Raw genomic sequence first — 69,442 nt, forward strand, 5'->3', positions numbered from 1 at the left:
ATATGACTTTGTAGCACTTCCCATCAAGAGGTGTAGTTTATTCCCCTATTCCTTGAGTCCGGGCTGGCTTTATGACTTGTTTTGGCCAAAAGAGTTCAACACAAGTGACATTATGCCAGTTCCAAGCCTGTATCTCAAAAAATCCTTGCAATTCTTCTACTGTCTCACTTGGGCCCCTGCAATTATCATGTGAACAAGTCTAGGTTGGCCTGCTGCAGTATAAGTGAGACACAAGACCCAGTTGCCCCATTGCCTCAGATAAGAGCTTGTCACCCTCACAAACACAGCCATCTAGTTAGCCTGCAGCTGACCACAAACGTATGGGCAAGCTGAGCTAAGACCAGAATCACCCAGTTGATCCGAGCCTACACTGCTGAGCCACAAAATTGTGACCTAATGGTAGCTGAGGTCATAAAACTGTGGGAAGTTTTGTTGTTCAACAAAGGATAACCTAAACTGTCTTAGAGATTTACACCAAGCTAGCTAGATGGATTGACTGACTTTTGATAACAATCTGAATGAAATCCAGTGGCAATGATGGAAAGCCAAATAATGGCCAGGAGCCTCTTCCTATACTTTCTAAACCAAAGCTTAATAGTTGATATAACCCACCCACAGACAGGGCTCTCAGTCACACACTCCCACTCAGAAAAGAAACTTATCAGAAGTAGATCTATTTAATAGTGGAGGAAACTCACGTCAGCTCCCAATAATGATCAGTGTATCATTTATTCTTACATAAACACAATTTTGAAGAATTTCCAGACATATGAGAAAAACCAGGAGCAGGGAAGAAAAAGTAAGCACACAAAAAAAATTAATTCCAGAGATTATTCCCAAAGATAATTAATTTTAAAGAATATTCTGAGAAAAGACGATTTAAAAAAATATGACTAGATACAGAGACAGAAATCCTGGTACATACTATTTGGTTCTGTATTGTATAATCATAAGTTAAATAGTTAAATATTGTTTATTGGAGTTTTTTTTATTGAAATGGGCTTGTTTAGAAGAGTTTCCAATACAGAAAAGTTGCCAAGATAGTACAGGGAGTTCCTGTACAACACTCACCCAGTTTCCCCTATTATTAACATCTTACAATATATGGCATGTTTGTCACAACTAAGGAATGAATACTGGTACATTACTATTAACTAAACTATACACTTCACTTGGATTTCACTAGTTTTACCAGTTTTTCCCTTACATCTTATATATTTTTCTGCTCCAGGCTTCCATTCAGGATACCACATTATTTAGTCATCATTCTTACTCTCCTCTGGTGACAGTTTTTCAGACCTTATTTTTGGTGACCTTAACATTTTAAGGAGTACTGGTCAAGTGTTTTATGGAATGTCCCCCAAATTTGGGTCTGTCTGATGTTTTTGTCATGGTTAGACTAGGGTTATGGATTTTGGAAGGAAGACTACAGAGGTGAAATGTGATTTTCATCACATCATATCAAGGGCATGGCCTTTCAATATGACTTATCACTAATGATGTTAACCTTGATAACCTGGCCTAGAGTGACTTGCTCGGTATGCTTACTGCTACGGGGATATTATTATTTCTAAGTCCTCTCTGTAGCTAGAACTAGGAAATATATGCATATATACTAACCCATGTATGCACACATATCTAAAATTATTTCTGTATCTATCCAGCTGTATTTATATTAAGTTAAACATAATTTCATGCTGATATTTCCAAATCTAATTCAGTACCACATGGTTCATTCTAGCCTTCCTTCCTCATCTGCAAACTTCCTCCCCAACAGTGAGAAAACAGGCTCCTATCAGCCACCATAAGTTTACTTATTTATTAGTTTCCAATATACATGTACAGCAGTTTCAAAATTGATAACCACTACCCTGGTGAGAACCAACTTTACTAGCTAAAATACAGTATTTATGTGCACTTTTATCTTTAGTCTTACAGTTTCCAGTCAAAACATTGTTTTCCAAAGTTATTTAGGTCAGCACTTTTTTTCCCCGTCCCTTTAGTGAGGTTATATTATGAATCTGTAGTACATTTGTTAGGTTCTTTTGTCCCCATCTGCATTCCCTTCTGAGATCCCTTAAACTCTTCATATTTTTATTTGTATATATTAAGCTCTTTATGCTGTAAAGTTCTATGGATTTTGACAAATGCATAGCATCAGATATCCACCATTATAGTTTAGTTTCATCACTCTAAAACTCCCCTTCTACTTCCCCTAGTCAAAAACTCCCCCTTTCTCAAATCTCTGGCAACCATGGATCAGCCTTCAATTTCTGTAGACCTTTCTAGAATGCCTTATGAATGGAATCATTTAGTATGTTGTCTTTCCAATCTAGCATCTTTAACTTAGCAAAATGCATTTAAGATGCAATGTGTTGTAGCATTAAATAATAGATCGTTCCTACTTATCACAGAATAAAAATCCATCGTATGGATGTACCACAATGTGTTTATCCATTCAACTATTGAAGGACATCTTGGTTGCTTCCAGTTTTTGATGATTATAAATAAAGCTGGCAACTATGCATAAAGCACACATATGGACTTACATTTTCAAATCAGTTTGGTAAATACCTAGAGGTGCTCTTTCTGGGTCATGTGATTAAATCTATGTTTAACTTTATAACACACCACTAAACTGTTATCCAGAGTGGCTTCCAAATTGTCTTCCAAAGTGGCATTTTGCATTCCCACCAGCAAGTATAAGGTCACCAGCACTGGGTACTGTCAGGTTTTTTTAATCTTCACCATTCTAATAGGTATGTAGTAGTACCTCACTGTTATAATTTTCATTTTCCTGCCTGAGCAAGAGCGAGACCCCGTCTCTACTATAAACAGAAAGAAATTAATTGGCCAACTAATATATATAGAAAAAATTAGCCTGGCATGGTAGCGCATGCCTGTAGTCCCAGCTACTGGGGAGGCTGAGGCAGTAGGATTGCTTGAGCCCAGGAGTTTGAGGTTGCTATGAGCTAGGCTGACACCACGGCACTTGCTCTAGCCTGGGCAACAAAGTGAGACTCTGTCTCAAAATTAATTAATTAATTAATTAAAAATTTTTAAAAAGAATTAATTTTCATTTTCCTAATAAATAATGTTGAGCATCTTTTTATATGGTTATTTGCCATCTATACATCTTTTTTGAAGTGTCTCTTCAGATCTTTTGTCCTTTTTTTAAATGGTGGTTTTCTTATTGTTGAGCTTTAAAATTCTTTTTATATTTTGCATATACATCCTTTAACAGATATGTAATTTGCAATTGTATTCTCCCAGGTTTAACCTGCCTTTTCATTCTCTTAACAGTATCTTTTGTGGAGCAGAAGTCTTTATTTTGATAAAGTCCAATTAATCAATTTTTCCTTTAATGAATTGTAAGACTATCTCCAAAAAGAAAGTGAGTTCTTATAACTACATGTAACAGAGAAGTCATATAATTTTGAGAATATGATGAAAAGTATCTTACCCCTTTTGTCAATAAGAAGAAAAGTAATTCTAAATTCTGGGAGTGGGGGAGTTATATAGAAAGTCATTGTCCAATTATAAATCAAATTAAAATATTATATAATTTTGAAACTTTATGGAGTAGAAGAAAAGATAACCCTTTGAACTTGATCCTAGAAACCTGTTAGGGTATGACTTTGGACTCAGAGACAAAGAAATGTAATCATAGTGTACTACTTGTATAATCATAATGCACTGTATAATGCATTGTATAATTATAATGAGTTAAATAGTCAAATATTTATTGGTTTTTAATTTTTAGAATAAATTAAAAGCACAGAGGAGTTAAATATGATACAGAATAATTGTAATACTAATTGCAATCATTTGTATAGTAGTGTATATATTCAGCCCTGTTTTAAATGCTTTACATATTTTAAATCATTCAATCCTCAAACTAATCCTATGAAATAAGTACCATTATTTTCTCTATTTTATAGTGGAGAAAAGTGAGACACAGAGAGATTAAATAACTTGCCAAGGTCACACAGCTAGGATGCCGTAGTGCTTGGATTTGAACCCAGGCAGCTTGGCTCCAATGCCTACATGCTTAACCACAATGTTATACTGCCTTCCTTAGATAGAATTTAAATATTATAAAACTTTCATAATTTTAAAGTAAATAGATATTTGACAGTAGTTAAGACACCAGGGAGGTAAGTACAGGGTATGAGTGATAATAGCCTCACTTTATTAAAAGGGAAATAAGAAATACAGTACTGCTAAAAGTTAATGGAAGATGAAGCAGAGGCTTGGGCATACTAGAATTGCAAAGATAACCAATAGAGGAAATACCAATAAGAATATATAACTACATAAAATTTGAAGAGGGAGGGTAGAGTAGCACAAGAGTAAATCCTCATCTTAATTGGCATGTCATCAATAGTTATTAATTGATGAATCAAGAAATAATGGTATAAGCATATTATTTAAACTTATAGAAATACCCACCACAATATAAAAAGAAGTAATTAAAATTGGTTTGCAGCATTTCAGATAGACCAGTATAGTACAGCAGTTAAAATAAAACCTCTGGATCAAAACTTGCTGGGATCAAACCCCCTTCCTCTACTTAGTTCTACTAAAGAAGTTATTCAACCTCTTTTCCTTAGTTTTCTTATCTGAAAATGGCTATAAATCTGAAAATGGCTAATTTATCTAGATGTTATGAAGATTAATAGGTTTAATACATATATAATATTAGAACTGTGACTGGCCCATAGTAAGTTAACCTTAAATAAATGTTAGCTATCAGCTATGAATTAGAGGGAAGAGAAAACACCCATACACACACATACACACACAGAGTTTACATTTCATTCCTGTCTGACTTAGCCAAGGATCCAAAATCTCATCAGCAGTGAAACCACCACTCAAAGCAGGAAAACATCTAAGCACAACTTCTACTGGACTCCAGAATCATATACTACTGGTAAGAGGACAAGGTAGGGTTTTGCCATATTGAAAAGCTCAACTGATATGGTGCCAATTCTCTTTTATGCTCAGGGCTTATATCACCATTTGGGGAAGAACAAACGCTAACAAGTTTATTAAAGTATGCACTTCAGTGAGAATAAAGTACAAATATCTGGGTTCCTGCTGGTTCTTAAACCAAACTTAGTGCCAATAAGGCCACAACTTTACCTAAGGGGAAAAAACCAGAATATTCAGAAATTCCTGAACAGCCTCAAATCCTCCAGCTTTCTAGTGTTTAGAAAGACTTGTTTCCTCACAGATTGCCTCTGAGAAGTAGAACTGAGGTTCTCATCACTGTGGAAGACAAAAGTACTAAAAATTATGGTCCCTGCCTTAGATTTCATTAGCTCATTAGGAAAAAAAGACATATAAATATATGATGAACTTTACAATACATACAAGATTGGGGGGTAAAATAAAGGTGCAGAATTTTGCAAAATGAAATAGAACAATTGATTTTTGAAAAAGAAAGAGATCACTCTGTGGAATAAGATAAAGCTGCTTGGAGAAAACTAGACTTAAGCTGGGTAGAAAGCAAGTGAGAAAGCATTCTAAGTAAAAGCAATAAAAATGAGCATAGGAAAGCAGCAATGCAAAAGGAGGGCCTAGGTAACCTAACTATTTCAGTTTGACTGAAGAAAGAGATTGAGGTGAAACTACACTATGAAAGGCCATGGAAAAGCTGGAGCCTTTGGAGGCATGTGCTAAGTAGGGACATGAAGGGGTAAGGTATTTCAAAAAGTTTAATCTCTTTCCTATACTTATTCTCTAGATCTGTGGTCCCTCAAACCCCGGCCTGCAGAGCTCTGCCGCACCCATCCCTGCCACCCCCACCTCACTCCATGGAAAAATTGTCTTCCCTGAAACTGGTCCCTGGTGCCAAAAAGGTTGGGGACTGCTGCTCTAGATGATGTAACCAATCTCATAGTTTTAAATATTATCTCTATGCTGATGACTCCCAGACCTCCTTCCTAAACAACAGTCTAGTACACTCACATGAACGTAAGCAGTCTCCCTCCACTTGGATATCAAGCAAGTATCACAAACTTAGTACATCCACAGCAGACTGTCTGAAAACACCGTGACAAAGTGGCTCCTCTCAGCGCTATTGCCATCTTAATGGCAATTCCATTCTCTCAGCTGCTCAGGCCAAAGATGTTCAAATAATCCTTGACTCTTCTTTTCCCTTCCAATCTATCAGAAATTCTATTGGCTTTCCTTCAAAAATATCCCAAACCAGACTCTCTCTCACTACCACTGAGATCTAAGCCAGCATTATCTCTCACCTGGATTTGTGCCAAAGTGCCTGCCTCCTCTATCATCTGAAAATTGTCACCAGAGTGATTCTGTTAGCATGTTAAGTCAGATTATGTCATTTATATGTTCGAATTCCTCCAAAGGCTAGTCATCTCATTCAGAGTAAAAACCACATTCCTAATTGTGACCCATGAGGCTCTATTCAATCTGTATCTTCCCACTTCACACCTCTCCCCCTAATATACACCCTTGCCTCCTATTACTCATCTTCCAGCTCACTCTTCTCCTCCCCAGTATTCAAATATGCCAGGCACATTTGCACCTGAAGTCTTTGCACCTACTGTTCCCTTTGCCTGAAACCTTCTTCCCCTAGATATTCACTGCCTTCCCCACTCACTTACTACAAGTTTTTACACAAATGCCACCTTTACAAAAGGGCCTTCCTGGTCACCTTATCCAAAATTCCAGTCTCTCACCCTTGATACTACCTTCCTCCTTCATTCACCTAACACACTACGTATTTTGCTATTTTATCAATCCCCTACTTCACTAAAATATAAGCCACCAGAAGTGACAAGTTTTTGTTTGTTTGTTGATTACTATATCCTTAGTACTTAAGAGTGTTTGGCACAGAATAAGCACTCAATAAATATTTGTTTAATGAATTGTTTTGTCCTGACAATGCTGTACAAAATACATTAAAAGGAGAAGAGATTATAGTTAAAATACTGTATTCTCAAAAATATTGTTGAGTACTAACTATGATGCAAGGCTTCTAAGGGATATAAAGAAAAAGGCAATGATGAGAGAGAGGCACAATTAAATGTAATATAAAATAAATATTTGCAACTTTCACATGAGAGTTACAGAGAAAGTGTGGTAAGGACTCAAGAGAAAATTCTTCTGGTGGGGAAATATTGCAGTAATCTAGGCATCAGAAGATCAGGCCCTACATTGGACAGAGTGCAGATAAAATGAAAAAGAAGTGTGAGATGTGATGATTATAGTAAGGAAAGAAATAGGTGGTTGGGGGGCTTTGTGACTACTAGAATAGGAAGAGAAATACCACAAAGTGTCAAGCTTAGATAATGACAAGATTGGTGATGCCATTTAAAAAGGGGGGGTTGCTTAAAGTGGATGGAAAAATAATGAGTCCAACATTAAACATGTTTTGTTAAAGGTAACAGCAGACCATAGAAGAGAAAATTTCAGGTCACAGTTCTAGATTCAGAACTGTGACTCAAGGTTTTAAGAAATACAGACTTAGAAGGGTGTCTTTTTTTCTCCCACAGAGAGATAACTGAAACTGAAAAAGGTGAGATTTCTAAGCAAAAGACTAAAAGAGAAAGCCATGAGAAATAGGTGAACTTACAGGTCAGGGGAAGAAAAGGTGCAAATAAACATGACATAGAAAAAGAAGTTAGAGAGTAAGAAATAAAACCGGACCCTTCAAAATATATATAGCTATAAAAATTTATCCAGGTTTTTAAAAATAACCAAACTACCAACCCATTTTCATATTTAATAATCTTGCAAATATGTTCATTTAGGTACTCAAAATCTCCGATGAAATCAAAGCAACATTTCAGCTCAATCTTCATTTAAAATTATCAGACTGGTGTAATTATTTTCCTGCTAACCTCTGAAACAAAAAACCAGCTTGTGTACTTTCGCACATTTAATTGGATTGGAGTTTGGATGTAAGATAAAGAATGTGACGCAACAGGACTCTGTCACCCAGGAAACCACCTACTAGCATAGCAAATTTTGCAGTTTTCTTTACAAACGTAATTCAACACTGTTCAGCATCTGGCCCAGTTACAGATATATAAGGAGTATTCAATATATATTCATTTATAATGGTAGTAAATAAGACAAGTAAGAAAATACAGAAATAGATAAATTTAAAATAACTAGCTCAGGGGACAGAAGGGAAATGGGGAGCTACTGTTTAATAGAGTTTCAGCTTGAAATGAAAAGTTCTGGAGAGGGGCAGTAGTCATGGTTGTTGATAAAATGTGACTATACTCAATGCCAATGAACTGTATACTTAAAATGGTAAATCTTATGTATATTTTATCACAATAAAAGAGTTCAGTTTGAGCCCTGGAGTAAATTGTAGAAATGAGCTGAATTGCTGTTCTTCGGTGTCCTTTTATAATAACAAAACTTTAAAAAAAAAAAAAAAAAGAGTTCAGGCTAGGCTCAGTGGTGGGTCCATAGCTCACACCTGCAATCAAAGCACTCTGGGAGGCTGAGGTGGGAGGATCACTTGAGGTCAGGGGTTCAAGACAAGCCTAATCTAGAGTGAGACCCCATCTCTGCTAAAAATAGAAAAAAAAATTAGCTGGGCATGGTGGTGCCTGCCTGTAGTCCTAGCTACCTGGGAGGCTGAGGCAGGGAGATCGCTTGAGCTCAGGAGCTTGAGGTTGCTGTGAGCTATGATGAAGCCACTGCACTCTAGCCTGGGCAACAAAGTGAAACCCTATCTCCAAAAAAAGAAAAAAAAAAAGAGTTCAGTTCACGTTTTATGTTATAAGTAAAATATTAATTCTCCAGAAGCAATGGACATAGCAATATTCTTTTCAATCTAGGTCTCCAAATATATGACTACAATTCAATAATAAGGAGGAAAAGCTTTGATCTAAGATGAAATTGACAAAGAGAAATAAAGAATAAGATGAAAAGTTTTTTATTTAAAGTTATTTTTATCAATTATTCTTTCTTAGTTTATATTTTGCTTATTTGGCTTCATATTAAAGCTATAACAAATTTAGCAACAATATATTATAAGCTAACCATCTATTTTTTTGAAAGCTAAATTAAAATGTTTCAAATATGCATAATTTAAATTTTACTCACTACTACTAGTCCCATAAAATATCAGCCATATACATAAGACTTAAAGGTCTTCAACATGCCACAGTTCAAGTTGTAACAAAATAAATTGGAAATGCTTATTTTATCGGGTAGATGGTCAGCTCTCCATGGATTTGATTTTTATCTCTGCCAGGCCTCTTTCTTCTCTGGTCACCATAGAACATATCAGCAGACCTCTCCTACACTGGTGGTCCAAAACCTTGTTAACTCTGTCCAAGACAACCCAGTGCTTTATAACCGTCCAAATTCTATTTACCTTTCAAGTAGAGATCTCATCTTCATTATGAAATCTTCTTCTACTAGTCCAAAATATACTGATCTCTTCATTGCTAAATTTTCATATCCCTTGTATTAAATAGTCTAAAGTAGTGTTTCTCAAATTATGTGCGGTGAGATACCATTTTATTTATTATCTTTTTTCTTTTGATTTTTCTTTTTTTCTTCTTTTTTCCAACAGGGCAGACTGTCTCAAGTGGGATACCATTTAAAAAATTTTCTAATCCATCATGGACTGACACTTTTACAAAATGAAATTAAAATGATTACCAGAAATTTTTATAAAAACATGTAAAATATAAGCAAAATTTTAACAGATATAAAATTACTGTGTCAAATTCCTATACAAGTTTCTACTGCTTATTCTCAATTTCTGTATTTATATTCCAAAAAAAAGGGTGTAACAGATAGCTCATGGACCGACACTTTGATTAGCACAAGATAATTCAGGACTTCAGTCAATAAACATTTACTATGCACTCAGCGTGAACTCTTCACTATGCTAGACACTATAGGGTAATCAAAAAGGTGTATTGCTCAAGCTTTTCCTTTAAGTAGTCTGTACTTTGTAAGAAAGAACACTAAGAAGTGTGAAACAATAATAAATATGGATAAATAAGCTTTGTTGCTGATCAGAGGAAAAAAATCATGCAAATCTGAAATAGTCAGGACAGACAACTTGGAAAAAAACTGAAATCTGAATTCAACATTTATGTTTAAATAGGACTCCAATATAGAAAAGATGGTAACTCTGGAAAGTAGAGACCACATGTACAAAGGCTCAAGATGAAAACGGCCTGTTGGTAACACAATAAACTGAGCAGCTCTCAGTGGAAGGGCAAGCACTGATAGGCAGAGTGTTGAAAGCCAGAGTTTACACAGGGAAATACGAGCAAAGAAAAATCATTGAAAGTTTCTAAAGAATTACTATGACAGAATCAGTGTTCTAGAAAGGTAAGCCAATTGGAGTAAGAATTCTTCAGTTGCAGGGATTATATGTCCTATCTTTTTACATTTCCTCCAGAACCTAGAGAAGAGAAGTCTTCAGCCCATGGTGGATATAAAATGTATCTTGTTCAAGCAGCACATAGTAAAAAAAAATTAAAAAAATAAGATTACCTCTATTACAGGTACTAATTAAAGGTATTCCATATTCGCTTCAACTGACTCCTGAAACTTAAAATAAAAAAACAATATATAGATATTTAAGTCAGTATAACAGTAAAGAGAACTCAGCTAGGAAAAAGATGATCACTGGCCATCAAGAAATTTCAAAACAATTCTGAAAGAAAAAAGGAGACAGGAGTGTATTGACAACTGAAGCAGAACATAACACACTTGGAGGAAGCTGCAACTGGCATGAAGGCTGATCTGCCCAGTGAAACCTTACAGAAATTCTAGGCTCAGAGGCACTTGAGGAACTATCTCTAAGGGACATTAGAAAAGAAATTAATTAAAGATTTGAATATAGAAAAACTGCACCAACCAAATCCACCTTCTTCTTCTATCTCCACCCACCACAAATATAAGGCAACTAGTGTTTACCACCAGCCAAAAATAATGCTAAACGAAGAAGTCTCCTTTGTGGCAAAACTATTTCCCAGACCCTCTTACATCTAGGTAAGACTACACGTCTTGTTTTAGCCAATGGAACGTAAATAAAAGTAATATGTCATTTCCTTACCATAGCAATTAAGAAGTACCTTCTCCATTCTCTCTTCCTCTTCCATTAGCAGGAGACAGAGAATCACAAGGCATTTTAAGGATGGTAGAACCATAAGACAGAAGGAATTTGAGTCACTGAATTATCGCATGAAAGAAAGCTGCCTGGTGAGAAGAACCCCTTTATTGGACTGTTAAAGGAATAAAAAAATAACCTGTTATCTTGTTAAATCATCGAAATTTTCAGGTTTACTTGTTATACCAACTAGCATCCTTATTAATTAGAGAGCCCTTCTCTGAAAAGGAAGGAAAGGAAAATTATATTTGGCAAAGCAAGTCACAAGACCAAATCCAAATCAGTGATCAAGGGAAAAAGTGTACTCTTTCCACGTAGGTGGGTGAGGGGAGGAAAAACTGAATTATTTGCTGAAAAGTTAATCTACTATAATCCCCTGTTGTAGACAAAAGATCGTAATTACTATGTAACAAAAGCTGATTAATTTAAGAACCAAGAGGAAAACTAAATATTATATATAACTATCAAATATTGGTAGGAAGATGGGAGAGGGAAGGGGAGAAATATAATTGAAATCTTAATTTTTTTATAAAAGGGGGTAAACAGATAATGTTTAATCTATCAAAAAGAATAAATAAAAGCATATAATTTAAAGTTACCTAAAGAACCAAACACCAAGCCAGGCACAGTGGCTCACACCTGTAATACTAGCACTCTGGGAGGCTGAGGCGGGAGATTCGATTCAGGTCAGGAGCTCGAGACAAGCTTGAGCAAAAGCAACATCCTGTCTCTACCAAAAAGAGAAAAAATTATCCAGGCATGGTGGTGCGTGTCTGTAGTCCCAGCTACTCAGGAGCCTAAGGCAGGAGGATCACTTCAGCCTAGAAGTTTGACGTCGCAGTTAGCTATAATGTCATCACTGCCTAGCCAGGGTGACAGAGATTATGTCTCAAAAAAGAAAGAAAAAAGAACCAAATAATAAATGGTTCAAAATGTTTGTTTCTGGGAAAAGTCTCACAGTGGAAGGCATGCTGCTCATCAAAAGTGTTTTTGTACTACATTTTTTTGTTACTGATCCAGGAAAGTAGACCCCAAAACTGGGGTCTGTTTGAAGGTCGAATGGGTTCTTGGCTTCTCACAGGAAAGAATTCAAGAGCAAGCCAACGGAGTATGTCTATTAAAGTAAGAAAATAGAAAAAAAAGGAGGCTACTCCATAGACAGGGCAGCAGCTACCTCTCATAGCAACAGAGAGTAGTACTTTGTGAGTTTCTGGTGTCTTATTTTTATACCTTCTATTTAATTATATTAAGCAGAGTGAGGATTCGTCATAAGATTTCTGGGAAAGGGGTGAGAGTTCCTCTAGAACAGAAGGTCCCTTCCCCTTTCTAAACCACATAGGGCAACTTTCTGGAGTTGCCATGGCATTTGTAAACTGTCATGGCCCTAGTTTCTTTTAGCATGTTAATATATTCTATCTAACATATACTGAACAGTGAGGGTAACCTGAGGTGCTTTTTCGTGGCCATCTGGGATCTAGCTGGTTTGGGCTGGTTTCTCCCCCTGTCTGTCTCCTGTTTTATCGGAGACTTTGGATCTAGTCTCAAGGCTCCTTATCAAGCAGAACCTGTTGTTTCCCTATCTTGTTACCATATTCATGTATTACTCTGATTTTTGTAAAATGTAATAAATTTCCACTAGAAACTTCTTGCTTAAGGGCTATATTTTAGAAATGTGAAAATTTTCCTACATAAACTGAATCCTATGGGAGAAACTCTGTAACCTTCAAGTGAATGGAAAATTTGTTATATTTTCCTTGTGATGTGAAAGTATGATTCCTCTCTTAAAATTCAATATAAAGAAGTGGTTCACATTCCCAGATAATCCAGTTAAGACCTGATAAATGTAAAAATTTTAAGTTTACTTAATACATTGTGAGTTATTAAAATCCCCAATTTGAAAGAATTTATTTATAAAATTTGATACTTAAGAGATCTGCTGCTATTTACAACATAAGGAATTGACGTGAATACATTCCACTGAAGAATGTCTATGTACTCTACAACAAAAGGAAAGCAGAAGACAAACACTAATATATAGTCACATAGGATGATAATTAGCCTAGACTAGGGATAAAAAACATAAATTTTTCAGGTCACCAATTATTTCCAAGCATAGCAGATATCACAAATCAAATATAATACTCTTTCCAGTAAACAAGGGACAACCTCAAAATCCTTCTCAACAAAGTACTCCTCAGCCTCCAAAACTGATGAAATTCTGCAATGAGAATATTGCAGTAATTTACCATGAAGGATACATCTCTTCATAACAAAGCCTTATGGTTATTCAGCCAGTATGACCTGAAAATTTTGATGGATATCCTAAGACTAAGGGAAGCCAAAAGACTATCTGAAGACTTTTCAACAACTACCTAAAAGGTTAGTTGTCAGCTTAGGACATTTTTGTTCAATATAGAATTCTAGGCATCTCTGCTTAAAAAGTCATTAAGCCCTGGTATCTACTGTACCAGATAGATTTCAGAGTGTTTGCTGGCCCACACTCTGTTTTAAAGAAAGCTCCTTCTTCTCTTCACTAATCCCCACATCCATCTGTCTAAAGCATCCAGCACATTACCCCATCCCTCTAAATTCAGTTAATTGGATTAGGACAAGAACATTTGGCCTTAAAGCAGCCAATCAACAGTAATGTCATCAACTAATGATTTGTGGCCTACCTTTCAAAAATAACCCATTCAGATTTTCTCAGGAATTTCAACTGGAGACAGAGAAAAAAACTGCAAATGAAAGTAGATATGCAATAGATACAGAAAAAGCTTTTGACAAAATTCAACACCCTTTCATGATATGAACACTTAAGAAAACAGGCATAGAAGGGACATACCTAAAAATGATACAAGCCATATATGACAGACCCATAGCCAACATCATACTGAATGGGGAAAAACTGAAAGCATTCCCACTTGGAACTGGAACCAGACAAGGCTGCCCACTATCTCCACTTCTATTCAACATAGTGCTGGAAGTCCTGGCTACAGCAATCAGACAGGAAAGTGGAATTAAAGGTATCCAAATAGGGGTAGAAGAGATCAAACTTTCACTGTTTGCTGATGATATGATATTATATTTAGAAAACCCCAAAGATTCAACCAAGAAACTCCTGGAACTGATCAATGAATTTAGTAAAGTCTCAGGATACAAAATCAATACACAGAAATCAGAGGCATTCGTATACGCCAACAACAACCAAATTGAGAACCAAATTAAAGACTCAATACCCTTCACAATAGCAACAAAGAAATTAAAGTACCTAGGAGTATACTTAACCAAGGAGGTAAAAGACCTCTACAGGGAGAACTATGAAACACTGAAGAAGGAAATAACAGAGGATGTAAACAGATGGAAATCCATTCCATGCTCGTGGATCGGCAGACTCAACATCATTAAAATGTCTATACTACCCAAACTGATCTACAGATTCAATGCAATACCTATTAAAATCCCATCAGCATTCTTCACAGATATAGAAAAAATAATTTTACACTTTGTATGGAACCAAAGAAGACCCAAAATATCAAGAGCAATTTTAGGCAACAAAAACAAAATGGGAGGTATTAATATGCCAGATATCAAACTATACTACAAAGCTGTAGTAATTAAAACAATCTGGTATTGGCACAAAAATAGGAATATTGACAAGTGGAACAGATGTGAGAATCCTGATATAAAACCATCCTCATATAGCCATCTAATCTTTGACAAAGCAGAGAAAAACATACGCTGGGGAAAAGAATCCCTTTTCAATAAATGGTGCTGGGAAAACTGGATAGCCACTTGTAGAAGGCTAAAGCAGGACCCACACCTTTCACCTCTCACAAAAATCAACTCATGCTGGATAACAGACTTAAACCTAAGGTATGAAACTATTAGAATTCTAGAGGAAAATGTTGGAAACAGTCTCCTAGACATCGGCCTAGGCAAAGAGTTTATGAAGAAGTCCCCAAAGACAATCAAAGCAGCAACAAAAATAAATAAATGGGACATGATGAAACTAAAAAGCTTTTGCACAGCCAAAGAAACAGTCATGAAAGTAAACAGACAACCTACAGAATGGGAGAAAATTTTTGCATCCTACGTATCCGATAAAGGGCTAATAACTAGAATACACTTAGAACTCACGAAAATCAGCAAGAAAAAATGAAATAACCCTATTAAAAAGTGGGCAAAGGACTTGAACAGAATCTTTTCTAAAGAAGACAGAAGAATGGCCAACAAATATATGAAAAAATGCTCATCATCTCTAATCATCAGGGAAATGCAAATCAAAACTACAATGAGATACCACTTAACTCCAGTGAGAATGGTCTTTATCAAAAAGTCTCCAAATAACAAACGCTGGCGTGGATGCAAAGAGAGAGGAACACTCCTACACTGCTGGTGGGACTGCAAGCTAGTTCAACCTCTGTGGAAAGCAATATGGAGATACCTTAAAGCGATACAAGTGAATCTACCATTTGATCCAGCAATCCCATTGCTGGGCATCTACCCAAATGATCCAATAACACTCTACAAAAAAGACACCTGCACTCGAATGTTTATAGCAGCACAATTCATAATTGCAAGGCTGTGGAAACAGCCCAAGTGCCCATCAATCCAAGAATTAATTAATAAAATGTGGTATATGTATACCATGGAGTACTATTCAGCTCTAAGAAACAATGGTGACATAGCACATCTTATATTTTCCTGGTTAGAGCTGGAACCCATACTACTAAGTGAAGTATCCCAAGAATGGAAAAACAAGTACCACATATATTCACCAGCAAACTGGTATTAACTGAGTAGCACCTAAGTGGACACACAGGTACTATAGTAATAGGGTATTAGGCAGGGGGGTGAGGGGCGGGTATATACATACATCATGAGTGAGATGTGTACCATCTGGGGGATGGTCATGCTGGAAACTCAGACTTGTGGCGGGGAGAGGGCATTCATTGAAACCTTAAAATCTGTACCCCCATAATATGCCGAAATAAAAAAAAAAAAGAAAGAGATCTAGGTCATGTAGACTAGTAGTGAGGACCAGCAGTATGGGGCCCTATGCAAAATGAATAAGCAAAAGAAGCCTGTTGAGAAAGAAGAAAAGAGAGACTATGATACTTTTAGAGATGAAGAGAGTTAAAACCTTAGCTCCTGCTTTTAGTTTTCCAGTCTGGTCCCTGTGAAGCTCAGGTATGCTTTGATGCATACCTGTGGATATCCTCAAAACTCCCTATACTATCTGTTTAAAAAAAAAAAAAAGCAGCAGCAGCAGGAGGAGGAGGAGGAGGCAGATGAGCAGAAGGAGAGCGAGAAGGAAGGAAAAAAGGAAGGGAGGGAGGAAGGAAAATCTCCTTATTGCAAGCAAGTTGAACCCAATCAAAATAATTACTTGAAGATTGTGCCTCTTGAGTAATAATCCCATGAGCGCCATTGTAGGATACTGCCTATAAGGTATACTGTACAACTCCAACCAAGATAATTAAAATCAGCCAATTACTGACTTTAACTAGAAGTTAACGAACTTTATTGGTTGAATTAACTACATTAAAGACAGCAATATTCAGCTTTTAATATATTTTTAAGCAACAAGTACCTCTAAAAATACCCATCCTCTTGAATAAAAGGCAAGAAATCAGTAATGTAATAAAAATGAGCATTTGAGTTAAACCTTTGTTCCTTATTTTTTTACTTTTTTAATTTAATTTTTTTAGCAAGAAGAACTCTTGGAGAACAACCTTATTTATTTTTTCTTTAGACCCTGAAAGAGATGGGTGAAAAAAATAGCTCTGGAAGTGGACTTAAATTGCAGGAATTAGCTAGCAGGCTTAGCTATGGGAACAAAAAGTGACTTCAGCCCATAGGTTTTAGAGCTTTAATAAAGAATCTGTAATATGGTGTCCTAAAGACTAACTCTGGTTATGCTCACAAAATATGTTTAATGTGAATAAATCTGCAATCAAGAGATTTCACCTCTTAAAATATTAGCATTTTAGTTCTCTTGGAATACTAGGAAATCTGGAAACATAGAGCCCATATTCCCATTGGGAAAAGCACCCTCTGATAAACCAGTCTTCCCCCCTCCGTATCATATTGCACAGGACCTAACTCTTCTTTCATTGTTCTTGATTCCTTTGGGATATGAGTTATCAATCTCTGCTTTATTGATAGAGCTCTTCCGATTTACAAATCTGCACATCCAACTTGTGAGTGGCTTGGCTAGGATGTTCTGACATCAGCAACATACTGCACCTAGACCAAAAAACCAATGACCTGGTCCTTCACCCTGTATCCAGCTCACCAGTGCAGACTTCTCTCTCCCCAAAGACAAGTTCCCTTCAATCCCTCATTTCTTTTTCCTATAATATGATCCCCCTAGGAACCACTCCAATCTATCAAACAAGAATAAAGAAAAGGGAATCAGGTCCCCTGGATATATTCTCCTGTGCCTCTAGGTAAATTTACGGATGCATGGTAACAGATAATTAGAAGGGAGTTATGTCACCTCTACTTGCCAATAGTGTCTGAAACTCAGACCTTACTCAGAAAAAAGTTTTTCAAGAAATTTTTGAATTTAGGCAATTTTCATGTTAACTGGCAGCCTTAAATTCATGATGTAGCTAAAATAAAATCTGTGTCATGGTTATTTTTTCTGTTATAAAATTACAAGTGATTCAGTATAATAAAAAATATATTTAACTCAAAGCAAGTTACCAAACTTAAGCAATAATGGAGAGAAAGCTATAGTAAAGATATATCTAATATCCTAATTACCTAGCTAGAAAAAACACTAAATTTAGTATATTATCATAGTAAATCATGTTAGAATTTTAGAATACTAAATGCTTACTTTCTCTCTCAGAAAAAACACATTAAGAAGAATTAATATATCGCTATAAAAAAACCAATCATAATAAATATAATAAAAAAACATAACTAACCATTGACTATCAGCAGTCAGGCATATCAACCTAACAGAATACATACCCACCTTGATGTTATATTCCTATCCACTACTCGTTGCCTGGGTTTCAAATCCAAATAAGCCTGGTGGTTGCTATAGAGACAATATGCCACTTCTGGAACCTGGAGCTTAGTACTACTAGGTACTTATGAGCTTCAAAACGTCAGTACTTCCTCCCACACTATGAATCATACCTCAGATTGTATAACTTCACAAAATATGATTTTGTTCTGTCCTTTAAACAATTTTCTTACTTTAGCAGTATATGTTAAAAGAATATAACTCACATAACATGCTAAATATACATACTCAATAAACATTTGATTAAAGATGTCGGCTTGATAATATAGACAAATTTTTTGCCACCATTGTAATTTACTGTTTTATTATTGTAATTGGGCAAGACCATATCTTACTAATTCATGTCTTAGCTATGGTTAAATAACAGTATTCCTTCCATCCTTCATTTAATAAGTAAAAAAATTAAAAATAACATTCAGAAGCAGAATTTTATAGCAGATTGATATATTTTTATTTTCTTCAGGAACCATTCCTAATAATTAAAGACTAATTATTAACAGTGTACAAGGAAAATATACTTTGTTGCTAGTAAATTGAGAAGGAAAAAATACCAATCTTAAATCAATCAGAGCATATTTCCAGATCATCAAAAAGAGAACTGGAAATCCTATTAGATTGCTGGTGGGAATGGAAAATGATGTAGCCACTTTGGGGATTTTTTCCCCCATTTCTTTCTTTCTTTCTTTTTATTTATTTATTTTTTTTGAGACAGAGTCTTGTTTTGTTGGCAGGCTAGAGTGAGTGCCATGGCGTTAGCCTAGCTCACAGCAACCTCAAACTCCCGGGGGGCTCAAGCAATCCTACTGCCTCAGCCTCCCAAGTAGCTGGGACTACAGGCATGAGCCACCATGTCCAGCTAATTTTTCTATATATATTAGTTGGCCAATTAATTTCTTTCTATTTATATTAGAGACAGGGTCTCACTCTTGCTCAGGTTGGTTTCAAACTCCTGAACTCAAAGGATCCGCCCGCCTCGGCCTCCCAGAGAGCTAGGATTACAGGCGTGAGCCACCATGCCCGGTCCCGTTTATTTCTTATTTGTATATATTCATGAGGTAAAAGTGCAATTCTGCTACATTGATATACTGCACTGTGGTGAAGTCAGGACCCTCAGTGCATACATCACTGAATCAACATGTATTGTACCCACCAAGCAACCTCCCATCATCCATCCTCCCACACACCCCCAATTTCCCGAAGTCTCCATTGTGCATAATTCCACACTCTACTTCCATCTGTACGTGTTATTTAGCTCCCATTTAAAAGTGAGAACATGCAGTATTTGTCTTTCAGTGTCTGAGTTGTTTCATTTTAACACGATGGCCTCCAGTATCATCCACGTTGCTGCAAAAGATATTTCATTCTTTTTTACAGCTGAAGACTATTCCATTGTGTATATATACCACATTTTCTTTATCCAGTACTCTGTTGATGGGCACTTATGTTGATTCCATCTCTGTGCTACTTTGAATAGTGCTGCAGTTATATTTTTGATATATTGATTTCTTTTCCTTTGAGTAAATACCTAGAAGTGGGATTGCTGGGTAGGTCTATTTTTAGTTCTTTGAGAAATCTCCATACTGTTTCCCATAGAGATTGCACTAATTTACATTCCAACAGTGTATGAGTTCCTTTTCTCTGCATCCTCACCATCTGTTATTTTTGCCTTAATAGTAGCTATTCTGATTAGTGTAAGATATTATCTCATTGTGGTTTTAATTTGTATTTCTCTGCTGTATTAGTGATTTAAACATTTTTTCATATGTTTTTGGGCCATTTGTCTTCTTTTGAAAAATGTCTATTCAGGTCCTTAGCCCTCTTTTTAATGGGTTTTGTTTCTGTTGAGTTCCTTGTAAATTCTAGATATTAGGCCTCTGTCAGATGTATAGTTTACATACTTTCTCCTATTTTGCAAGTTGTCTGTTTACTGTGTTGATTATTTCTTTTGCTGGATGCAGCCACTTTGGAAAATAATTTCAGTGTCTCAAACAGTTAAATATACATAGAACTACCCTACAACCTATCACTTTCATTCCTAGGTATCTACCCAGGAGAAATTAAAACATATGCCCACACAATGATTTGCACATGAATATTCATAGCAGAATTATTCATAATAACCCCAAACTATAAACAACCTAAATGTCTGCAACTGGTGAATGGGTAATGTTTTCTCCAACAGAACCCACAAATGAAGTGGCCCCAAAAGTGGTAGCAGGAGAGTTTCCACAAGGGAGTGCCCCAAATCATCTGAGATAGGAACGGCTAGGATTCCAAAGAAAGAAGCACTGAACTCCAGGTCAAAGCATGTATTAGTGGAACTTACTTATAGAGGGCTACAGCCATCATCACAACAGACAGGAAGAGAAAAGGGATTCTCTGACACATGTCCGCAGTGAGGGGGTCAGGGTATGGAGTTTATATGAGGGCATAAGCAATTTGGTTCAGGGCTAGGACCAGTTTCTTTCAGTGTTTTGGGCAACAACCTAGATACCTTCATCAGTGCCTAGGAATGTTTAAGGCCCCAGTTTAGGTTCAAGCCTGTTAGGGAAAACCTGTAGCTGGCTACGTCACAGAGCAGTCAAGGTAGTCTGTGATTTTTCGTCAGGACACAGAAAATAACAGGGGAACTGGGGCACCCTACAGATAGACCAAAACAATAAGAAAACATATCCATATAATAAAATACTACTCAACAACAAAAAGGAGAGAATAACTGACACATACCATGTCATGGACGAACATAAAAAACATTACGCTCCCTGTAATCCTAGCACTCTGGGAGGCCGAGGCGGGCGGATTGCTCAAGGTCAGGAGTTCGAAATCAGCCTGAATAAGAGCGAGACCCCGTCTCTACTATAAATACAAAGAAATTAATTGGCCAACTAATATATATAGAAAAAAATTAGCCAGGCATGGTGGCACATGCCTGTAGTTCCAGCTACTTGGGAGGGTGAGGCAATACAATAGGATCACTTGAGCCCAGGAGTTTGAGGTTGCTGTGAGCTAGGCTGACGCCACGGCACTCACTCTAGCCTGGGCAACAAAGTGAGGCTCTGTCTCAAAAAAACAAACAAACAAACAAAAAAACATTACGCTCAGTGAAAGAAGATAGACACAAGAGACCATATATAGTATGATTCCATTTATGTGAAATGTCCAGAAAGAGTAAATTTATAGAGAAAGAAAGTAACACTAGTAGTTGCTGGGGAGTGGGAGTGGGAATTAGCTGCAAATGAGCATAAGAAATCTCATTTGAGGTATGAAAATGTTCTAAAACTGATTTACAGTGATGGCTGCACCATTGATAAAACTACTAAAAGTCATTGAATTATATATTTGAAATGGGTTAGTTTTATGACAAGTAAAAATAAAAGAGTGGGTTTTTAAGAGCCAGAAGACATGAAAGCTGCAGGGATGCTTGCCAACCTTCTACTTGTATAGATGAAGAAAATACATACTAAAGAGGTTAAGCAACTTGTTTAAAGATCACCCAACTAGATCATGGCAAAACAGAAAAAGAAAAAAAGATTAAAATCCAGGCTTTTATCCTTTCACCCAGTCCAGTTTTATTTCTACTAAAACTGCTCAAGGAATTTTAGAAAACTATTAATATAATAACAATGAAATAGAAAAAATTATTCAAGAGGTGTTCTAGAAGCTTCAAAATTTGAAAGTCAAAAAGAATGACCAATTAAAACTTATAAAAATTAATAAATGCATAATAATATTCAGAAAATGTAAAAGCTAGAGTAGTTCATTTGTCACCCTTTGAGGCCCTATAACTTGCTTTAAAAATCAGTAATGAAAAAAAAGAACTAAACATTTTTTTTTCCTAATAGGAACTGTACTTTAGGGTAATTAAAGTCCCTAGTTTATGAAAAAAAGCATCTGCAATACAGAAAAATGCAAATTAATAAATGTAAGTGGAATGAAAAAATTAGAAATTATTTTACAATCTCTAATAAAAATTATGATTCAGGCAAGAATTATAAATTGTTGTTAAAGCCATTAAGTTGGTTGATGGGGTAGTTGGACATTTGTTGGAAACCAAAATAACACCTCACGAATTGAGGAAATAAATAAATAAATAAATAAAATAAAACACAACACAGAACCTTACATGGAGGGAGATCAAGCTGTCACCAATCTAATCCAGGAGTTTTTTTTTTTTAATTACTGATGGTAGTTCAAGCAGATATTGTAATTAAATGTCAAATTCAATATCACTGATGATGAAATTGTGTTTAAAATCCTTAACATTAACGTGAACAATCCTTTGGCAATTATGTCCACATTTATAAAACAAAGGGACTAGAGGAATAAACTAAATACCAAGAGAAGGCAGTCAAACAAATATGGATGGTGAAATACTCTATAGGACAATTTACCTAGTCTCAAGAGTATAAAAAAAAAATTGTGGGGATGATCTATTGAAAACTAAAATATTAATCTTTCAATTTTTAGATTAAAAAAGACTTGAAATACATAACCAAATACAAGTATGGTCCTTAACTGGATTCTGGTTTGGACAAAGCAGCAGTACAGAACATTTGAGGGATAGCTGGATAAATCTGAATATGGAATATAAGAGAATGTTAACTAATGGGAAAAGAAAAATCAAGCTTTTAAGGAATTAAAGTTAGTTTTATTCAGTAGTCTTACTGAGGACTATAGTCAGAGGCCTATTTCAGAGTTCTTTCAGACTCTTCCAGCACAGTATTTCACCCCACTGCTTATATACAGCTGGTGGGGGTTCAGCACGTGCCTTGCTCAGAAGTTACATTAAAGCAGAATTACATCAAGGTTTGGGTGTAAGAGTACATCTGGTTCTAGGTTACAGAAGCATAATCACTAACCTCATCAGACATTATCTTATGTGTAGGAAAAGAGAAAAACTAATGTCATATCTTTTAAGGAATATAGCAACACAGGCAAGAGATGTGGGGGTGGGAGGGAGGATGTACTACTCTGTTTTGTGTTCAAAGTATCTTTCTGGAGCTACTATTCCTCACAAAGTCTGGGGCTTTGTAAAATTACGTCGGCAAGCAGAAACAAGCAAACATGGCTTCTTATGTTTGCTACTTGATCTCATAATAATATTTAAGAAATTATTTGTTTAGTGTGATGACATTTTTTTTTATACAGGAATATGCTTTTATAGAGATGTACATGAAAGTACCTACAAGTGGAAGATCTAGATGTCTATGGCTCACTTCAAAATCCTTCAGTAAGTATAAGAAATTATTATTAATAAAAAATTAAAATCTAAGTCTCAACTTCCTAATTCACTGCTGTTGCCACTACATGCTCATTAAATATTAATCACATACAACTCTTGTAGACAAGGGTTCGAGAAGTGACCTACCACGGCTGATATATATATATATTTTTTTAATTTTTTTACAGGTACTGAGCTGACGAGAACTCAGAGGTAACATGGTAACATAATATTGTTGGCAACCTGGTATGTGCAAGGCACCAAAAGGCACCAAAGAAATATAAACACAGACCTTTGTCCTCATAGGGTTAAACATATCTAGTAGAGTTTGTGGAAGTTTACAAGAGAACAAGTCTGTCCCCAAATTGTAGCTAGGCTTTGAAGAGGCAGCCTCCCTAAACCAATCTTCAATTATTACATAAAATCTGACTTTCTGATTTCACCACCTCTTACAACTAGAGTTATTAACTACGTCACCCGTTGTGCAGAAGTGAAGGGACACTGTGTCAAAAATCCCTCTCAAGTTAGGGCGCTATGCTAAAAAACAAAAAACAAAAAAACAAACAAAAAAAAACCTCATCAACTTCTTTTCAACGAAGGTCTTTAATCTCAATACCGGGAACTCAGACTTTTCCTCAAACCTTGGTAAAAAGGCTGAAAATCAACCAGGAAAATTTAAGACTCATCTATCAATTTTTTCTCTCCCTCTAAATCCAAAAGGTGGCGCTGTCCTCACTCTTTCCACACACCGGGACGTGCGCGAAGTCCAGGTGCACTGTCCGACCAAGGGGGCAGGTCCGCTCGCCTCTGACAGGACTCTCAGCCGCCCCGTCCCGCGCCTCTCGTCTCCCGACACGCCGGTCAGGGTCAGCCCGCGAGTCTGCCTGAGTGGAGCAAGCACAGAAATTCCTCCCAATACTCCGGGCAGGTGGCACAGCTGAGGAAGATTCTGCATACTGCACTTTGGCTCAGCCCAGCAACCGAGAAACGTTTTTCAAAGAAGCGTCACAACGTCTCGCGCTAAGCCAGAGTTATACCGACTGGGCGCCCAACTTACCCGATTCACCGACCTCCCCGGCGCGGTAGCCTTCGCGGCCGAAAGCCTCAGGGGGCGTCGAACGCCGGCTCCACTCCCCGTCCGGCCCCGCCCCTCGCGCCCGCCCCGCCCCTCGCGCCCGCCCCGCGCCCCCTCCCGGCACGCGTGCGTCAGGGATCACGTGCCGCGTCTCCCTTCTCTACCGGCTACCAGGCGCTCCCCTCTTCCGGAAGTCGCGCCGGTCTGCGCCGGGCTCCTCCCACCACCCGCGACGTCAAACTCAGCTCCTACCACTTCTCTGTCTACGCCAACACGCGCGGGGAGGCTACCGTTTCCTTACAACATGCCCTGCCGCTTCCGGGCACCTGAACAATACAAGCGAGGGTTTTGAAGTCACTGAGTGTGCAGGCCTCGGCGCACGTGAGTAGACTTTAAGAGGACAGAGGTGGCTCTCTGCAGGCCACCCCGGCAGAGGCCTTTCCCCCTCTCCACAACTTGTGCGCCACTTGGTTCCGCCGAGACCCACGACGGTTCCCCCCCCTTCTTCCTTGTCATTGATGTTGTTGTTCTTGTCAGTGCCGCAGCCCCGACCGCGGGGAGCTCGAACCCGAGCCGGGGCCGCCCGGGTGGCGCGGTGGCGGCGGCAGCGGCTGCGACTGCGGCAGCTGCGACGGCTGCGGGGGCTGCTCCGGGGACTGCGGGGGCGGCCGGGAGCCGGCAGCCGGCGGCGGAGCCGAATGGCTCTGTGCGGGCAGGCGGCGGGCGCCGCGTCGCTGCCCAGCGAACTGATCGTGCACATCTTCTCCTTCTTGCCCGCGCCGGACCGGCTGCGGGCCTCGGCCTCCTGCTCGCACTGGCGCGAGTGCCTCTTCTATCCGGCTCTCTGGCCCCAACTTCGCATCTGCCTCCGCGTCTCGCCCGCTGAGCAGCCTCGGCTCGAATTCCTCATGCGCAAGTGCGGCTGGTTCGTGCGAGAGCTGCGCGTTGAGTTTGCCGCCGAGAACTACCTCAGCGGCGGCGGCGGCCCGGGCGACGGAGGTGGCGCGGACAGCGGGACTGGCGGGGAAGAAGTTGAGGCCCTGCAGCTCTCAACCCGTTGGCTGGAAGTGCTGCGCACCTACTTGGAGCTGGTGCTGTGCGTGCTGGTCAGCATCCGGAACAACAGGTAGGCTCGCCGTGGGCTCCGCCCCCGCCCCGCGACGCAGTGTCGCCTCCTTACCCAAACCCCGAAATAGAATCTGTGCGGACGCGCCCAACCAGCTTCAGCGTTACCTTCTTCAGCGACTGGGGGTGTCACTTCTTAACTGGTCGATTTCCTTGGGCGGGAGGGCATAACAGGGCTCATCATAATACTTTATGAACAGTGATAAACTGTGTTTATCAGACACCTCTCCTGGCGCCTCACAGGCACTGTCTCATTCATCCTTTTGGTGGCCGTGGGATGCGGCTGACAGCTGCCGTCATTATTCATTTTATAGATGAGTGTTGAGGCTTGGAAGGTGAGGTACATGGGCGAGTCTTGGGAGAAGCAAAACAGAACAAATATAACCCAGGTTTGTCTGTTAGAAATAGGTGATTTATGGTGTCTCATAGTTACAAGACTCTTCCTAAAAAAATCTTTAACAGCCATTTTCTTAGGAATTGTTTTGATTAACTAGGCCAGGCCCAAAAAGTAGGAGTGTTTGTTAAAGGGACTCAGGAAGAAGACGATCTTCAGGGTTGACAGTCCCTTCCCCTGCACCTCCAGACTCAATTTGCCCCCACTGATTCACCTGAAAGTAACACAGTACAGCTGTGGAGGGGAAGGTTAGCAAGGGAGTCGACCATTGTCTGCAAAAGGTAAGCATGTAAGTGTTCTGGTTTTACGTCAGGACTTCAACTAATTTCTTGTGTTCTGACCCAGTATCCTTGCCATCATTTTCCTTTATTTCTCTAGTGCCCTCTCCAAAACCCTGTCGATTTAGATGTTCTGTATCTGGATAGTCTAACAAAACTCTTGAGTTGGAAGTCGGTTCAAAACTTCAAAAAAGAAGCAACTTACATAGTAATAATAGTTTAGCAGTTTATACAAGTAGTATTCACATTCATTATCTTTGAGCCTGTCAGTGACCCTGTGAGGCCGGATGATGATTATTATTATCCTTGTTTTATAGAAAGGAAGCTAATGCTTAATAGGGTCAAGTGATTTGCACATTGTCATACAACATTCTTTTTCTCCAAGAGCAGCTTCCTTCCTTTTGCAATAAATAAACTGCCAGCATCATGTTGAACAAGATTGAGAACAGTCCCTGGTTTAACGCTAGGATATATATGCTTAATCTGTGACTGAATCAAAAGATCAAGAGATAAGCATATACCTCCGAGTTGTATCTGGAGCATGACTCCATTATTCCAAATGGCCTGGGTTATTCCCGCAGCTTTTCACATTAAGACATTCCATTTCCTTACTTTGATTTTATCTGTCAATAGAAGCTGTTGAGGCTAAACATTGCTTTTGACCAGGTTGGAGACTGAGAAGAGTTGAATGTATGCTAGAGGACCAACTGACATGGAAGGTGCAAAAAGATTCAGAGTCAGTGAGCACTTACTAATGAAACCAAGATTGAGGGTGAATTCAGCGAATGAGTACCAATTAGGTTTTTCTGTTCTGATATCAAATGGTGCTTATGTGCAAAAATGTGGGCATTTGATTCAAGGAAGAGTAAGCCTTGAGCAGTGCCTAGTTCCTTTTAGGTATTTTAATAACTAGTTGGTTGGTTTGTTGGAGGGAGAGAATGAAGGGGGAAGGAGAGAGGGAGCAATGGATGGATAGATGACATTACGTAGGCAAAATAGAGATATGTCACATCTTCCCTTTGTAGTTTAATTCTCTCATTCTCTTCCTCACTCCTATGACTTTTATTAGCATCCCAGTCTGCCTGTCTATAAGGCCACCTATGTCTGCCCTTTTGGGTCAGCTATCAATTCTATACAGATACATTAGACTTTTGTTCCTGATATTAAGGTTTGCTTGTCATTAGCTGTAGGTATGGTGCTGCATGTTGTGCTGCTTTGGTGTCATATTCATTGTGTATGTCTGAAGTTCAAGTATAGTGTAATTTCATGTGTTATTTGTACTAATGGTATTTCAAAGGGTTTTTTAAAATATATGTTTGGAAATAAATTTATCTCACCTTTATTTCTGAAAATGCCTTGAGATGCTCTGATAATATTGGAAGTATTAATTAAATGTTAATAGAAACAGGATTAGTTTCCTTTATAGTTGAACAAATTTGAAAGTGTTTTAAACCAAGTTTATTCAGTAATTCTGGTAAAGCCTATTCTTCCCATAATCACTTCAACTACAGATTTCAGGTTCAATGAAGACGTAAAACATAGTGTATAACAACTTCATTTAGTATCTTTTAGGTTGTTTTTCAAATCATAAAATTTAGTAACTAGTGGAAAAAATGAGCATTTGACATTGTTATTTACATTTCCAAGTTAAATTTATAAAAGTGGTTTTGCTTTATGATTTCTGTCATTGTATAAGTATAAAAGAGAGGTATGAATCACATCAGATCATAAACATTCTGCTTCCAGGCTTTGTGCTGAACTCCTTTATACAATTCAGACTGTTGTTTTGTTTTGTTCCAGTTATTTTCATGTCCCTGAGGAAAAGAACTAAAAGTATAACCTTGAAATGTGGGAACTTTTCAAAGGTGCTGATCTTCAGAGAGGATAATTGGCGTTTTGTTTTGCTTAATTCCTGAGTTACATATGCACATGTATTCTCAGAATGATTATAGCTGCCATATTGATATATTAGGTGTTAGGAACAACTAATGAGGATCAAGAAGGTACAGAAATGCCTCTTAGAGGGTAAAACACAATCCTTCAGATTTCAGAAATCCTTTCTCTACAGAGGACCCAGTTACCTCCCTTCTTGACGAATAGTGAAAACAGAAAAGCAGGAAGTACTCATTCCAACCATATTATAGGTTAAATAGGGTGAATTTTTCCTACAGTTGTTCTACAAGAAATTGTACCTATAAGTGCAAAACAACAAATCTAGAAATGCATTTTTCACATTTAATTTGGTCAAGTACTGCCTATTAAAATGTTATATTTCAGACTCCTTCAGAAAAATTAGAGTTTATGGTCAATAAGATTTATGATTAAGAGTAATAGACTCAGTTACTAAAAATACTTCTTAAACAGTGGCCATAAGCACATTGTCATCATCTGGTTTATACTTTTCTGGACTTTATTTTATATCAGCTTTTCCTGGGTGAAATACTATGTCGCGGACAGTACTTTTTTCTAAAGAATAAATACTGTAAAAGGCTAGAGAGATTTTGTATAAGGTTGACCTTCTTGTTAAAATTCTGAGTTACAGCTCTAACTACATACATGTATATAGATTGATTGACCATCACATGATTATCTCTGCTTATATACCCTCTCAGTATAGGATTTAATTAATAATTCTTAGATTTGATCTTGATTTGGCATGCACAGTGAAGGAGAGTCTCATCTTTATATTGTTTCTTACCAAGATGTAATAACTAATAAGACAGTTGAAAAACACGTCTTAAAATAGATTGAAATTCTTTGGACATTTCAGATTACTGAGGTAGTAGGAAATACCTTGAAGGTATTAACTCCAACAACCCCAGCCTCATTTTTCTTGAACTATTTTTTCCTGTCATAGTGTAATAAATACATGTAACAGCATTTCACATTTGAGAGCTTACTTTATTATTATTTAAATAAAGAAGCCCATTTACAGTGTAAATATCTTTAAATATATTGGAACTTTGACTACATTCTACATTGCCCAAGAGGTAGTTGCCTATAGAGAAGAGAAGTAAGACTATGTATTCTCAGCAGATTCCTTACCTTCAAACTGACAGATTAAAGAGGTTCCCCAGGGATAGCCTCAAGGTCATTAAGAAGAGAGGCTAAAGAAACTAACTTCCTAGGAGGGCTGCTACCAGTGGGCTTTAGGACTCTTTAGTCCATTGGTACATTCTTAACACTATTGAGAACTGATAGATGGAGGATAGGATGTAAAACTCAAAAACAAATGTAAAAGTAAAAAATTTTTTCTTACTGTGTTAAATGAAGCTGTTGAACAGCTTTTGAGTGATTAAATTATTTCCATTTTCATGTGTGTGTTCTGAGGCAGCCTTAGTTCACCAGACTTAACCAATTTAGGACCTAAAATGATAGTTACAGAAAATCTGTTTTTTTCCTCCAAATATTGAAAACCTACTATGTGCCAAACAGTGAAGACACACTCCCTGTTCTCATGGAGTCAGCATTGTAGAGGTGGAAGACAGGCAGAAACAAGTAAACCAAAAAAAAGAAAGATTTTTTCAGGTTGTGATAATAAAAGAAAATCTGAAAATAAAAGAGGGCTTTGTAAATAGAGACTAGGTGGCAACGTTACATAGAATGTCAGGAAAAACTCTTTTGAGAAGGACAGTTGACCTGCAACATGAATGACAAGAGTTGTCCATTTGAAGATCTGAGTATCATTTCAAGCACAAGAAACAGTAAGCACCAGGGACTTAAGCCAGACTAATTTATGGTGTGTTGGAGCAATAGGAAAGAAAATGTGACAGGGCCATGACAGGCGTAAGGGTGAGAGTGGCGTCATGATGAGCTCTGAGAGGTAGAGGGAGGGAGGAATGGGGTTATGTAGAATTGTGGAATGAAATTGAGACTGTATTCTAAGAATAAAAGGCGTCATTGAAAAATGTTTAAGGACAAGAGTAATGTGATCTAATTTACATTTTTCAATAGAGTCACTCTGAAGTTGTTTAATGAGTGAAGTATAAAAGGAACCAAAAGACGCAGAAAGACCAGTTGGAAAGCTGTTGCAATAATGTAGGCAAAAGGTGATAGTAGCTTGCATTATAGTGGAGACTTAAAAAAAAGTGGATGGATTTGGAATATATTTTGGAAGTAGAGCCAAGAGTACTTTCCAATTGGATGCGGATAGGGAAAGAAAAGGGAAAAGCAAATATTTTTCATCATTTCTCTGTACGTCTCCCCCAGTTTTCTTGTCCTTACAAGAGATTATCTATTAATAGCATGATAAAGGCCACACACTGTAGCCTATGCCTGTAATCCTTACACTTTGGGAGGCCAAGGCAGGAGGATCGCTTGAAACCAGGAGTTCAGGATCAACCTGGGCAACATAGCAAGACTCTGTCTCTACAAAAAATCAAACAAAAATGAGCCAGGTATGGTGGCATGTGCCTGTAGTCCTAGCTACTCAGGACACTGAGGTAGGAAGATCACTTGAGCCCAGGAGTTCAAGGTTATGATGAGCTATGATCAGGCACTCTAGCCTGAGTAACAGACCAAGACCCTGTCATTAAAAAAAAAAAAAAAAATTAAATGCAATTTTAAATGTTCATTTTATTTAAATATGCCTTTTGTGTGTAACTTTTGGTATTTGGGAATGATAATTGTTAGATGAAACTTGTGAATTCTGGGAAATAACTTGTAGTTAACAGATCCTAATAAAGCTAATAAGGAATACTATTGTAGGCCAGTGACTTTTTTCTGGTTCTAATGTTGTGCTGCCCAGTATGGCAGCCACTAGCCACATCTATTTAAATTTTAAAATAATTAAATAAAATTAAAGATGCCATTAGTCCCACTAGCCACGTTTCAAGTGCTTGATAGTTATATGTGGGTCGTGGCTACTATGCTATGTATCATAAAGTAGAACATTTCCATCCATAGCAGAAAGTTCTATTGGACAACACATCTCCAAAGTATTTGTTTTTGTTTGTTTAATTGGGCTGTGGCTGTCCATTAGCATTCATGAGAAGGGGAAATAATTTTATTAAAGAGTGTTATGTGGATATAAAAACATTCAATATTGGCCGGGCGCTGTGGCTCACGCCTGTAATCCTAGCTCTTGGGAGGCCGAGGCGGGCGGATTGCTCAAGGTCAGGAGTTCAAAACCAGCCTGAGCAAGAGCGAGACCCCGTCTCTACTATAAATAGAAAGAAATTAATTGGCCAACTGATATATATATAAAAAAAAAATTAGCCGGGCATGGTGGCGCATGCCTGTAGTCCCAGCTACTCGGGAGGCTGAGGCAGAAGGATCACTCAAGCCCAGGAGTTTGAGGTTGCTGTGAGCTAGGCTGAAGCCACGGCACTCACTCTAGCCTGGACAACAAAGCGAGACTCTGTCTCAAAAAAAAAAAAAAAAAAAAAAAAAAAAAAAAAAAAAAAACATTCAATATTGAACATGGACTAAGAACAGAACTGGCCCAAAAGAATGTCATGCAATCATTTGGATTATTTTAGCTTTTATCAATTTAGAAAAGGAAAAAAGTTGTATTTTATGATCTCCTTTATGGCATTGGGAAAGGTTTTAATGTTTTTAAGAGCATCTTTTTAAAGAACCAAGTTCTTTTGTATTTCCTGTTTCCGTAGCTAATTAGACTTAGCTGTATTAGCTTTAATTTAAGGTGGCTGCATTTTGCATTTTTCCACTGATCCTACTTATCAAAAAAATAATTTTGGATACTCTGGAATGAAAAGAGACATATCAAAGTTACTACCATAGATGAACTTCCCCAATTCTGAACCACAGATGAGAGAACAAGGTCATCATGCCCGAGATCTCAGAAGTGTTGGATTGTACTTGTGCTAACCAGTCCAACAGGAATCCAAGAAAAAGATTAAGGGTTTTCAGCCCTCTGCAGTTAGACCTTAAGGAATATTTTCTTAGGCTCATAGCTGGTTAATATATTTTTGAAGAATTACCCATTTGTAGATTTTTATTAGATTATCCAGAATTGTGATGGTTGTTTAATTCATGAGGAAATTTTTATGCTAAAAAGAAAATAAGATCTATTTTCAGTGGAATTAATATACATACTTAAGTTGTATGCTTTTCTATAACTATGGTTGAAAAACTAAGTATAAATCACAGGTTTTGAGAAAGTAATTTCTGTTTTCTGGGAAAATATGTTATTTTAGAGGGATTCCTAGTACATAATGCAACTAAAAAGTGATCTGCAACCTAATTTCATGATGGGTAAGGTATAGCAAGTTTTTGTCATGAACTAAGGTAAATATGCTATTCAACAAAAATTTATTGAATGCTCCGCCCTATTCTAACAACTGGGGATATAGCAGTAATCAAAAAGTCCTGCCATCACAGAGTTTATTCTAGTGGAAAAAGAAGACAAAAACAAAAAAGTAAAATATATAGTATCTCAGTTGGTAATATATACTATGAAGAAAAAAATAAAGCAGTGAAGGGAATAGTGAAAGTAGGAAGGAGTGTTCCTGTTTAGGAAAGTCTCAGCTGCTGAAGTGGTATTTGAAGGAAGGGAGAGAGCAAGCCATGTGTCTCTCTGGGAGAAGTGATTCCAGACAAAAGTAGCAGTAGGTAGAGTGGCTGCACTGGAAGTATGACTGGCATGTTTAAGAGAAATCACGGAAAACAGTGAGATGTAGAAGAGGCCAACCAGATAAGGGGGAAGGTGATGTGGACATAGGTATACCCTTATTAGGCTCTTATAAGGACTTTGACTTTTACTCTGAGATGAGGTACCATCAAAGGGTTTTGAGCCAGGGAATGACATGATCTGATATTTCAAAAGGATCAGTCAGCTGTGTAGGGAATGGCTTGTAGCAGAGCAAGGGTAGAAACAGTGAGCAGGGTTAAGATAAGACTGTTGCACTAATCCAGGCAAAAGATGATGGTGGCTTGGACCAGAGCAGGAACAGTGAAAGTTAGTCTGATTCAGAATTTATTTTTATCTGGAAGTTTTCTAGAAGTGGAATATAAGTATTAAAAAAATCAGATATAATTCTGCAAACATTACAATGCCCTTTTAATTGCTGTTCCCTAAATATGTCTAAAAATATTTTTCCTTTTTGGTTCTTATTCATTTTGAATGTGTGTGTGTTAATGACTTGTACTCTCTTAAAAAAAAATACTTAGGGTTTGGACATAGCTTATTTTCTAAAAACATGACTTATCTTTGGCATTTAACTCCTTTATCACCAAGCACTTGTACAGCAGCGCCCTGTTTGTATAGAATTTACATAAATTTGGGTCAGTCTGTTGAATCATCATGGAAATTTCTTGGCCTTCTTTACTGTAGTCATTTAAAATTTTCTTTTTCCTCTTTTTTTCTCCCTCACTTTTCTGCTTCATGTAAACTTATCACTCCACGAAATTTGCCTAGGTCTAACCATCATATGAGCTATGGATTCAAAATGGTAGGACTAGGTAGAAAGGAAGAAACAAGTGGTACTCTGTCTGAAATATTTTCCCTCCCCTTATACCCAAATCACTGGTCTCATCACCTGAAACAGCGGTGCCCAACTTTTTTGGCACCAGAGACTAGTTTCATGGAAGACAATTTTTCTACAGACGAGGGGATGACGGGGGATGGTTTCAGAAGGATTCGGGTGCATTATGTTTATTGTGCACTTTATTATTATTATATTGTCACTTGCCACTCACTGATAGCATTTTTTTTTTCTTTTTTTTCTTTTTTTTTTGAGACAGAGTCTCGCTTTGTTGCCCAGGCTAGAGTGAGTGCTGTGGTGTCAGCCTAGTTCACAGAAACCTCAAACTCCTGGGCTCAAGCAATCCTTCTGCCTCAGCCTCCCAAGTAGCTGGGACTACAGGCATGCGCCACCATGTCTGGCTAATTTTTTCTATATATATTAGTTAGCCAAATAATTTCTTTCTATTTATAGTAGAGACGGGGTCTCGCTCTTGCTCAGGCTGGTTTCGAACTCCTGACCTCAAGCAATCCGCCCGCCTCAGCCTCCCAGAGTGTTAGGATTACAGGCGTGAGCCACCGCACCCGGCCACTGATAGCATTTTGATATGAGCCTGTAAGCAATTGATTTAGTATGGTCCCTGTGTAGTCAAACCTCTCTGTTAATGATAATCTGTATTTGCAGTTGCTCCCCAGCACTAGCATCAACTGCCTCAGCTCCACAGATTCTCCTAAGGAGCATGCAACCTAGATCCCTCTCATGCACAGTTTATGGTAGGGTTCATACTCGAATGAGAATTTAATGCCACCGCTGATCTGACAGGAGGCAGAGTTCAGGTGGTGATGTGAGCAATGGGGAGCAGATGTAAATATACATGAAGCTTCACTTGCTGTCCCACCGCTCACCTCCTGCTGTCTGGCCTAGTTCCTAACAGACCACGTAACAGTACCAGTATGCACTCCCTGGGTCGCAGACCACAAACCTAAAACGCTAGGTCCAGGTAAAAATGTTTTTTTACCCAGACACTCATCATGTGTACTCTTCTTAAGTGAACAAAGAAAAGGGAGGAAATAGGAGCCAGAGTTGGGCTTTTAACCTGGTTTATTATTCAGGTGTTGCTATTAACTTCAAAAAAGAATCCCCTTTTTAGAAACCTCAAAGTCACAGTTTTTTGTTTTGTTTTGTTTTGTTTTGTTTTTAATAGAAACAGGGTCAGCCAGGCTAGAGTGCAATGGCTGGATTGTAGCTCACTGTAGCCTTAAACTCACGGGGCTCAAGCAGTCCTCCCACCTCAGCCTCCCACATAACTGAAACTACAAGCACATACCACCACTCCTGGCTAAATTTTTTGTTTTTTTGTAGAGACAAGTCTCACTGTGTTGCAAAAGCACAATTTTGGTTCAAAGTAAAGAACACAGGTAGTCACCTGAGGCAAGAGTCTTTAATCTTAGCTCTACCTTTGTAGGCCACATATCCTTCATCCCAAAGTCCTGTTAAGAGTCCACACATCCACCACACAAGTCACCACCAGGGTCATGGGGCTGGGTAAGGCCCCTTTATGTTGCCAGTGCTGCAGAGGGCTGAGTAGATTCATTCTTGATATCCCCTAAATTCCTAAACTAGCTTTTCCAGAGAAACAATAGTATTCAACAACTCTCTGAGGTAGACATCTTTATTATTCCAGTATTACTGATGGTGAAACTGAAACATAGAGTAGTTAAGTGAATTTTCCAGAGTTACACAATTAGAGAAATGATTGCCTTGTTTTCTAATTTTCCTTGTGAAATTTTTGAACACATATAAAAAATAGACACATGAACCCCCATTGTATCCATCACCCAGATTCACTAATTTAAAGATTTTGCCACACTTTTTTTTCTTTTTTTTTTCTTCCTTTTTCTTTTTTTTTTTATATTTCAAAAACTTTACAAGATACAAATGTTTTTTGTTACCTGGATGAATTGTATCATGCAAGAGTCAGGGCTTTCAGTGTACCTATCACCAGAAGCAAATCCCAGATAACAATGTCATTTTACCCTATATACTAAAGTATGAAGCTCTGAAAATTATGGACATTTTTATATATGACCACAGTGCTATTTGCCATTAACAATAATTCCTTGGTATTACCTGATTTTTATTAAAAATTATTATTTTTATAACCTTTATTTCCACTGCAAGAATCTAATAAGCACATGGATATTTGGAACTTAACCAACATAACTTTTTATATCACTGGATACAATGTATATATTTTAGTAATTATTTTTTAATTTATGTGTGTGTGTGTTTGTGGAGACAGAGTCTCACTATGGTGCTCAGGCTGGTCTCGAACTCCTGAGCTCAAGCGATCCTCCTTCCTTGGCCTCCCAAAGTGCTAGGATTGTAGGTATGAGCCACCACACTCAGCATATGTTAGTAATTAAATAAGCAAAGAATAGGAGAGCAGTCTTTTTGCTGAATTTCTAAGTTGTGAGTGCTTAATGATGTGATATTGTGCTCTATATCTGTAACTGATGACTTTCTTTTTCTTTTTCAACTTCCCTCTTTAAAGTCATGATTTTTTTAATACAGTTAAAGAAAGACAAAATTAAGTTGAAGAAATTCATTCTCTTTTGGTGATAGTATGGTCTTTTATATGCTTTAGAAAGATTGTTAAGGACTGTTTATGATTTTGTGCTATTTCACAACGCATCTTAGAATTTACAAAGACACTAGTAAATAGATTCTATCCTATTAATATTACCATAGGAATCAACCTACATTAATTTGAAGAATTAAAGTGAAAGAAAATACTTTGGAAACAACTGTAATATTTTCCCAATATTTTCTGTTACATGGCTTTTGAGCCAAGTGTTGTGGACATTCTACAGGAGAGAACCCTGTTTACTTCTTAGTTCACTTGCTGCTCAATAATAAATGAATGAATAAATATACTAAATAAATAAAACTCAGGTTACAGATTTTACCTTTAATTTAAAAAATTATGTGGCACAATTCCCTTATTACCAGTATAGTTTCCTGGCCTCAAAATGGGGCATCTGTTTATTACCATGATACAGTAGGTTTTATTCTAGTGTTGTTGCCTAGATGTTCTTTTCAGTCCCTTTTTTACCTTCTGAGACAATAATGAGCCACCTGGAAGCTATATGCATTTTCTTTGACTTTACCATATGGTCTGTAATCTAATTTCAACATCGTACATTTGAAAGCTTCCCTTGAATTGCCAATATTTTTCTTTTTTCTAAGTTTTAATGTTAATCGTTTTCAATATCACTTAATAAATTTTCATTTTTCATTGAAAAATAAGTACCTAAAAATTTTATTCCCAAATATCTATCATATACTGCTCTAAAATATGCCACCTATAATTTTTCCTATCACCTTAAATAAAAGCATTGTAATCAAGCACATGGTTTAATAGGTAAGAAAAAGCATGACTAAATGGTAGTCAAAACCTGGGTTCTCTTCCTGGCTCCGCCTTAACTAGCATTGCAAACTTAACACAGATCGCCTCAGTTTCTTTATCTACAAAAAGAAAGGATTGAATTGGTTAATCTCACAAATCTTTCTAAAGCCTCAAAAGTATATCTAAGTAAGGCGCAATGGCACACAACCTGTGGGTCCAGCAACTCAGGAGGCTGAGGTGGGAGGATTACTTGAGCCCAGGGGTTCAAGTCCAGCCTGGGCAACATAGTGTGAGACTCCATCTCAGGAATAAAAAGCAAAGTGTATCTGGCATTACTTACATGCATAAGGAAAGGTTGTGTATGTGTTGTTATCTCCCTTGTAATAAGATTATTACCACTTATTACCATTTCATTGCTGCAATAGAATTTTTGTTCATTGCTAGGACATTTGAAAATACTGTATGCTGGAACTAAAACCAAAAGTATTCCAGAGTCTCCTTATATTATTATTATGTTTTTAAATTTCACTGTGATGCAGTTCGTTAATTTTTAAAGTGATTTTAAATTAAGTTCTTATAAAGATAAAAGCTATGTAAAACTAATTTAAATTTTCTTCTGAATTTCCAAGTGTAGTATGTGCTTATAAATAGAAAATTTGAAAAATACAAAAAAAAGTAAAAAATTCACCAGAGATGATCACTGGTAAAATGTGACGCACCTTTCTGCAAAATTGGAGTAATAATCTACGTGTGGTTTTGTATCTTTTCCATTAATATTATATCATGTACATTTTTTCACATAATCAAACATTTTATCATGACATCAGGATGGCAGAGTAGGAAATCTAGCCTTTGTCTCCCCATAGAAACAGCAAGATAATAATATTCAGATGAAGATACCTTTATACAAAATCCAGTTAAGAAGTTCTAGCACCCTCAACAAGCACACAGCTAGGAAAATGTGTACCATTTTAGATAAGAAGACCAAATTCACTTTGCCCACATCCACCATTTCCCAAAACCAGCTTAGCTCAGAGTCAAGAGGATTGCCTGTGACCTCTCCCAGAGTGGGGAAGAAAAGAGTAGAGTATGCACCTGGCCATCTGGCCTCTTGGTCTTTCAGTGCCCTCCCCAAGGGCCCAATTTCTGTCTCGCCTCATACCCAGCACTGAAAGACTGGTAAAGTCCAAGCATCTGGGACAACTAAGAATGAAAGAAAAGGGGTAAGTATCCTCCTACAGCTGGCGCTGTTCTGTAAGATTGGAAAAAGACTCAGAACGGAGGCTTTTCCTCCAGGAGGGAGTTAGAGAAAAGAAGTTAGCCTTGTCCTCCAGCCTTTTACTGTGGTCCCCAAAGGGCTGGTTTCCATCTCACTTCATACTGAGTACTGAAAGACTGGCAGAACCTGGACGCCTGGAACAGCTAAGAACAAAGGAAAAGATATGGGCGCCCCCGACAGTCAAATCTACTCTGTGGGATTGGGGGAAAGTACTGGTTTTCAAATGCACAGATACCAATACAACCATACAAGGAATGTGAAAAATCAAGAAAACATGACACAAAGGAATAAAATAATTCTCCAGTAATAAACCTGAAAGAATGGGGATGTATGAATTGCCTGCAAATAATTCAAATTAACCATCTTAAAGAAGCACAGTAAGTTACAAGAAAACACTGGTAGACAAGTAAATGACATCAGGAAAAATAATACATAAACAAAGTGAGAATATTTACAAAGAGAAACAATAAAAAAGAAACAGACATTCTAGAACCAAATGATACAATAACTGAATTGAAAAATATACTAGAATTCAGCAGATGACTTGATCAAGCAGAAGAATCAAGGAATCTAAAAACTGGTCATTTGAAATTATGAAGTCAGAGGAGTGAAGAAATGAAGGAACTATGTGAGTCAATCAAGTGAACCAGTTTAAGCCGTGGATGTCCCAGAAGAAGAGAAAGGAAGGAGCAGAAAGCTGTTTTAAGAAATAATGGCTGAAAATTTCCCAAATCTGGGCAGAAAAATAGACATCCAGATTCATGAAGTCCATGGCCGGGCATGGTGGCTCACGCCTGTAATCCTAGCACTCTGGGAGGCCGAGGCGGGCGGATTGCTCGAGGTCAGGAGTTCGAAACCAGCCTGAGCAAGAGCGAGACCCCGTCTCTACCATAAAATAGAAAGAAATTAATTGGCCAACTAATATATATATAGAAAAAATTAGCCGGGCATGGTGGCACATGCTTGTAGTCCCAGCTAGTTGGGAGGCTGAGGCAGCAGGATTGCTTGAGCCCAGGAGTTTGAGGTTGCTGTGAGCTAGGCTGACGCCACGGCACTCACTCTAGCCTGGGCAGCAAAGCGAGACTCTGTCTCACAAAAAAAAAAAAAAAAAGAGAGAATAGGGATGTTATACTTAACATCTGAGAAAATAGACTTAAAGTCAAAAACAAAGAAGGTCATTATAGAATGTTAAAAGGGTGAATTCATCAGGAAGACATAACAATAGTATCAGAGCACCTAAATATATAAAGCAAGTATTAACATAAAAGAGAAATGACAGCAGTACAATTGCAAGAGATGTCAATAAAATAAATCAGTCAGAAAATCAATAAGGAAATACTGGATTTTAGCCACACCATGGACCAAATATACTTAACAGACATATACAAAACATTCCATCCAACCGCATCTATATACACATTTTTCTCAAGCACACAGAGAACATTCTACAGAACAGATCACATTAGGCCACAAAACAAGTCTTAACAAATTTTTTTTTTTGAGACAGAGTCTTACTCTGTTTCCCAAGCTAGAGTGCTGTGGTGTCAGCCTAGCTCACAGCAACCTTAGACTCCTAGGCTCAAGCATTCCTTCTGCCTCAGCCTCCTGAGTAGCTGGGAGTATAGGTTTGCACCACCATGCCCGGCTAATTTTTTCTATATATTTTTAGTTGGCCAATTAATTTCTTTCTATTTTTAGTAGAGATGGAGTCTCGCTCAGGCTTGTTTCAAACTCCTGACCTTGAGTGATCCTCCCGCCTTGGCCTCCCAGAGAGCTAGGATTACAGGCATGAGCCACTGTGCCTGGCCAAGTCTTAACAAATTTTTTTTTTTTTTTTTTTTTTTTTTTTTTTTTTTTTGAGACAGAGTCTCGCTTTGTTGCCCAGGCTAGAGTGAGTGCCGTGGCGTCAGCCTAGCTCACAGCAACCTCAAACTCCTGGCTCAAGCAATCCTGCTGCCTCAGCCTCCCAAGTAGCTGGGACTACAGGCATTCGCCACCATGCCCGGCTAATTTTTTGTATATATATTAGTTGGCCAATTAATTTCTTTCTATTTATAGTAGAGACGGGGTCTCACTCTTGCTCAGGCTGGTTTCGAACTCCTGACCTCGAGCAATCCGCCCGCCTCAGCCTCCCAGAGAGCTAGGATTACAGGCGTGAGCCACCGCGCCCGGCTAAGTCTTAACAAATTTAAGAAGAATGAAATCATATACATCTTTTCTGATCACAGTAATAAGAAACTATTATAGAAATCAATAAAAGGATGAAACTTGGAAAATCATAAATATGTGGAAATTAGCACACTTCTGACCAATCAATGCATCAAATAAGAAATCAAAAGGGAAATCAAATAATATCTCTTAAAAACAAAAGCACAGGCCGGGCGCTGTGGCTCACGCCTGTAATCCTAGCTCTTGGGAGGCCGAGGCGGGCGGATTGCTCAAGGTCAGGAGTTCAAAACCAGCCTGAGCAAGAGCGAGACCCCGTCTCTACTATAAATAGAAAGAAATTAATTGGCCAACTGATATATATATAAAAAATTAGCCGGGCATGGTGGCGCATGCCTGTAGTCCCAGCTACTCGGGAGGCTGAGGCAGAAGGATCACTCAAGCCCAGGAGTTTGAGGTTGCTGTGAGCTAGGCTGACGCCACGGCACTCACTCTAGCCTGGACAACAAAGTGAGACTCTGTCTCAAAAAAAAAAAAAAAAAACAAAAGCACAACATACTAAAACTTATAGGATGTAGCAAAAGCAAAACTAAGGAAAAGTTTTAGCAGTAAATGTTTACATTAACAAACAAAGATTTCAAACAACTTTATACACCAAGGAATTTGAAAAAGAAGAACTAAGCCCAAAGTTAGCAGAAGAAAGGAAATAATAAAGATTAGAGCAGAAATAAATAAAATAGAGATTAGAAGAAAGTAAAAAAGATCAACAAAGCTAGGAGTTGCTTTTTGAAAAGATAAAATTGACAAACCTTTGGAGTAAGAAAAAAGACTCAAAAGAGAGAAGAGACCTTACAACTGATGCCACAAATACAAAAGATCATAAGAGATTCCTATAACCTTCATACTCCAACAAATTGGATAATCTAGAAGAATGAATAAATTCCTAGAAGCATACAGTCTTCCAACTCCGAATCATGAAGAAATAGAAAATATTATCACACTATGATGAATAAGGAGATTAAATCAGTAATCAAACACCTCCGAAAAAGAAAAGCCCAAGACCTGGCTTTACAGGTAAATTTTGCCAAACATATAAAGAAGAATTAATGCCAATCCTCCTCAAACTCTTGGCCAAAAAAAAAAAAAAAAAAAAAAAATTGAAGAGTTCTCAGGTGAGAAAATTTAAAAGAAAAAAAAATTGAAGAAGAGGGAACATTTCCAAACTCATTTTAAGAGGCCAGCATTACCTTAATTCCAAAGCCACACAAGGACACTAACAAAATAAAATTACAGTCCAGCATCTCTGATGGACACAGATGTAAAAATCTTCAACAGAATTCTAGCAAACCAAATTCAACAGTACATTAAGAGTATCATCCATCATAATCAAGTGGAATTTATCCCTGAGGTGCAAGGATGGTTTGCCATGTGTAAACCAATAAATATGATATACCAGATTAACAGAATGAAGGATAAAAATCATATGATTATCTCATTAGATGCAGAAAAAAGCACTTGACAAAATTCAGCATCCTTTCATGATAAAAACACTCAAAAAATTAAGTGTGGAAGGAATGTAACTCAGTATAATAAAGGCTATATATGGCCCGGTATGACAAGCCCACAGCAAACAATCATCATGGTGAACAAGATGTGGATGCCCACTCTTGTCACTTTTATTCAACATAGTACTGAAAGTCCTAGCTGGAGCACATGGATAAGAAAAATAAAAACATCCAAGTCCAAAAGGAAGTAAAATTGTCTGTTTGCAAATGGCGTGATAGAAAACACTAAAGACTACACAAGCCCACACCTGTCAGGACTAATATAGGAATTTAGCAAAGTTGACATATATAAATTCAACATACAAAAATCAGTTGGGAATATATATAGAAAAAAATTAGCCGGGCATGCCTGTAGTCCCAGCTACTCAGGAGGCTGAGGCAGCAGAATTGCTTGAGCCCAGGAGTTTGAGGTTGCTGTGAGCTAGGCTGACGCCATGGCACTCTAGCCTGAGCAACACAGTGAGACTCTGTCTCAAAAAAAAAAAAAAAAAAATCAGTTGGATTTCTATACACTAACAAAAAACTATTCAAAAAGGAAATTAAGGAAAGAATCCCATTTTAAATAGCATCAAAAAGAATAAAATAATTAGGAATAAGCTTAGCCAAAAGGTGGAAGTCTGGTATTTTACACTGAAAGTATAAAAACACTGATGAAAGAAATTAAAGCAGATACAAATAAATGGAAAGATATCTCATGTTTATGGTTAGAACAATTAATACTGTAAAACTGTCCATACTACCCAGAGCAATCTATAGATTCAATGCAACCTCTGTCAGAATTCCAGTGACATTTTTTACAGAAATAGGAAAACAATCCTAAAATTTATATGGAACCACAAAAGACCCCAAATAGCCAAAGTGATCTTGAAAAAGAAAAAGCTGGAAGTATCACACTTCATAATTTTAAAATATGTGACAAAGCTGCAGCAATTAAAACAATATGATACTAGCATAAAGGCAGACTTACAGACCAATGGAACAAAATAGAGAGCCCAGAAATAAACTCATTTGCAATCAACCGATCTTTGATAAGGGGTACCAGGAACACACAATGGGGAAAGGATAGGGTTGTCAATGAATGGTGTCAGGAAAAGTGGATATCTACATGCAAAAAAGAGAGATTGGATCCTGTCTTACACTATGGTCAAAAATCAATTCTAGACTTAAATGTACAATCTGAAACTGTTAAATTCCTCAAAGAAAACAGGGTGAAAACAACTTGACGTTGGTCTTGACAGTGATTTCCTGGTTTGCCACTAACAAACATAGGCAAGAAACCAAAAATAGACAAGTGGGCCTACATCAAACTAAAAAGCTTCTGCATAGCAAAGGAAGCCATCAGCAGGATGAAAAGGCCAGTTACAGAATGAGTGAAAATATTTGCACACCATCTATTAGGTAAGAGGTTAATATCTAAAATGTATAAGTAATTCATACAACTTAATAGCAAAAAAACAGCCCAAATAAAAAATGGGCAAAAGACTTGGATAGACATTTCTCTAAAGAAGACATACAAGTGGCCATCAGGTATATGGAAAGGTACTCAAAATCATTAATCATAGAATGCAAAACTACAATGAGATATCACCTCATACCTTTTAGTATGCCTGTTGTCAAAATAAATAATTGTGAGAATGTAGAGGAATTGAAACCTTTATACAACTAGTTTGTGACAGTGTAGAATGGTGCCACCACTATGGAAAAGCAGTATGGACAGTCCTCAAAAGATGGATGATAATTAGAGCCAAAATGAGAAAACAAGTGTTTTGAAATTTATGGGAAAGATGATTACTATGCAGTAATATAAAATTATGGCTTTTTAAATTACTTTCTCTGTTTTTATTTCTAACTGAACACATTTCACCCAGTATAGAATTAGAGAATTTTTAAGTTGAAGATTACTTACACGTGAGGTTTAGTGACATGAGAACTAAGAGCAAGATTACAAATAATATGATTAACAATTATGATGATTATAAGAAGAAATTAGATGTTGCTAATGTGATAGGTTTTTTTCCCTGTCAAAATAACTTAAAAATTTTTTTATTTTACCAGTAAGAAAACTGCATTTCAGAGAATTATTACATTTTGGACACCTGATTTCCTATTTAATGTTCTTTTCCCACTACATTTATTTCTTCTGGGCAATCCTTTAAAAGTGTGAATAGCGTTATTATTCTTATAGATTATAATGTGGTTTATGTTGGTTGTCTGAATCAACAAGGGACACTAATGGTTTCATTCAAGCCAGTGTGGTCAGTTATGAAAAAGAAAATAATTATAAATACTTAAATGATTTATGTTAAGCAAATGTAATGTTTAATATTTTCAACATCATACTGATTATGTCAAGAAAAAATAACATGTTATACTTTCAGTTTAGCAATGAGTATAACTCAGCGAATAGAATCCAAACTAGTGAAAGCTCTTGGATTGAGGAGGGATAAATAAGTTTGATTTAGGAAATAAAATGAATGAATAAAATGTTTCATATATAATTTTGTAATGTGGGGAATTGTGAGGTTAATTTGGGTAATATTGTCTAGATTATTTGGGTACCTAGAAGCACTAAGTCATGGTCTGAACAAGGTGTTTTATGTTGCTTCATATTTGAGGAAATGCAGTGTTGCTTGTCAGTAAAATTTAAATGCCTAGGACAAGGATATTACTAGGAGATTTTAGTCACAATTGAAAAGGGAAGTAGAGATAGAAAAAACTTTTCTGTTTCAAATTTAGTAAATCCAGATAACAGCTGTGAGATAAATAAATGGGGGGAATGTTTTATTAACTACTTTTAATTTTACTGGTAACCATAATGGAGATATAGTCACCATTATGCCAATAATTACCAAAAGTTTCAACACTTTTTGTTAAAAGTCTTGGTCATTAACCATGAGAGTGAAAGGTTATTTTTCTGCTCTCATTTTTAATTGTAAAGTATTTGTATTCCATCACTAAGAGATAAGTGCTCTTTATTCACCACATATAGTACATAAAATACTACATATTCATATATAAATGTAACCAAGGTACATTAAATGAGCTTCTGGGTCCACTTCTGGGACCTTGATGTATGAATGTATGAATGTCTAATATTATAATTAAGGGAATTTGGGGACTAAATGGTTTGAAAGTAGCAGAAAAGGGGGGGATTAGATAGATAGAAGGGTAGAAAAGAGGATGGATGTCTTGAGAAATGTGGAGTGACCTATGTACAATATAGCGAGAGTAGCCTAGAGGAGGGGGGAAGACAGAAGAAGGAATACCCAGACCTTGATGTGAATGACACAGATTGAAATGTTTGGGAAAACTAAAATAATGGAATAAACACCAGCATAGTCATCTTAAATTCTGTGGGTCTATTATAGAAAAGAAGTAAAGAAGACTTGCTGCTTGGAGGAGATACATAATCCATGGCTAATTTCATTTTTCCCTGTCTATATATCTTTTCATTCCTGGTTTCTCTGAAGAGAATAAGAAAATGAGAATTCCTACCTCCTGTTGGAGGACTTGCTTTTAAATCACTCATAGCCAGCAGGCTGCATTTTTTCAGATCTAAGTAGAAACAGCAGTGGAGATTAAATATGATATCTTCAAGATAAATGAGTTACAGTCAATGGAAAGTCAGAAATGATATCTTGGGTGATGAAAGGTGAGCTCTTTTGTGCTGTTCATGAAGGGTGGTTGTCTTCTTGAGGTTTGCTTTTTGTTTTAAGTTTTTGGATTTAGGTTGTATTTGAGTTAATGAGAGGAATGGAGGAAAGAGGGTGTTTTCTATATGTACTTTCTAGTATCTGCAACATATGTTGGCAGTATAATCAAGATGTGGTTTTGGTTGTATGATTTTTTTTTTAATTATGGATAACATTTCCTCAACTACTTTCTTATAGTGAGAAACTAGTTATTGGTCTTAAGAGTTTTTAATGTTACATTTATAGCCAGAAAGATAGGTAAAAAATGGTCTGGGCTTTCTGCCAATTATGGGTTTTTTTGTTTATTTTATTTGTTTTATTTTTTTTTTTTTTGAGACAGAGTCTTGCTTTGTTGCCCAGGCTAGAGTGAGTGCCATGGCATCAGCCTAGCTCACAGCAACCTCAAACTCCCAGGCTCAAGCAATCCTGCTGCCTCAGCCTCCGGAGCAGCTGGGACTACAGGCATGGGCCACCATGCCCGGCTAATTTTTTTTATATATATAAGTTGGCCAATTAATTTCTTTCTCTTTATAGCAGAGACGGGGTCTCACTCTTGCTCAAGCTGGTTTCAAACTCCTGACCTTGAGCAATCCGCCTGCTTCGGCCTCCTAGAGTGCTAGGATTACAGGCGTGAGCCACTGCACTCAGCCCAGTTATGTTAATCATAAGAGCAATAGTATTAACCATATGCCTTTAATTATATTTCTGTCAGTGACAGTATGTTTTTAAATGAGGGTAACCAGGAAAGTAAGGTATATACATTATGATAATTTTTAGAGGAGCACTGCCCAGTGAAAATATAGTATGGATCACATATGTGATATTAAATTTTCTAGTAGCCACATTAAAAAAGTAAAAAGAAACACATGAAATTAATTTTAATATATTTTATTTAACTCAGTATATTCAAATATTATCCTTTCAACATATGACCAATATTTTAAAAATTAATGAGATTTTACATTTTTATAGTAAGCCTTCAAATTCAGTATGTACACTTAGAGTATATCCCACATATGAGACACTGCAGAGTTAGAATTTGGGAATCATATCATTAGTATGATATTGTAGGTTGGTTCTCACCTATCCTGGCGCCCTCAAAAGGTCTCTTAATTTTATTTAAAAAGATTTTTATTATCTTTTTTTATAAACAATTTAAAAATTTAAACATATTTTATGGAGCATATTGGTGGTAAATATAGTGAAATATTTTCTATTTACCTAGCATTGTCTATTCTCTGAGAATAAAGAATCACTTCTAAGCCCTTGAAGGCACTGACCTATTACTTGGTCTTTCCCCCTCCCCAAGGTAAATTGAATTCTGTATTTCATAAAAGAATTCCTGATTAGAAATGCAGTCAAAATATGGCAGATAGGCCGGGCACGGTGGCTCATGCCTGTAATCCTAGCACTTTGGGAGGCCGAGGCGGGCGGATCGCTCAAGGTCAGGAGTTCGAAACCAGCCTAAGCGAGACCCCGTCTCTACCAAAAATAGAAAGAAATTAATTGACCAACTAAAAATATATATACAAAAAATTAGCCGGGCATGGTGGCTCGTGCCTGTAGTCCCAGCTACTCGGGAGGCTGAGGCAGTAGGATCGCTGAGCCCAGGAGATTGAGGTTGCTGTGAGCCAGGCTGACGCCATGGCACTCACTCTAGCCTGGGCAATAAAGTGAGACTCTGTCTCAAAAAAAAAAAAAAAAAAAAAAAAATATGTCAGATACAATTATTTGGAATAGCTATCAATGCTTATGAAAAAAAGTTTATTTTAAACTGATTAAAAACGTTACCCTCAAAATAATTCTCCATATTAAATCATTGATATGTGGTTATCTTCCCAAGTCTGTCTCAACCGTACCTCTCCCCTTATGTATCTATTTTCCTTTCTTCTCTTATGTATTATGGTCTTGATTACTATTTCTATTTAGGTGACTTTTGGACTACCTTTCCAAAGTATTCATTTATTTAACAAATACTCACTGAACACTTATTTTGTGCCTGAAATTATTGCTACATACTTAAGAAAGACAAGAGTTACTGTCATGAGAAAATTGAGTAATTAATTACAGTACAGCATAATACGATTTAATAAAGGCATTTCACAAAATCCCATAGAGTGGCTGACCCTACTGAGGCTGACAGAGTAGCCTCTCAGCCTTTATTGAAAGCTTTAATAGAGTAGGTGACATTTAGGTCTTGAAGGCTAAGTAGAAGTTTACCAGCAAACCAGGAGAAGAAATAATACAGGTTGAGCATCCCTAATCCAAAAACCTAAAATTCAAAATGCTCCAAACTCTGAAACTTTTTGAACACCAACATGTCACCACAGTGGAAAATTCCACACCTAACTTCCTGTGACAGGTGGTAGTCAAAATGCAGTCAAAACCTTGTTTCATGCACAAAATTATTAAAAATATTATATAAAATTACCTTCAGGCTACATATATAAGGTATACAGGAAACATTAATGAATTTCATGTTTAGACTTGAGTCCCATACCCAAGATACCGCATTATGTATATAAAAATATTCCGGAATCCAAAATTCACACTTGTGGTTCCAAACATTTCAGATAAGTGACACTGAACATGTATTCCATTTCAAGGGCAGTAAGTAGCCTGGGATAGCTTTTTAGACACAAATTTTGAAGGGTTTTATACTATCAAGCTAGCTAGCCATTTGGATCTTTTCCCTATAGCCATTAGGGGTGCAATCCTTTAGGGCTGTTAAATCAAAGCAGTACGGAATTCAAGTCTTTGATGCTATTGTAAATAGTACTTTTTAAAACTTCAATTTCCAAATGTTCATTGCTAGTGTATAGAAACACAATTGATTTTTATATATTGTTTTTGTGTAGCCTGTGACCTTACTACACTCACTTATTCTATTAGATTTTTTTAGATACCTTAGAATTTTTTATGTAAATGGTCATGTAATTTGCAAATAAGGGCACTTTTACTTCTGTTCCAATTCATATGCTTTGTATTGATGGTTTTATGGAGTATATTTTTAATAGCTGGTTTAAATTTCTTATCTCCTGATTCCTTTGCCTGCCATTTCTGGGTACATTTTTATTGATTTATTTTTCTCCTTGTTGTGGGTCATTATGCCTTTTTCTTCATGCCTGGTGATTTGTTATTGTATACCAGACATTATTAATTTTACATTGTTGAGTGGTGTGTGTGTGTGTGTGTGTGTGTATTTTGGTATTCCTTTAAGAGTGTTGAACTTTGTTCTGTTCACACAGAAATTTGCTGTTCACACAGTAAATTTATGTGAAATCAGTTTGACTCTTGCCTTTAAAAGCTGTGTGTTAGGGAAGATTCAAAGCACCCTGTAGCTAATTAATTAAGTACGTAGGGCTCATTCATCTCCACTAGTAAGGAATGAATTCTCTGAGAACTCTACCCAATGTCCCTGTATTACAAGATTGCTTAACTCTGGCTAGTAGTAACATAAACTCTTCTCACCAGTGTGTGTACTCTACTGCTTTCCAGTGGTATTTTGTCTAGCCTTGTGCAGTTTTACTGCACACATGTGTAGATTATTACTCAGCTAGGAACCTGTGTAATATCAAGTCTTTGCATATCTGTGGAGCCCTCTCCGTACAGTCCCTTTGTCTCTGGTACTCTATTCGATAGATAAATTCTAGCCTGCAAATTCCCCAGAATTTTTGTCTCCTTAACTCAGGGAGACCACTGGCTATGTTTAGATTTCCCCACTGTGTATTGTAACCTGGAAACTCTCTCTAGGCCATAATGTGAGGCAGTCATAGTGCACACTTCATTTTTTCCCCCATCTTTAAGGGATCACAGTCCTATATTGCTTATCGTCCAATGCCTGAAGACAGTTACTTCATATGTTTTGTCCAAGTTTTTTAGTTGTTTACAGTGAGAGGGCAGGCAGTTCTCATGGCTGTTTAATCCTTTGGAGAAGTAAAAGTCTCTCACATATGTGTGTTTCAGTACCATGGGACAATGTTAAGGATATTACAGTAGTAATTAATGGAAGTTGGGTTGAAGGGAGAAAAATATTAGGATTATATGACTCTGAATATTATTAGAAATTAAATGTGATCTTTTTTCTACTTCATATAAAAACTCACATTCTCTAAAAACAAATATTCTTTTAGAAGTCTTTAAATTTTTTTTTTCTTTTTAAGGAAACTGATGGCCTGGCGTGGTGGCTCATGCCTGTAATCCTAGCACTCTGGGAGGCTGAGGCAGGCAGATTGCTCAAGATCAGGAGCAATCCAGCAATCAGCAAACCAGCCTGAGCAAGAGTGAGACCCCGTCTCTACTATAAAATAGAAAGAAATTAATTGGCCAACTAATATATATATATAGAAAAAATTAGCCGGGCATGGTGGTGCATGCCTGTAGTCCCAGCTACTCAGGAGGCTGAGGCAGGAGGATTGCTTGAGCCCAGGAGTTTGAGGTTGCTGTGAGCTAAGCTGATACCACGGCACTCATTCTAGCCTGAGCAACAAAGTGAGACCCTGTCTCAAAAAAAAAAAAAGGAAAAGAAAACTGATGAGAAACAAATCAATATCTTTATAATTCATGGATGTGGTAGCAACTTTAGAGTAAAGAAAAGATAAAATACTTTAAAAGCAAACATAATTACATATTACAGAAATATGTCCTTTGGTGTCTGATATGGAAGTCATTCTCTGAGAAACAGTTTTATATTTTTAAGGTCAAGAAAAAGATTATTTCCATTAGTAATCCCTCTAATAGAGTTTTCCTTGACATGTTCTACATTGGTTATTTTACAACCTTTTCCCATTTACCGCTTGGATTCTTAAATATTTTTCTTCTTGATTTATGTGAGGTTCTTTTATATATAAAAAATCAGGCCGGGCGCTGTGGCTCACGCCTGTAATCCTAGCTCTTGGGAGGCCGAGGCGGGCGGATTGCTCAAGGTCAGGAGTTCAAAACCAGCCTGAGCAAGAGCGAGACCCCGTCTCTACTATAAACAGAAAGAAATTAATTGGCCAACTGATATATATAAAAAAAAAAAAAAAAAAATTAGCCGGGCATGGTGGCACATGCCTGTAGTCCCAGCTACTCGGGAGGCTGAGGCAGAAGGATCGCTTGAGCCCAGGAGTTTGAGGTTGCTGTGAGCTAGGCTGACGCCACGGCACTCACTCTAGCCTGGACAACAAAAGTGAGACTCTGTCTCAAAAAAAAAAAAAAAAAAAATCACTTTAGCTTTTTTGACACGTTTTTCTTACTATGTTGGTTTGCCCTTTTTAGTGTGGTATGCTGTTGGATATCAAGTTTTTTATTTTTATGTAGTAAAAAAAATTCTCTCTTCCTTTCTGATTTATTGTTTCTTAGCTTAGAATTTATTGACTATCTTAAAAGCACCACAAGCTTAACGGTGTGCAAAATAGTGCTCATAATGTGACTCATAGCTCCACCACCTCACCTCAACCCCCTCAAAAAAAATTCCCTCATTAATTTTTGAATCATTTCTAGTAATCCCTGTCCCAGTAAGAAGCTCCACCATCTGTGTGGTTCCACAAACCAGAGAACTTAAAAGTTATTCTTGATTACTGTCTCCCTTACCCCCTATAGCTAAAATCCAGCACCCACTCCTGTCCATTTTACCTCCTAAAATATAGCTTGAAGCTGTCATTCTCTCTACTTCTGCAAAAAAAAAAAAAAAAAAACAATTCAAGCTTCAATTATCTCTCATCTCTATTACTAAAATACACTCTTAACTCATCTCCCCACTTTGGCCTCCTTCCATGCTATTCTAATGCTACAGTAATAATTTTCAGACACATATTTAATTGTGTTATTCTCTTCTTAAAACCATTTTTGGCCAGCCTGAGCAACATAGCAAGACACTATCTCTATAAAAAATAGAAAAATGAGCTGGACATGATAGCACATGCCTGTAGTCCCAGCTGCTCTGAAGGCTGAGGTAGGAGGATCACCTGAGCCTAGGAGTTTGAGGTTGCAGTGAGCTGTGATGATGCCACTGCAACTCCAACCTGAGTGACGGAGCAAGACCATTTCAAAAAAACAACCATTTTTGGACATTTCATTGTTGTGAAGGCAAAAACATACACTGGGGTTTTTCTTTGAAAAACACTAAAGTTTTTCTTTGACATAGAACCCTACCTACCTCCACAGCCTCATTTCATGTGACATTTACTCACTTTCTCTATACTCCAGTCATTCTACATTTCTTTCAGCTCACTTTGCTCCCTTCAGAAAGCTCTGATTCTCCTTTTCCCTGAAACATTCTCTTCCTACCTTCCTTCTCCTGGTAAATCCCACTTTTCCTTAAGATCCAGTTTTCTTTTTTTTAATTATTTTTTTTATTTCAGCATATTATGGGGGTACAAATGTTAACGTTACATATATTGCCTAAGTCCCCTCTCCCCCCTCGAGTCAGAGCTTTAAGTGTGACCATCCCCCAAACGTTGCACATCTCACTTACTGTGTTTGTATATACCCATCCCCTCCTCCCCCCTCCCACCTGCCTGACACCCGATAAATGTTACTCCTATATGTCCACTTAGGTGATGATCCGTTAATACCAATTTGCTGGTGAGTACATGTGGTGCTGGTTTTTCCATTCTTGAGATACTTCACTTAGTAGAATGGGTTCCAGCTGTATCCAGGAAAATACAAGAGGCGCTATATCACCATTGTTTCTTAAAGCTGAGTAGTACTCCATGGTATGCATATACCACATTTTATTAATCCACTCATGAATTGATGGGCACTTGGGTTGTTTCCACAAGTTTGCAATTGCAAATTGTGCTGCTATAAACATTCAAGTGCAGGTGTCTTTTTCATAAAGTGACACTTGATCTTTTGGGTAGATACCCACTAGTGGGATTGCTGGATCAAATGGTAGATCTACTTGTATCTCGTTAAGGTATCTCCGTATTGCTTTCCACAGAGGTTGAACTAGTTTGCAGACCCACCAGCAGTGTAGGAGTGTTCCTATCTCTGCATCTGTGCCAACATTTATTGTTTGGGGACTTTTTGATAAAGGCCATTCTTACTGGAGATAGGTGATATCTCATTGCAGTTTTGATTTGCATTTCCCTGATGATTAGAGATGTTGAGCATTTTTTCATATGTTTGTTGCCCATTATTCTGTCTTCTTTTGAGAAGCTTCTGTTCATGTCCTTTGCCCATTTTTTGATAGGGTTGTTTGATTTTTTCTTGCTGGTTTTCCTGAGTTCTAAATAGATTCTAGTTATCAGCCCTTTATCGGATGTGTAGCTTGTGAAAATTTTCTCCCATTCTGTGGGTTGTCTGTTTGCTCTCTTGACAGTTTCTTTGGCTGTGCAGAAGCTTTTTAATTGGATCAGGTCCCATTTATTTATTTTTGTTGCTGCTGTGATTGCCTTTGGGATCTTCTTCATAAATTCTTTGCCTAGGCCAATGTCTAGAAGAGTATTTCCAACGTTTTCCTCTAGAATTCTAATAGTTTCACACCTAAGGTTCAAGTCTGTTACCCAACGTGAATTGATTTTTGTGAGAGGTGAAAGGTGTGGGTCTTGTTTCAGTCTTCTACGTGTGGCTATCCAGTTTTCCCAGTACCATTTATTGAATAAGGATTCTTTTCCCCAGTGTATGTTTTTGTCTGCTTTGTCGAAGATTAGTTGGCTATATGAGGATGGTTTTAGGTCTGGGTTCTCGGTTCTGTTCCACTGGTCAATGTCCCTGTTCTTGTGCCCATCCCAAGCTGTTTTAATTACGATAGCCTTTAGTATAGTTTGAAGTCTGGTAAATTGATAACCTCTTATTTTGTTTTTATTGCCTAGGTTTGATTTTGCTATACGGGGTTTTGCTTCTCTGGTTCCATACAAAGTATAAAATTATTTTTCTATATCTGTGAAAAATGATGATAGTATTTTGATAGGGATTGCATTGACTCTGTAGGTCACTTTGGGTAGTATAGACATTTTAACAACGTTGATTTGGCTGACCCATGAGCATGGTATATTCTTCTGCCTGTTTACATTCTCTGCTATTTCCTTCTTCAGTGTTTCATAGTTCTCCCTGTAGAGGTCTTTTACCTCTTTAGTTAAATATATTCCTAGGGTTAAATACTTTTTATTTTTGTGTCTGCTGTTTGAATCAGAACCATTTTAATCAATTTATTTTGAGAAGCCCTCTCTGACTTACATGGTGTCAAATACCACCATGATATGATAGCTCCTTCACAGGACTGGGTCTCCATGGTGTCTCCATGTATAACACAGCACCTGGCACTTAATAGGCCCTCAGAATATCTAGTTGAATGAATTAATGATTGTTCCTCAAGCTAAATTTAGACTCATTTAGGTTTTTCAGTGACATTAAGGTCATTAATTTGGGCAAATGTGAAATGGTAGTTTTCATTTATTTCATTTATGTAAGTCTTTTATCACTTTGGTGGTTAATACTTTTTTTTTTATTGATACAGTTCTTATTAAAGTTATCCTTAAGTTTGGTGTTATAAATGGAATCTCCAGTTGGTTATTGGCATTTTGGAGTTTTATCTTTATCCAGTTATTAGTTTTCTCCCACTTTATTTAGAATTTTACTAGAAAATAAATTATGTAGGTTGTTTATTTAAACTATTTTTTTTACATAATCATAAGCTGTGTGTTTCATCATAAAACTGGGGAAAGTTCTCTTTAGATTTTAGTCAAGAAATATTTATTTCTGAGAAAGTATCTTCAAGGCAGTGCCCTACCCTTGAATATTTAACATGTTAATAACTAAGTTAACTGGTTTAAAAATATTTATATTATAATTATAACATCTAAATAAAATTTAGAGCTCATACAGTTCTTCATATGTCATTTTGTTACTCACCCCTAAACCCTGTAAGGTTGGTGGTGGTATTAATGGTGAAGAATTTAGTCACAGGCCCATTGAGAGACTTTTTCGTGGTTATTAATATATTGGGTTCCTGAACCAATCTTTATTTCCCAGTCCATCTTATTCTTTAAAGCCTGTGCTACTTCTCCTATATCATGTTGCTTTGCATTGTATGTATAAAGCAATCTGAAAGTACTTAATTGGATTCCAAGTGAGTTATATAAGGTGGAAACTGCTAGAATATCCCTATGCATATTTTTAATATTTATATTTTTATGTATTATTTAGAAAATCATTTGAAATAATTTTTCTTGTAGAAATCTCCAGAAGTTTAGTCTTTTTGGAGACATAAGCGTTCTACAACAGCAAGGAAGTTTGTCAAATACATACCTCAGCAAGGTGGACCCTGATGGCAAAAAAATTAAACAGTAAGTTATATAGTTAATAGAAAGGCTTATTATATTAATAATAATTTGTTTCTGAAAAATTATAAGACACAAACAGGACTAATGATTTTTCCTAAAAAGAACATATGTCCTGGAAATGTCTTAACGATGAAATACAGTGATCAGTATATGCCATTCCATGTCATAACTCTTAAGCTAAATCCAAGAACTTGCTGGATAATCACAGCTATTTAAAATTTATTTTTCTGTTTGCCTTTGTTATAACATAAATTGTATGTCATCGGTCTTTTTTACCAAATAGATGTAAAATGCTATTTTCTTTGTCAGAACATATTTCTGTGTATTTGATAAATCAATATGTTTAATATACCTTAATTATTTTAATGTGAATTTTAATGGTATTTATATTAGGTTGAATAGAAATGAGAGAAAATGGATCTCAATACTGCATGCCATTCATTGCCTATTTTCAAGTCAGTGTTAAAAAATTTACAGCTAAATGTTAATGGGATCATTGTGGCGTGTGTTTTCCTTATAGAATTCAGCAACTGTTTGAAGAAATACTGAGTAATAGTAGGCAGCTGAAATGGCTGTCCTGTGGCTTTATGCTGGAAATAGTAACCCCAACATCACTGTCATCTCTCTCTAACGCTATTGCCAACACCATGGAGCACCTGAGTTTACTGGACAATACTACTCCTGGTAACAGCACTCTCATTACTGCAGTTGAACTGGAGCGATTTGTGAATTTGTGCTCACTTGCCTTGGATTTCTGTGACTTTACAGCTGAAATGGCAAGAGTCTTAACCGATAGCAACCACGTGCCTTTGCAGCGACTGTCTCTTCTGGTCCACAATGTTTCTGTGATGCACAAGTCTCTGGACAACATGCCAAATGATGAGCATTGGAAAGCCCTGTCACGAAAGAGCACCAGCCTTCGGGTCTATATAATGGCTTTTGATATCAAGAGTGAAGATATGTTCAAGATTCTAAAACCCAGTATACCACTAGAGAGAATTCATTTTGACAGCTATATCACCTGTGTTTCAGGGGCTATTGTTGATCTTATATCCAGGCAGTATGACAAGTTCCTCACTCATTTTATATTAATGAATGATGTGATTGACACGTCTGGTTTTCCAGATCTCAGTGACAACCGAAATGAAGATCCATTGGTTTTATTAGCATGGAGGTGCACAAAGCTCTCTCTCCTGGCAATTCATGGTAGGTGATTTGGTTCACTATAATTTGATATTGGCATTGTACTTAAGATATTTTGTGCCAATAAAAAGATAGCACTAACCTTTATAATGTCAAGAAATCTTGGCCGGGCACTGTGGCTCACGCCTGTAATCCTAGCTCTTGGGAGGCCGAGGCGGGCAGATTGCTCCAGGTCAGGAGTTCAAAACCAGCCTGAGCAAGAGCGAAACCCCGTCTCTACTATAAATAGAAATAAATTAATTGGCCAACTGATATATATATATAAAAAAAAAAAAAATTAGCCGGGCATGGTGGCGCATGCCTGTAGTCCCAGCTACCCGGGAGGCTGAGGCAGAAGGATCACTCGAGCCCAGGAGTTTGAGGTTGCTGTGAGCTAGGCTGACGCCACGGCACTCACTCTAGCCTGGGCAACAAAGTGAGACTCTGTCTCAAAAAAAAAAAAAAAAAAAGAAATCTTGATATTATAGAAACAAATTGATATGCAGATTCTTATGCCTTTAAAGTTTATAGGGTATATCACTTACAAATGGAAAGTCATACTCAACACTGTTGTGCTCCAGCTTCCCTGGTAGTTTTTTGTCCACTATGTGAATTATGGTATTTCACAAAAATGGCATTTGAAATTAATTTAAGTATATAAGAAAATATATTACCTGTAATTAGATATAATTCTTCTAATCACAAGAACCCTTAAAAACATAGCACAGAAGGAAGAGAAAGTATAATTTCTTTCATGTTCACTGCCTCATCTTTTAGATTCTAGGTATCAGAGTATTAATTTGATATTTTTTAAATCGTGGTTCCATTGATTTAAGTGTATGTTTAGTTCTTACTGCGGCCTTTCATCTTTTTTTCTTTCTCTTTTTAATTTTTTTATTTTTTTGTCTATTTTTAGTTTTTTGGCTAATTTTTTTCTATTTTTAGTAGAGACAGGATCTTGTTCTTGCTCAGGCTGGTCTTGAACTCCTGAGCGCAAGCAATCCACCAGCATTGGCCTCCCAGAGTGCCAGCACTCCTAGAGTGCTAGGATTACAGGTGTGAGCCACTGCGCCAGCTGCCAGGGCCTTTCATCTTAATGTGAACTATTCTTATTTGGAGAGTTGCTATTCTGACAAAAGAACATTTTACTTTCTTTTCTGATACTTATTATAGTTACAAAATAATCTATAAATAATGTCTTCAGCTCTCTTTATTAGCTCTGTCTGTTTCATTATTTTCAAATTTCTTTTTTTTAGCCTGCATTTTTTATAGCCTGTGTAGGAATTTATGTGTCTTGCTTTTCAAGTTTTGCTTTATAATTTGGCCAGTCATCAGAGGTAGTAGCAAAGACTAGATTAATATTGAAGGTGGTAAGTACAATGGGAAAAAAGAAATGTCGGGTGATTTGAAAGTTAATTTTTAAAGCCTTTTTTTTTTTTTTTTTTTTTTTTGAGACAGAGTCTTGCTTTGTTGTCCAGGCTAGAGTGAGTGCTGTGGCGTCAGCCTAGCTCACAGCAACCTCAAACTCCTGGGCTCAAGCGATCCTGCTGCCTCAGCCTCCGGAGTAGCTGGGACTACAGGCATGCGCCACCATGCCCGGCTAATTTTTTCTATATATATATCAGTTGGCCAATTAATTTCTTTCTATTTTTAGTAGAGACAGGGTCTCGCTCTTGCTCAGGCTGGTTTTGAACTCCTGACCTTGAGCAATCCGCCCGCCTCGGCCTCCCAGAGAGCTAGGATTACAGGCGTGAGCCACCGCGCCCGGCCTAAAGCCTTTTTCTTCTTTTAAGAAATAAAACATTAGATGCCACAGCTAAAGCTCCTCCCCCATCCATTCCTCTTTATTCCTTCTCAGAGTTAACCATTATTCTAAAGTTGGTACATACCATTCCCATGACTGTTTTATGCTTTACATATTGCACTGACAATTTATCTTTAAAATGTCGCTTCATAACTGGACTGTGAAGCATCATAGGAGATGATTTTCACAAATGAAAAATACCAGTTTACTATGTATTGTTAATGGAGACATATATATGAAGTAAAAATTTGATCCATGTGATACATCACTCTCCAAAGCTATAAAATTTATTTATACATACTTTAAATGTCTTCTGTTTCCTGAATGAAATGATATCAGAATAGGATTAATTCACCTTCCAGCTCACCATCCACAGTAGTGTTCTTGAAGGCAGTATCAAACTTTAAGCCTTTTTTATTTCTGGGCTACACAATCATTCTTCCTTTTCCAATTTCAATATCTTTTTAAAAGAAAAGAACCAATGTGCTAAGTGAGATATAAATTTAAAGCTTCTCAAGAAGTATTGAATGAGGAAAAGACTAACTTATCAAAGAGACAAAATAAAATGCAAGGAAATGACATCATTGTGTTTATTTTCCAGGTTACACAGTGTGGGCACACAACCTCATTGCCATTGCTCGTCTTCGTGGCTCTGATCTGAAAATGCTTGAAGTCACCGAAGAAAGCATTGATTTTGACCAGGGTGAACTAGCCGACCAGGATGTAGATCCAGTGCATAACCTTATTGAGCAGGTATCCTTGGGCCTGGGTCAACCTTGGCATGCAGTCATGGACATTGAATCACTCAGTGTCTTCACTGAACCAAATCGTCATTTCTATAGAGAGATGCAAAGCTTCAGCGAAGACATTTAGCTTTTTTTAAATGTATAATTCTGGTGGTTACATATGCAAGTAGGGTCCTATTATGTTTTTTTTCAGTAGCGTGAATTAATCCCTTTGTGCTGTGTTTAATCAGTATTAGCTTTATAGAATTATATATGTATATTCTACTTCTTGATCAAAGAACGTAGTCGGGTATTGGTTTAGAAGTTCAAAGTGACAATGTATAGGGCTTTCACGGTTAATGGACTTGTTACCAATCCTTAAAAGATATACAACCGAAGATTGTCTGAGGTTGCTGGCTAACTTTTTCACTGAGTTACTCTGCCTTTTTGACATTTTTATTCCTTGTATGTCAGAGTTCAGAGCTCAGGAGCCAAAATATTTTTATACATATATAGATATATATCCATAGCCTGGTGGATTTGTATGCAGTGCACTGCATCCATGCATTCTGATAGCATTTCATTAATTTTGATTTGAAATGGAAGAAGAGAGGATAATATGATCCCAAATGAATTGTTCTTAACAGAAAAGCCAAGACTTTAACTTTCATTACATATATAATAGTTGATATCATCAATTACCATTCTGAATTTTGTGTAGTACTAGGTTAGAACATTGCTTAATCCTTTTTTTTTTAAAAAAGATGCATTTACATAAACATGAATACTCAAATTGTTGGATTTTTTAAAACAATATATGTGACATAATTTTCTTCATCAATTACATTATACATTCAAGTTAGCTTTTTAGCCCAGATTTCAAATAGTGGAGGAAGAAAGAAATTATACCAGGATAAAACCTCCTAAAGAAAATCAGAATACAAAGTTGTAAACATACAAGCTTGCAAACAAACATTAGTCGTGAAATCCCTAGCAACAAGTCACTGGATTTTTCTCTGTCAGCACGCGTGTCAGCTGCCAAAGAATAGACTTAACGAAGAAGTGCCCACATGCTGGCAGGGGCCGGCCCACTCTGGCCAGCCAGATACTGCTAGATTGTAATATTTAAGGTCGAATTTCGACCTATGGTACACAGCTGTGCTGTGGCTCAGTCAGCAACCTCAGAACTCTGAAAAAACAAAAAAAGAAAAAAAAAAACCATGCACCTGTTTCACTGTGAATAGTGAATGTAAAGGAAAGAAAGGAAAAACTGAAAGCTTGTTCTATCACAGGTATGAGCTGCTATGATACATGAAGAACATTCCATGAAGTATGTTTTAAAACCTTGTTATATCTGAGAGGCTTTAAAAGCCGATTTAACTGTTTCAGGGCAACCGCGGTACAGACGTGGTCTCTGTGAGACTTCCACCTGACCCCAGTTTTAAGTGGTACGAATGTTGTGCATTTAATGTTAAAGGACAGTCTGCAATAATAAAGTAAGTAGCCAACGTGGGTGCCCAGCAGTGCTGAGACCTGGCTGCTCTATTGTAAGCTTTGGAAACAATTTATGCAACAGATGTCCAGATATGATTCTATTTATGGAAAAAGTTTATATGTGTTTTACAAATGGTTTTACCATCTTATATTAAAATGACCTTTTGACAGGTGTGCACTGTTTTGTCTCCAGTGAGCACATACCATGCGGATTTTATATGTACATCAGTAGTGTGAATCCACTGGCACAGTGTGTGTAAATGCCAGATGTGGTGAGATTTTATCTTATAAATGTGATCAGATAAAATAACTCCTGACAGAAACTGTAAGGAAACCAGCTGAATGTTTGACCTGATGACTGATGTTGTATGGTTTATGTTAAATGTATATTCTTTTAATCAATGAATAAAGCATTAAAAAGTGATCATTGTAATATATTTTATTGTATATGAAGCATGACAACTTTTAGTGTTAAATAAATGGCAATAATCCTTACGTTGTGTATAATCGTGTTAGCTCCTATTGTATTCTGGGGCAGCAAAGCTTAAATTTGGGAATACATCATCAAAAGTCTTAGGCTGAATAGTTTGAAAAGTTTGTTTTTTTTTTAAATTCATTTTCACAAAATACAAGCTTATAAGCAAACACTAGACTTGTTAGTAAAAAATCCTAGTGTATCACGTACTTAGAATACATTATTGATATGGCAAAACTTAATTTGTATACTATAGGAGCCTCTTATTTTTTAAAATTCCTATATCAAATACAGAAATACTTAGATATGTCACTATTAAATACTTCATAAACCCCTATATTGCTTTACTTTGGTGTTGTAATTTCCATTCTTGGTTGTGGAGACAGCTCTAATATACAGGAAAGAAATGACTTCTTTTCCTTCTTCGATCTTCCCTTCCCTAATCAGTCATTCCAGACATTGACTCTTCCAGGCCCTGCCTCACCTTGGAATTGTTCTTATACCTACCACTTCCTTATTTCCTGGACACCTCTAACTCCTTTGAATGAATCAACATGTTTAAGTATGTATTTAAAATGCACCCAAATTTATTTTAAAAAGGAAAGTTTAATAAATATGAATAGCATGCAGGTGAAGGTTGGTGTAGTAAAGCACTAAACTGGGCATCTTGGCAACTGTTAATCTAAGCTCTGGCTCTAATGCTACTTGAGCACAAACTCTTAGAGCTTCAGTTTCCTGTTCTGTGAAATGAAATACTGGACTTGGCTATCTAAAACTGATTCTTCACTGAAATTTTCAACTGCTGTTAACATAACAGCTCATAGGCATACAAGATCATGTTTGAACAAAGATATTAAATATTTTCAAGACATAGCTTACTAAAATATGTGAAATTTACATATCCAAAATTACTTTCCCATTTCCCCCACCACCCTAGGAATAAATTGGGGAGTCAGTGGAGTAATGCCTGGGAGGGACAATGTGCTTATAGTTGAACAAAAGATCCAGAAACTAACTTGTTTCTTGGGGCTTATAGCATGAATCAGATTGGATCTTTGTGAAGCCAGCAACATAACATAGTGCTAATGGATTAACACACAAGCATGTGTGAATAATACCCAGGGATCATACCATATGCTGTATCAATGCTTCACAACCTTTTTCATGTCCCAGAAAAAAATACTGTATAGCATGCTGGTATAAACTAGAAGGAACTGGAACAAAAAAATCATTTTTTAATAGAATTGGTGAAAAAATACAGAGGATTTAAGGAAAAAATATTGACTATAAGAACTTTGAAATAAAATCTTGTCAAATGGTTTAATTGATAACCTCTTCAAAATCTTAATACTACAACCAATGAGAAACACCCCACAAATAGGTGATAATTTTTGAGCCTTTAGTAACCATTCAAAAATTTATGCAGTCAAAATGAAGACATTTAACAGCTTTCTTTTCTCTCTCTGGGAAATGAAATGTTGAGGTGTCTTGTAATATGAATTAATGTAAAATTCAAATGTATTTTTTCATTACAACTATTTCAAAATAATGATACTCTAATCTGTAATCTCCTAAACATAACCCTGCTGCTTGCTGAGGCACACATCAGCCACCAACAGAAAGATATTTATCTGATGTATGTGGAGGGAATTAGAGGCCTACAGGGGGCTTTCAAACCTGCTCTTTACTTCTCTCACAGCTTCATAGACCCCCTTGTCCATGATGGGCAGTAGAGCATCTCATCTGGGCAGGGAGTAGTGAGTAGCTTAGTTTGCTCTCTGCCCAAGGCACACTGTCAGACCCAGCTCCACACTCATTGTTCAGAAGAGACTGAAAGGATCAGGAGGCAAACCAGCTCAGGCTCCCAGGGCTCACTAGGTATCGTTGAGGTGCATCCCTCTGGTGCAGTCTACTAACTAATTTGGGTTGCTGGTTGTGGAATGAAAATGGAAGGTGTATCATGAAAAAGTTTTCAGGACACTAGAATCATCCTTCCGTTTTGAAAGATTTAAAAAAAATGAGGGCAAGATATATCATGTGTGGGCAAGAACTTGAATTAGTATACCCACTTTGGAAAGCAAATCTGCAATATCTTTTCAAAGTTGCCTGTGCCCTGTGACCCAGCATTATCACTCTAGATGTATTCTCTAACACCATGTTTTCTAAATTTGTTTTCTTAACCCCTACAAATCCTAAAGGAATTTTGAAAAACCATATACCCCTTTGCACATTTTTAAGTTACACATAAAACTGGCCATAATCTTAGCAGATAGTAAACATTAACAGTTTAAGATAAACTGTATATGTCACTTTTTAAAATGTATGTAATGGAATCTAAATGATATTGTAATTAGGTAGTATCATCCATACATTTAAAAAACAATTAGCTCTTGATCATTTGGAAATTTTATTTATATCATTCATTTTTCTCCTGAAACTCATACTGTGTCCGTTATCAATTTATTGCCTGTTAGCTCTGCATGATTTATCCAATATATGTCTCTGATAATGGAAAAAACAAACATTCATGCCCTTTTCACAAGAGTGCTTATGGGGCATGAGGGCAAGGATCAGTATGGATGGGCATGAAAGTATTTGTAACTTTTTTCCTTGAACAAAAATGTGGCAAAATGTTAAACTGCTCTATATAGGTAATAGGTAAAGGGTATTCATTATATTACTTTCCTATCTTTTAAAATAATTTGTAATTTAGAATGTCAATATGATCCAAGTTACCAATAAATGCATGTTTCTGGATTGACTTGGTTCATAATTCTGGCTGAGTCTAAAATTGACTGTCTTAGTCCATTTTGTGCTGTTATAACAACACCTGAGACTGGGTAATTTATAAAGAATAAAAATTGTTTTCTTACTGCTCTGGAGGCTGGGAAGTCCAAGATCAAGACATGACAGATTTGGTATCTGATATGGGCCCAGTGTCCACTTCCAAGATAGCGCCTTGAACACTCCATCCTCCAAAGGAATTCTGACCTCATGTGGCAGAAGAGCAAAAGAAAGATAACCTATTCCCACAGGCCCTTTTTAATAGAGGCATTTATCCATTCATGAGAGGAGAGCCCTCATGACCTAAATACTGCCCATTTGGCCCCACTTCCTGACACTGATGCATTGGGAATTAAGTTTTAACCTATGAATCTAGGAGGTGACACAAACCATAGCAGTGACCAAGGCAGGAAGATAGAATATTGCCTTCTACCCATTCATGGATGAGTCCATCACAGTAACCTAAAAGAAGTTCAATGATGAACTGAGAGCTTAAAGACTAGTTTAGCTGTTTGTAGGAAAATTCTAAATAGACTTTTCAAAATACATCATGGGTGGAAGGGGAAATATTGGTCAAAGGCACAAACTTTCAGTTATAAAAAGAGTAAATTCTGGAGCTCTAATGTACAGCATGGTGACTATAGTTAATAATGTATACTTAAAATTTGCTAAGAGTAGATCTCAGATGTTCTCACCACACACCAAAAAAATGGCAACTATGTGAGGTGATGGATATTTTAATTAGCTTGAGTGTTGTAATCATTTCACAATGTATATATCAAAGTATAATGCACATCTTATGTATATACAACTTTTGTCAGTCACCTCAATAAAGCTGCAAAAATGTCACTGTAGTTGACTATAATTTAAAACACTTGTCATTAGAGTGATATTTAATATGGATATTATATAAAACAACTTTAGCTATTTGAAGTGTAGCCAACGATCCAGAAATAAGTATAAAAGAATTGTGGGCTGGGCGGGGTGGCTCATGCCTGTAATCCTAGCTCTTGGGAGGCCGAGGCGGGCGGATTGCTCAAGGTCAGGAGTTCAAAACCAGCCTGAGCAAGAGCGAGACCCCGTCTCTACTATAAATAGAAAGAAATTAATTGGCCAACTAATATATATATAAAAAATTAGCCGGGCATGGTGGCACGTGCCTGTAGTCCCAGCTACTCGGGAGGCTGAGGCAGAAGGATCGCTCGAGCCCAGGAGTTTGAGGTTGCTGTGAGCTAGACTGATGCCACGGCACTCACTCTAGCCTGGACAACAAAGTGAGACTCTGTCTAAAAAAAAAAAAAAAAAAAAAAAAAGAATTGTGGAGCTGGATTAATTTCTAGTGCTTAAAGGTGTCACATTCATAAGAGCCATTTCCACTTCGTTATGGCCCACTTTGTCTTCTTGTCACCATAATTTTAATAATCCTATTCATCTGGCTTCTCGGTCTACAGATTGGGAGGGGAGGGCCTATCAATCAAACACAGTATTTGGACCTTATTTAGACACTGATCCTAACAAAAAACATCTTAAAGATGATTGAGAAAATTGAATAGATACTTGATGATAATTAAATGACTGGCTATTAGATGATATTTGATGATGGTAAGAAATTATTGTGATTTTAAAAGGTGGACACTTGCAGTTATGTTTGTTATTTGCTTAAGGGTCCTTATCTTTTAGAAATATAGTCTGGGTTCCAGCCCAGGCACATTACCAGTTCTGTCTGTAGCAGAGGAATACCAATAGCTCTCCTACCTAATCACCAGATTGATGGAAAGTAGTGTACGCCACTACAAACAGGTGTAAAAGCCTTTTAAGAACTAATACATAATGTATCATTACAAGTACAACATGTGACTAAATAATCATGTTACCTGTTAGAATAGTCGTCATGAAATTAAAGTGTCAAAACTAGTTTTGGAGTTGAAACATACAGTAAGAGATCATCTTAATTTCCTTATTTCCAAGCTCTGCTGCACCTGGATATTTTGGAACATAGGGGTCACATTTAGCATCATAGGAGAAATATTAATATTGCCATTAGAATTGTTCTGACTTACTAGAGCATTCCAGACAGAATTTTTAAATCTTTTAAGATTCATTTTCAAATAATAAAATATTTCAAATCTTCTCAAACGCTGTTTTAAATGGTTCAAACCAGCTGAAAGTGATCTATGATGGGTTTCCTAAGCACAAGAAAAATCTCCTTTCCAGCAAATCCTCACTTTTGAGGGATGATAATGCCATTCCATGCAAGATTTCCTAAATGCACTCTTTCAAAGGAGCCTGAGAGAGGGATTATCTTTGCATGTAGCCAAATTATGCTTGCTTTGTAGTACATTTCTAGTGTGCAACCTGCTAAGAAGATGAATGCGAAGGTCTCCTAAAACTAGGGAGCAGCATGTCAGTCAAGAAAACTAAGTGACGGGAAGCAGGCAAAACATGGTCTGAGATAGAATGATACACATTCCCTTTGATAAAATTTCTTACTATGACAATGCCAGAAATATTAATTAAATCCAAGCAGGAAGGTTCTCTCTCACTCTGAAGTTAATTCCCCTTAATTGAAATGCATTTCTCTATTTTGTCATAAAATGTTTTGATCCATGGAGAAGAAAATCATGCCGAAGGATGAATGTTCAGCTTGGAAGAGGCTTTGCAAGGCTTAAATTTATCAGGAAGGAATGGCGTGGTTTTCAGTCATTTCATGTATACACTTTTTTTACCTTCCCTGATGTATCACAAAGGTTTCTAAACTGAACATTTTAAATGATTTCCATACATACTTGATGTAAACTGTGAACATTTTTACAATTTGTCTATGTTCACTCTCTGGGTAATCTCATCCACTCCCATGGTTACCTTTATGCTGATAACTCCCAAATTTGTTTTCTTAGCCCTAAGGGATCCTACTCCACTAGCTACAAACTCATACTTCTTGGGATTTTCATTCGGATGTCTTAAATAGGAATCTCCAACTTAACATGGCTGTGCAGAATTCTTGATTTTTGCCCCCTCCAAAACTTACGTTCTTCCCAGTTTCTCACATTTCCAGTGGTATCACTATTCACCCAACTGCTCCAATCAAAAGCGGAGTCACTCTTGATCCCTCTGTCTCTCACCCTACACATCTAATCCATCAGCAAGTCTGTGGCTTTAAAATAAATTCCAAAGCCATCCACTTCTCTTCCTTTTCCATCTTTTCTTGCCACCATCAGTTCACAGCTATACTATTTCAATAGTCTCTTAATTTATTTCTTTGTTTCCACTCTCTACCCTTCAGTCCATTCTCCACACACATATGAAAGTCATTTTCATTTTATGTAAAGTAAAATGGTCATATAAAAGTTTTCCACTGGCCTCTTGTTCTTAGAATGAAATCCTAACTCCTTAACATGGCCTTCAAGGCTGACATCTGGCCCACCTCTCGCTGACCTGATCCCACACCACTCTCCTGTGCTCACTCCACTGTACCATGCTGCCTTTTCCCTCAAAATAAAAGCTCATTTCTTTCTGCTCAGAGCTGTATTTGCACGTGTTTCCTCTTTGTGGAATACCGTACTCCCCATATTCACCTTTTTTTCATTACTCACAACTCAGCTAGAAATTCACCTCCTCAAAGCAGCTTTCTGGACCACATTATACTACTACCTGTTTTATTTTCTTCAGAGTGCACTACTTGCAAATGCCTTTTTTTTACATATTCTTTGTTATGGTCTGTCTCCCCCATGTTAACTGAATGTAAGATCCCACGAGGGTGGACTTGCCTGTCTTGTCACTGACTGTGTCCCATGCTCTAAGATAAGAACAATGCCTACCAAATAAATAATAGACTCTCAATATACATTTGTTGAATGAATGGCATAGTAACTTTTGGTTCAGCATTAATATCATTACATCTAGAAAACACTCAGGAGGAAAATCAGATAAGGACATGGAATTTGGAGTTAAAAAGATATAGAAAGACATGAGAACACAGCCTTAAACTGTAAGGTTTGAAGTTACAATGACAAAACAGCAAAATAAGACATAAACTTTAAAAATAGCCGGACGCGGGCCGGGCGCTGTGGCTCACGCCTGTAATCCTAGCTCTTGGGAGGCCGAGGCGGGCGGATTGCTCAAGGTCAGGAGTTCAAAACCAGCCTGAGCAAGAGCGAGACCCCGTCTCTACTATAAATAGAAAGAAATTAATTGGCCAACTGATATATATATAAAAAAATTAGCCGGGCATGGTGGCGCATGCCTGTAGTCCCAGCTACTCGGGAGGCTGAGGCAGAAGGATCACTCAAGCCCAGGAGATTGAGGTTGCTGTGAGCTAGGCTGACGCCACGGCACTCACTCTAGCCTGGACAACAAAGTGAGACTCTGTCTCAAAAAAAAAAAAAAAAAAAAAAAAAAAATAGCCGGACGCGGTGGCGCGCGCCTGTAGTCCCAGCTACTCGGGAGGCTGAGATGGGAGGATCCCTTGAGCCCAGGAGTTCTGGGCTGTAGTGCGCTATGCCGATCGGGTGTCCGCACTAAGTTCGGCATCAATATGGTGACCTCCCGGGAGCGGGGGACCACCAGGTTGCCTAAGGAGGGGTGAACCGGCTCAGGTCGGAATCGGAGCAGGTCAAAACTCCCGTGCTGATCAGTAGTGGGATCGCGCCTGTGAATAGCCACTGCACTCCAGCCTGGGCAACATAGCGAGACCCCGTCTCTTAAAAAAAAATAAATAAATAAAAAAAAAATAAAAAATAAAAATAAACATTGCACATAAAGGAAAAAAACCTGGAATTGTTTGGATAGATGTCCATGGATACTCTAGGTGAATATGTGTTATCAAGAGCTTTGTATAAACAACAACAAAAATAAATAAATGGGACCTGATCCAATTAAAAAGCTTCTGCACAACCAAAGAAACTGTCAAGAGAGCAAACAGACAACCCACAGAATGGGAGAAAATTTTCACAAGCTACACATCCGATAAAGGGCTGATAACTAGAATCTATTTAGAACTCAGGAAAACCAGCAAGAAAAAATCAAACAACCCTATCAAAAAGTGGGCAAAGGACATGAACAGAAACTTTTCAAAAGAAGACAGAATAATGGCCAACAAACATATGAAAAAATGCTCAACATCTCTAATCATCAGGGAAATGCAAATCAAAACCACAATGATTACCTTTAGATTTTCCTTTAGATAATGAAGAAAAAGAGAATAAAGAAAAAGAATAAAGAATATGTAAAAGAAAAAACTAAAATAAAAAAAAAACCACAATGAGATATCACTTATCTCCAGTGAGAATGGCCTTTATCAAAAAGTCCCAAAACAATAAATGTTGGCGTGGATGCATAGAGATAGGAACACTCCTACACTCCTGGTGGGACTGCAAAGTAGTGCAACTTCTGTGGAAAGCAATATGGAGATACCTTAAAGAGATACAAGTAGATCTACCATTTGATCCAGCAATCTCATTACTGGGCATCTACCCAAAAGAACAAAAGACATTCTATAAAAAAAGACATCTGCATTCCAATGTTTATAGCAGCACAATTCACAATTGCAAAGTTGTAGAAACAACCTAAGTGCTCATCAATACATGAGTGGATTAGTAAAATGTGGTGTATGTATACCATGGCTATAAGAAACAATGGTGATATAGCATCTCTTGTATTTTCCTGGATAAAGCTAGAATCCATTCTACTAAATGAAGTATCCCAAGAATGGAAAAAGAAGCACCACATATACTCACCAGCAAATTTGGTTTCACTGATCAACACCTAAGTGGACATATAGGAATAACGTTTATCAGGCGTTGGGCAGATGGGAGGGAGGAGGGGACGGGTATATACATTCATAATGAATGACTCTGGGAGGGAAGGGGGAGAAGGCAACACATGTAACCTAAACATTTGTACTCCCATAATA

General features: G+C 37.2%; 1 protein-coding gene across 1 annotated transcript; it reads left to right on the forward strand.

Annotated features, from left to right (window-relative positions):
• The first annotated feature begins 24,689 nt into the window (after positions 1 to 24,689).
• On the forward strand, positions 24,690 to 60,696 carry FBXO33 (F-box protein 33). Its single transcript, XM_012767067.3, has 4 exons — positions 24,690 to 25,592; positions 54,960 to 55,070; positions 55,588 to 56,273; positions 58,655 to 60,696. Exons 1-4 carry the CDS (start codon positions 24,985 to 24,987, stop codon positions 58,924 to 58,926), a joined length of 1,677 nt encoding a protein of 558 aa, XP_012622521.1. The 5' UTR covers positions 24,690 to 24,984; the 3' UTR covers positions 58,927 to 60,696.
• The last annotated feature ends 8,746 nt before the right edge of the window (positions 60,697 to 69,442 follow it).

The sequence above is a fragment of the Microcebus murinus genome, chromosome 6, assembly GCF_040939455.1.
Source record: "Microcebus murinus isolate Inina chromosome 6, M.murinus_Inina_mat1.0, whole genome shotgun sequence".
Taxonomy (NCBI): domain Eukaryota; kingdom Metazoa; phylum Chordata; class Mammalia; order Primates; family Cheirogaleidae; genus Microcebus; species Microcebus murinus.

Bases quoted from the DNA above. Each gene is read 5' to 3' on its own strand.
- FBXO33 (XM_012767067.3), top strand. From the start codon at position 24,985: ATGTTGTTGTTCTTGTCAGTGCCGCAGCCCCGACCGCGGGGAGCTCGA. The intron at 25,593-54,959 runs GTAGGCTCGCCG...TTTTTCTTGTAG, and splicing joins GTCAGCATCCGGAACAACAG to AAATCTCCAGAAGTTTAGTC. The intron at 55,071-55,587 runs GTAAGTTATATA...TTTTCCTTATAG, and splicing joins GATGGCAAAAAAATTAAACA to AATTCAGCAACTGTTTGAAG.